We start from the raw sequence: 72,089 nt of genomic DNA, 5'->3' as shown, positions 1-72,089 counted from the left end.
TGCAATGACATATTTTCCCTCATAAACACAATATACTTTCACCAAGAAGCAAAGAACCGTAGTCCACATAAAGACTTTTAAAACTTTATACAGAGTCCAAAAAAGATCACAAACTTTAATATCTGAGATGTGGATAAAACTCAAAATCTGTAGGCTGCTCTATCATCACCCTCAGAAATAAAATCCAGATATTTCAGTCTTTGAATATTGCTGAATGCAGATTGGTGGATGTTGACATCATCAGTTGAGTTTTCTTTGTTCCCGTCCGTCATGAAGGCGCTGCTGTGCCCCCCAGGGGTCTGAAGAGGAGGCAGATGGCCAGCTGTTAATCTCTGCCAGGCTCTGTAATGTGGAGTACTGATTCAACTCTCTTGGCTCCGAGCCTCCTATCGCTCACCAAAATTACAAGTTCCTGCACGGGGGTATTAGCGCTCGTAATTGGCAGAACTTTATCCCCTTAAATTCAAGTCTTGTACTGTGGCAGCTGGAGCCACTTTGTCCTGGCCCTGACCACCCACTAACATCATAACCTGCCCCACTGACTAAGTAGGACGTGTACTTCATGTGTCTTGCGCTAAGATACTTTGCAGGGGACCAACACCCCTAGTAGACCACCACCCTTACAAAAGAAAGGCAGACAACACTTTATTTATGGAGTTGTTTTATTCCATCAGAGCATGAACGTCTTTTCCCCATCCTGTTCATCCAATTGAGAAATACATTTCCTCAATGCCGGTGTTATGCTGATAAATGCTTCCCTGCTTAGAATTGCACGCGACTCCCAGGACAATTTAAAATATCCCAGACACAATTTCTACACTGCCGAATTTTGCATCCACCCTTTGATTTCCTCTACAGACACTTTAGAGTGTAAATGCGTCTTCTACCGAGTCGACAGACTAATAAGGACACTTTACAAAGGGTGACTATATGTCTCGATTTGACTGGGACCGTCCTGATTTCAAGCTCCACGTCTTGAGTCCCCACAAATGTCTATAAAACACTAATATGTCCCGGGATTAAACATTCCCTGTCCCAGTTTGAACCAACCACAGCAATGCACCATGCTTGCAAAACTGTTCTGTCTCTATATATGTCAATCAATGTCGTTGCTAAGGCTGTTGCTGTTCTAACCAGTAGAAAAACATCACTAATGCACTGTGAGTCAAAGCTCAATACTGATGTGTCTGTTGAGTGTCAATCAATCTCGGGTTGAGGCTGCTGCTCATTAAACACATCTAATCATATTCACAGGTCCGTAGGCTCGCTGTGAAACTAAAAAGGAAGTCAGCATTTTCCAGAGGCAGTGAATATGCTTTTTGCAATGTCAACGTTGGAAATGTGGACATACAAAGCCATATTAAAACAAGCGAACACAAACAGTGGGTACAGGCTGGAAGTAGCACTGTTGCTCCTACTTCAGTGCAGCAAGCGCTGGTTACAACCAACTTGAACAAACTGCTCAGGAGGAAACCTTTACCTACCACCTTGAGTGACCATTGCAGGTCACCAATCTGTGGGTTGATACAACACATATACCATATTGTCCCCCAGCAGGAAATCTGTTGTCACAGCTTGTACAGTTGGTACATGGATACACATGTATTTATATGGGTAAGCATGTTACACAAGGATAGCAGCCAATACAACGGTCAATGTGGGAGTTTGATAAGTGCTTCAATAGCCAAGGGGACGAAACTCTTTTTGTAATGTTCCCTATCCAGGTCAGAGTCCTATATCTCTGACCTGATTGGACTGAGTGGATGAGAGGTGTCCTGGTGAGTGCTCTGTGTGCCAGGACGTTGTGGGTTTGTGCGTTAAAATTAAAGTGTCCCAATTTGGAGGTTTGAAAATATGGTCAGCCTAACTTAACGTTTATTAAGTGTAAACTTCAGATACTTTGTCATCACAGGTCTGCCCCCAGAAAAACAATATATACTGTTTTTAAATTTTCTGTGAGCTGCATACAACCTGGGCATATCACTGGTACGATTTCCAACTTGTGATTTGGTCAACAGCCTACATCCTGCAGGTAGATTTGCCCTGAGCCCGCCCCTTGTTGACGATGTTTTTAAGATACGGACTATGCACGGACTACAAGCCAATAAAACTGTCACGTCACAGAGAGTGAATCAACTGTTTACAGCTAATCATGCGTGCTACACCTTACAAACAGACAAAACTTCTAAAAGTTTCCTTGGACTCATCAAAGAGTCGGTCTGTCTCTGCATCTCTCGGTGCCAGAGAACACACAAACGCAAACGCACTGTTCAATGCAAAGAAAACACTGACTTGCTTTTGTTAAAATAAATCACACATACACTGAAACACTTCCTAAAGCACTTTTCAGTTTTTGATTGTGCCGTGGTGGGATCCCTTCATCCCCCCATTCGCAGTACAGTCATATCAAAGGAGAGGCATCATTGGGGTATAAATATGGCGCCTTGAACAGGCAGCCTGAACAGGGCTTCACCCTCATTTATCATGAGGAACAAAATCGTGTTCAGACATTTTGAATTGTGTTAAAATTGTGTTCTAAACAATTCTGTCAGACATGAGTCATGCAGAAATAAATAGCCTTTCTCTGAAAGCAGTATCACCTCTGAATAATATTAACTTCATATTCAGTCCCCTCATGTTTACAGCATGTAAGCAAAGCCCGACAGGCCGGCGTATTGTATCGTTAGGTATCTGATAAGTGTTATGGTATCATTTTTAGCTTTATAAAGTAACAAAGCAGAGGCAACATTAAAATCTTCTTATCCTAACTGTTTAAACGAGTGGTTCCCAACCTCGCTGGCTCGTGACCCCACTTTGACTTCATTAAACTCTGGTGACCCCAGACCTCCAAAAACACAAAAGAAAAGTTTTTCAATCATGTAATAGTTGTTCTACTGTGTTGCAAGTAAACATTTGTTTAGACCACATTTAGGCTTTTAGGTGTGTAATATAGATGACAGAGGAAGAAAGGCTGGGAGGACATTTCTGCACAATGGATGACAGACAAAGCTAGTTTCTTGTTTTGACACTGGCCCACAGCAGCCCATGTTAAATGTATCTAATATACAATATAGATATATATATATATTTTTTGGATAAACAAATCAAAATTTTAAACGACCCCATTGGTATTCCACGTGAACCCGCGTGGAGTTGTGACCCCAAGGTTGGGAAAGCCTGGTTTGAACGCACAGTTTATAAATTCTGTCGCCAGGGGGCTCCTAATCAAAACAACAAAACAATAAGAAATATGACATTGAGGCTGGCGGGGAATGATTTGTACATCTCATATAGTTTATGGATAGTGTTTTCATTTTGTGTTCCTTTATGATTACTTGAAATGATTCAAATGCATAATTATGATGAAGTAATGAAATTCAAATCAAATTACAAATAAGAATAAACCCTGAAATCCCTCTGAATGTGCCAGAACGCAATAACTGTTATCTCAGTATCAACAGATATGAATGACACTTGTTGTTATCAATAATCAGCACGTCCTAGGTCACATGATCTCTCTGGATGCTGAGGTGACCTTTGCTTTATTAGAATGGCCTTCCTTATTTAGTGTTGCAGAAAGTTTGGTCTCAGGGAGGGTTTTATTGAATTTATCAAGCTGATAACCCGATCTAAACAAGACTTATGTGGAAAGACTCAGTTAATTATCAGTAACTAACTACATTAAGAAATACCAGCCTGAAGCAAGTTAGTTTATTGATACAATCTGAAATTAAATTGAATGAGTCAAGTTTATTGTCCAGAATATAGAGAACTTGTCTGATCTCCACTTTCTTCATCCACAAGAATACAATTATTAACCTGGATTTAGCTGACATAAGCTAAAATAAACCATTCAAGAAATTGAAGAAAACATTTATTTGAGTGGACAAACACTGCATGGAGAACATGATTTTTTGTTTGTCAATGATATGTTGCAATTTAAAACTGTTCCTGAAAGCTTAAAGCACGTCTTAAAGCTGCTTGTAAAGCTTTTATTATGCATGTCAACTGGTTTACATTTGTACTCCATTTAATGGAAATGTTTAATTTCAGACTTTAGAATAACACTCAACAGCTGTTATCAGCATAGTAGTGAATGACATGTGAAGTGAGGAACCCTCATAATGTTTGAAATAAAGATGTTTGAAAGGGTCTCCTTTTACGTTTCATATATTTCTTTTAAGAGATCAATACAAGATATTCCAAAAATAAAACATGTTATTGAGATCCAAAAAGACATATTTTTGTGAATGAAACACTTTGTTCATATCAGATCTAATTTATTTGAAATTCATAAACCATAGGTCTTTAGTCAGTTATCTGGGTAAATCTTAAAGTGAAAGTGTTTGCCAGGTACTTATGACCAATGATATCTCACCAACATTGTAAACACCCTCTCTGATGCATATAAAAGAAAGTGATCTTTCGAGCATTTCTGAAAGGTTCTTGATATCATCCTACAGTGCAGACCAACTTCTCCAAAGACAGAGAGAGACTGTGGCACCACTATGCAGCTGTTCCTCTTCCTGTTTGCTCTGGCTCTGGGTGCTGTGTCTTCTTCAGATCAAGATCAGACAAGGCTACAGCATGGAGGTTGTCCTATGTTCTGGTACAATTTCAATGGTCGGTGCTACAAGTACATCAGCACACCTATGACGTGGGCTGATGCAGAGCTCTACTGTTTGTCACTGAGAGCAAACCTGGTGTCTATACACAGTCTAGACGAGCAAAACTTTGTTAAATTCCTGATTAGGAACTACGACCATACAGAGAGGGTGACCTGGATTTGACTCACTGACATTCACATGAAGGCAAATGGATGTGGTCTGATGGCTGCCAGGCCAAATATTTCTTTTGGGCGACAGGCGAGCCTAACATCTGGCAAGGTGAACATTGTGTCCACTGCAATTTTGGCATAGAGTGAAAATGGAATGATCATCGTTGTTCTGATTTGGGTCCCTATGTTTGTGCATCTCGCATAAACTGTCCATAGCAACTGAGATGTCAGAAATGGTCTGATTCAACCTGGTTATTGCTCACCTGTTGCTCTGTTTTTTTAATATGTAAAATCAAACACACGTATACATTTTAATTTGTCTACACAATACTTTTTTTGCATTTTGTACAATAAATGTACAAACACCTTTTAAATCATATTTGCTCTAAATATGAAGACTATGTATATTAATTTCATGATTTTTGTAAAACAAAAAATGTATGTCTACTACAGCTGATAATCATCCATTCTGTATAATGTGTGTCTGTTTGTGTTGAATTTTAAATCACAAATAAACGGTTTCTTGCTTATGGACTGTCAAGCCATTTGCAAGGATTATAAAATACCTACAGACTAAAGTTATTGCACAGTAATATGTCCTGCTGCCATCAGCAACTATCACAGCTGTGTGTCTAATTATTTTTTTAAGTCAGTCAAGTGTTTTCAAAGTGCATATCTCCAAAGACATCACACCAAAGATTATTCCTGTATCTGTAATATTTGTGCACCATACAGTCTCTCCTATAAAGCAACTAATTGCTTTGTGTAAATTCATTTTTAATTTAGTGTCCCTGCCATGTGTTGTCTTTGTGTGTATTTGTGTCTCTGTGGAGGGATGTAATGGTCTGGGCATTTGGAACAGGCTGCATCAATAGCCTATGTTTTCCTGTTGCTGCTTATAGTCATTTAGCTGTCCTCCTAACACGTCTTTTACCCAGCAGGAGGATGAAGAGGGAAGTGACACAAATAGAACCCACAGGCTCAGTGTGAAGCAGGTGCCGTATAATTGTCATTTGGAAAGGGTGCTGTTGGGAGATTGTGCTGAGATGGATACAATAGACATTAAAGCTATGGTTAGCACTGATTTAAGATGCAGTTTTTGTTATTTTCATTATTTTTATATACATTCCGTCATTTGAGAGTTTGATGGTATAAAATCAAGGAGCAGGCTTTTAATAATGCTGACAGAACCCAAGCATCACCAGTCATTTGTATGTTTTCATATTTGTGTCACTCTTACTTAACCAACATAAAATAATTTGCATAGAAACAGCTCTTGAACTCACTTTAAATGGGCTATGGTTGTCTAATTAAAAAAAAAAATTAAAATTAAAAAACGGTCAAGAATGTAGCAAGAACGGGGGGATGACACTTTTTGCAACAACTTCTCATGGGGGGGATTTAGCTCCAAGGAGATTTTACAGCTACTTTTTGAAACACTAAAGTCACACAGGTTCATTAAAAAAAACACAGGGCAAGAAATGTTTCAAATGTAAAAGTAAGTCACATTTTATAAACACAATGAATACCCAAAAAACCCACACTAAACCCAGCCCAGGTTGAAAACTACAGACCGATTTCTCTTCTGCCCTTTCTGTCAAAAATACTTGAGCGCACTGTCTTTAAGAAAGTCTCTGAGTTCCTGTCCAGAAACAATCTGTTTGACCCAAATCAGTCAGGCTTTAAGCGGGGCCACTCTACTGAAACTGCACTACTGTCAGTAACAGAATCGCTACGAGCTGCCAGAGCTGCGGGTCAGTCCTCAGTTCTATTACTACTCTGATCCAACCTTCACAACAGGGTCCTAAGTCTCTGACTAGACTCTTTTCCTCTGTTGCCCCCCGGTGGTGGAATGAACTTCCAAACTCCATTCAATCTGCAGAGTCCCTCTGCACCTTTAAGAAAAAGCTAAAGACCCAGCTCTTTCATGAATACCTACTAACTTAATGATGATGGTCTCCATATTATTGATGATGATGATGGTTGTCACGATTGTTTTTGTTTGATAACGATGACTTATAAGATGGTTTCTATACTGATTAGAGCTCTCAAGAACTGCCTGTCAGCACCTGTGTGTCCAATCGGACTCAAAGCTGATCGTTTGCTCTTACTGACATTGTTCCCTTTTTTCTAGATCCTTGCTTGTGTTGTACTTACTCTCTGATGTACGTCGCTTTGGATAAAAGTGTCTGCTAAGTGAATTGTAGAATTGTAGAAGTAAGAATATTGTTTCAGTTTGTTTAGTTTCTTGTTTATAATTCAATTAACATATTTCTGCAGCCCGCTGTGATCAAAATAGAAAAAAGTTTTAACCACCAGGCATTATTTGATAGGTTTAACTGAAATAATTAAGTGTAAAACTACATCCTGATATGTTGGTTATTTTTCCAGATCTGATCAGAAAATGCTCATAGATCCAATAATTCTGTTTCAGTTAGGCTCCAGCCAGTGGTGGTTAATGTTTTACAAGTAACACATATGAGTCCCTGAAATATGCAATACTCTCATCATGTTTTACTCAAGTTCAATTTTAGGTCAGAAATCTACGGCCACTCTGGGACATATATACTGTATCAACAAGTAAAGATACAATTTGGGTATTTCAATATAAACTGTAAGTGTGTTAAATAATAGTTGTTTATTTGTTATGTAACATATATAAGTTGTTGTTTCAGAATGTCAGTATTGGCTGGTTCAGGGAGCAGCCATGTTGGAATCAGGCAATGGAAGAGAATGGAATTCTGCATCTGGACTGTGACATCATAAGAGTGACATCATAATGGAGACATTCTACAGAGTTTTCTTAGTTCCTGAGATTTCATATTAAATTCATTGCACCTCAAGACTTCAGCCAGAGAGCCACAGTCAGATTGAGAGCGACAAACCCAGAGAAAAATCTGAATAATAGCAAACTGTTGAAGAATTGAAGTTGAGATATTGAACTGAGCCATCAGTAAACGTGTCAAGTAAGTACAGAAACATAGGTTACCTGAGAGACAGGCGGACCGAGGAGCAGAGATACTTGATCTGAGTGTATTAAGTTTGAGAGAAATATTTACCAGCAATAATTTAAATTAAAACTTATTAGATTACAAATATAGAGCTTTTTTCTGTACTGTGGATTTTGCTCTAAATACTTTTGTTTTAAACTCAGAGAAATAACTTTCTCTGGATGACTGTTGTTGGCATTTTCACTTTTGTGTGTGTTTAAAAGATCAAATGATTCATACATTGTAATGTAAAGACATCAGTTTGGTTTCAGAGAAATATAATAAGCGTTTGCTTTTATTATTTCAGCACATTATTGATACAAAAATGTACATTTGTGGCAAGACTTTGAAGATGCTTTAAGTCTGAATATTTCTTGGTTTCCTTTAACAAGGTAGTTAGTTCCACTCGTGTATTTGTTATATGTTAATGTATATTACTGTTTTATTCTAATCTTGTTTTTGCATAAATAAAGAATACAACTTGAAAACAAGGGTCAGTTACTTAGGCTATATTTTCTTTTTTAAATAAATCAAAAGTCAAAATGTGATGCTTGTGATAAATAGTTTCTTATATTCAGACATATAGACTCAAAATAAACTTGTAAATGGACCATTTAATGCCAACTAATAATTTATATATTGAGTCATAATAGTCACAGTAGAGCATGGACATATCTAAACCTATCATATATTTTGTATTCAAATCTGCAATCTGCTATTCATTTATAGAACTAAAAAATCCCTAAATGATATATATTTTAAATGTCTTCAATTTAAGTGTCTCTAAAGCAGCTTTCTTGTACTGTGTGTGACAGGAGTCCTGAAGCTACCAGGCAGAGCCAGGCCGTGTCTGTCTTCTGCAAAGTTCAGAGACCAGAACCGAACACAGACGAAAACATCTCTGCTTTCAAAATGAATGACTTTAGAGATGCATTCAGTGGGATGAAGTGGGCAGATGTAGTTTCCTGCCTTGATGAGACCATTGCTGGTCTGTTGGCTGACCCAGCCCACCCTCCACCTCCACCTCCTGATGTCCCTGCTGGGTTTGAGCCCAATGCTCACCCACAGGAAGAAAAGAGTCAGGATATAGAGAGTGAAGAGCACCTGCTCTTTGAAACAGGTTTAGATCTGTCTGACATGCTGAGCCCCACGGGTAGTCCCTGGTTGCAATTTGAAAGTCTGTATGAGGAAGACACCCAGCAGCTTGAAGACCTGCATGGTCAGGAAGGTGATCACATCCAGGAGCAGGTAAGAAACTCCAAAGTGGTTAATGAAAGGTCATTGTAAAGTGATCAACACTTTTGTTTGTCAGTAGAAGATTGTGACCAGTTCTCCTCAAATGTAGGTATTGCTCCAAATGGTGCTTCGAAAGTCGCAGCTGAAATTTTATGATTGATCCCTGAAAGATATTCCAGAAACAATCACTGTCAAAAAAAGTCTAGTTGGAAGTATAGCCACATAAACAGTTTTTTGCTTTAAAACAAAACAACAACCCCAAAACATTTAGTTTGAACATTAAAGTTTAGCAGTTAAATCTTCACACTGCTCTGCTTCTTTCTCTTTTTTGACAGCACACTATATGCATGTTCTTCTGATGGTAAACCTTCACTCTCTCTCCACAGTACCTGCCCTGTGAGATGCCTGTTGAGGATGATCCTCCTGCTGCAGAGGCAGCCCCCATCAGTTATCCTGATGCTGCTCCACAAGAAGTAAGACCCCCCAGTTAGCATGTCACATTTTCATCTTCTTTCATCATCAGTGGAAATAAAGACATCTGATGGACACCAGTGAAGCTCACCTAACCTCTATTTCTGTGCTTGTGTTTGCAGTGTAATGTGGAACCATTGACACCCTCAGACAGCCTTGAGCCAAACACCAAGCGTATCCGAGTGATGTAAGTAACACAGACACATAAGAAGGCCCACTGAGTTTCTTGTTTTTTGTTTTCTCTTACAAACTTTTCCTGTTATTTAACGTTTTGTATCCGCCCTCCTTTTCTCTGTGTAGTTCTGCGGATCTGTTGAGTGAGTTTCGAGCATCAATCTCGAGGCCGACTCCCCCTGTCTCTGCTGCTCTTCCTTTCAGCCCCTGCTACTCAAGGTATGTTTGGGTGAAAGTACATTTTTTCTACATTTTCACGACTGGCCTAATATATATGTTGGGGTTGTATCAAGTCAACTTTGGTTATATTCTTTAATAATTATTTCTAATTATTAATAATATAAATAAGATATCATTAAACTGTGTTTAATCTCGTTTTGGGGCACCACCCTGTACTCAGGGAAATATAACCAAAATATCACTCAAATCAGTCTCAAATGAGTTATTTAATTACTAATATTATTAATAATTAATAACTATATTTAATAAATTGAAGGCGTGAAATCCGTACACAAAGCCTTCGCACCCAGCTTATATCACAATGCAAATACACCAGTAATCACAAACAACTGCTCTCTTAAATTATAACAGAATTTATTTAAACAAAGCAACATCAATCCAAAATCAATGAACTTAATCAAACAAATAACTATCATAAACTAATCTAAGCAACAAACATTATCAAGCAAGGCTTGTGGAAGGGGTGTGAATGTGTGTGTGTGTGTGTGTGTGTGTGTGTGTGTGTGAAAGAGAGAGAGGGGGGGAAGAAGAAAAGGGGGAGATTGCTTCGTCCCACGTGGTCGCCCTTACGATGGCACACACCTAACAAAGACCTAATGTGGCCTTAATGTCTAAAAGAGACCGAGTTCGGCCCTACACGATCTGTGTCTCTGAGGCGTCTGGATGGCCGCGAGTGTATAGATCTCTGTGTGTGTGGGTGTGTAGCCTATGTGCGTAATGGGGGAAGAAAAGAGGATAAAAGAGGAGCGTAGAGGAGGAGAGAAATGCGTGCCTGAAGAGGCCGGATCACAGTCCGAATCCCGCACCACAACTCGGAGTAATTCCCTTCATTCACAGAAACAAACCAATGGCCGAATTCAAGTTAATACGACTTACACTGGCCTTTCTGATCAGAAGAATAATACCCGGTTATAACGCTGTTACGCTAAACACATATAGGACGCAGCGGTCCGAAATGGGAACAACAAGAGTTTTAAACAGGTAAAACTCAGGACGCGACGGTCCAACAAAGATAAAAATTACAGTTTCTGCTTCAATCAATCAATTATTAAAAACACTCTCTAAAGCTAATTCTGCCCAGACCTAATTAAGCCTCACTTGTGAATCGCTTTGCCTGCGATTGGTGAAGGAAAGGGAGTCCGGCGATAAAAACAGATCTTCTGTCCGTCCTGGTGTAGAGGCGTCTGATGGCGGCGAGGGTTCCTTACGGCAAGAGCGGCTTCGTTGGTTCTCCGTCGAGGGGAAAGATGTCCGTTTATGTCCTTTCGTGCAGGACGGAATAAGGCCGTTATCTTTCTGATTAACTGTTATAGCCTAACACTCTCCGAGAAACTGAGATGCGTTCACTGGACAATCCGAGCTCGGAATTTGGAACACTGCCGGCCGCGGATTACCTGCGCGCCAAAACTTTAAAACAAAGGAAGTTTGTTGCAGGAAACAGGAGGTGAGCTTGTATCTCCGAGCACTTTAAGTCGGCGCGTGGAAAGAGGATGAACGAGGGGAGTCTCAGAGTTTTATCACCTGGCCGCCTTCCTGTGGGGTCTCCCTCAGGTTCCGGTCCCCCCTTTACGTCACACGTAGGTGTGAAGTGCCGCAGGGAATTCTGGGATAAAGAGTTCTTTTAGGCCATCTCAGTAATATAACTCAAAGTCCATGGTTTGACTGTCCTAAGCCTGCGTGGCCCAACATCCCCCCTTTGTCCTGAAGAATGGGATTGCGGGTCACAGTCTTTAGGGCAAATAGGGCCAACAGTCCATGTGTTAGGAGACAAACGTTCAAATAGTTAGTGAGCAACAGTCCATACATTTTGAGAGGCATTCGGTCTGGGCAGACACTGAGGCAAAGTCTGGGCAGACTGTCTAATTATGTCTAAAGCTAGGCATACAACATAACCAGGCATTAGCAAAGCTTTGCTACTCAAGGTGCATTCTTTAACAAAACAAATGAAACAAACAGACAAGAGGAGGAGAGAAAGAGAAGAGTATCAGGTGTAGATTTGTGAACTCCTAGCCTGGGCAGGAGTAAGCCTGTGGGAAGGTGTTTGTGGCATGTAGGTGTGTAAATGTACATGTACATTATGTGTCTCCCTACCAATGTCAAAACACAAAAACAGGGACTAGGAAACATTCATGTCGGGAGAGTGACATTGTTGTGTTTCCAGAATGGAGGCTATACCCCACTCCTATGTGGAGTCAGAATCGGGTTCTCTGTAAGCGAGGGAGGCCCCCTGACCTACCACCTCTTTCATGCGCTCCAACTCCCTGGCAGAACTTGCTTCCTTAGGGAGCTCGTAGGAACTCCGGTTATACCTACCCTTCTGTCTCAGGCTACGGCCATCCCGAGAGTTCCGTTTGGATCTGGTAGTTCTCAGTTCTCCAGGCTGGAACCTACTCTGTGGTTGAGTCCCACGTTCACCCCCCTGGCTCTGTTCTCTATTCTGCCAGTGATGTGGTCTCTTGTTGCCCTCACGTGTCACGTGACATAAGCGTGTCTGCCAAACCACCTGTGCGAATTTCTTGATCTCTTTCATCCTAAGCTGATGTGTACGACTATGCAGGGTGACATCTGACCGCACGCAGCCATGCAGATTGTGCATGAAGATGGACTTGAAAGTTTGGTTCTCTTCCAAACCTGGAGCCTCACGTCCCTGGAAATATGCAGATCTTAGGCGCCAGTAATAATCTTTGGGGGCCTCGTGCTTCTGGTGCAGGACACTGAAAGCACTAAGAAGGGCAGATGCAGGGTCAATGTAGGTGGAGTATTCCTGGCGCAAAGCATTGCAGAGCGCAGAGTACTGGTATCTGATCTCAGGCTGAAGGGTAGTCGTGAAGTTACGGACACTCTTGGAAGTTGTCTTCCAGATCAGCCTGAGTTTTTCTCTTGTGGATGCATCAGGTACATCACTGAGACACAGGTTAATCGCTCTGAGGTAATCATCGATGCAGCGGTCTGAGTTATCTGGGTCAAACCGCTCTACATCCTGTGCCATAGATTCAATGAGCCTTATGCGCATTCTTTGATCTCTGGGTAAAAGGGAGCCATCCGAGTCATCTGAGGTTTGGATATTCCTCAGCTGTGAATCCTGCGATGGGAACCTACAGGTAGCAGGAGGGGGCCGGGTGTTATCTCTGCCTCTGGGGGCCGAGAAGTCACCCCCCTTTCTATGTGGTGATTCCAACCTGTGAAGGTGTGAAAGGGTGTCACAGCTGTCAGGGAACTGGGGTGTTTCCCCAAGGAGGGGGGCTCCACAGTCAAAATCAGGGAAAAATAGACTTATTTCCTCAGTCCTTTGGTTGTCCTGGCTGCTCGGTTCTTTACTGAGCTTTTTCAGCAGGGTTGTTTGATCATTTGAGGGGCTTGGTCCAGGATCGGAGTCATATCCTGACGATATGTCTTGCTCCATGCTTACCTGTACTCCCTGAATTAATTCAAACAAGTCCAACACTTTCTGCTTGGCAGTTTGTAAGTGCTGACTAACAGATTTGTTTCCTTTCTGCAAGGATCGGACCTTTGGTGGGAGTGTCCCCATGAAAGCACGGACACTCCTAGCCGTAGTCTTCCAGATCCGTTTCAGTTTTTCCTGTGAGGACGCATGAGGCAGGTCACGGAGACAATGGTCGACTTCTCTAAGGTAGTCGTTACTACTTGAATCTGGGCTATCTGGGTCAAAACGCTTCAGATCTTTGGCCTGAGGTTCCATCTGCCTGGTTCGCAGACCCTGACCCGAAGGCTGGCGAGGGCCGTCCGAGTCGTCTGACGAATCGTAAGCCCTGTGGTTATCACGGTAGTACGGTTGCAACCGTGGCGGGGTTTGTGTTCGGCTCAGACGTGGCCGTCTATCATGGGACAGGTAATATTCGGTGCCCGATTGGACCCGTGCCTCCTCCCTGTCTCTAGGGGGCGTGAAGTCCCTCTTCCTGCGGGGTGAGGGTTCTCTTGGCTCAAAGCGTATTGCAGAACGCGGGGGCCTTGGGGCATTTCCCCATGACGGTGCTTCATGGTCTGGGGAGGCGTGGCGCCCTTCATCTTTACTCACCCAGCTCTTTACCGGGTAGTCTGAGGACGTGTGCGCTTTTGTGCCTGGGTCGACCCGGCGGTATCTTCCCCTCTCCTCCAGATCCTTCAACATGTCTGTCTCCCTCCTCCATGTGCTTGGTTCAGTCTCCCATCCTTCGTCTGAGGTTTCCTCAGCTGACATGGGGGCTGCAGTACTTATCTGCCTATCCTGAAATCTGGGTACCGTGTCACTTCGTTTCGTCTGTTCGGCCAGTTTGCTGCTTTCATGCAGTGTTTTATTCTCCTCCTGCAGGGCCATGCAATTTTCCTGCAAGGTCTTTAGTTTATCCTGCAATCTTTCGAAGTCGTCCCGCAGGATCTGTCCTTCTTCTTGTACCCGGGCTAGCTGTGCCCGGTGTATCTCATTCTGCACATTTGATTTGTGCTGATAAAGGAGGAGAATTTTGCCTAGAACATCTGAAGTTGTGCGTGTTGGCTTCCCAGTTGGTTGATTTGCATATTCAACCAAGCCCTTTAGTTTCTCTTCACATGTGCTGAGGGTGTAGGAGTTCAGACTGTCGAGCTGCTCTATAGGGGGGTGGATAAGATTAGCAACTACGTCTTGAAGGGGTGGATCGTCTGATCCACAGCGAGCCTTGGCCCATGGTTGATGTATGTCTTCTGCATGCATTCTGTCTTTGTTAGGGGTGATCCTGGCTCTGTGGTTGACAAGATCAACTAGCTCCTCTAATTTCTTATCCCTAATGCTAATTGAATAGCTATATAGGTTGGCACTCTCCTCTGAGGAGAGGTTCGTCAGACCGGCAGCAGTTTCTTGCAGTGCTCCGTCGTCTGATCCAAAAGGAGTCTCAGCTCCCGGCTCACCTAGGGTCTTGGTACACATTTTCGTGATAAAATGGAACCACAGTGGATTACTGTTAAAAACGCTAAGCTAAACAAAGCTAGATCAACACCAGAGCAAATCTTATCTAGGTTTCCCAATTGATCACTGTAGTCTATCCTGGAAGATAAGAGAGGGGATTCACACCTCAAGTCTTCAAAGGAAGGGAGGAACTCACACCTCTCGGACAGCTGGCTATGCGACAATGATGAGGTTACACTCTCATCTGGCCAAATGGCTCTCAAACAACAAGGAGCACCACAATCCTTTAGTAGAATTATTCAGGATCAATGCAACAAATCAAGTTCATTGAGAACGTCACACTAGCTGCATCCTTATGTCCAATTGTTGTATGGACACAAAGGGGACAACAGTTATTGCTTTAACTGTTAACCAACAACATACAACACAACTAAGCCACAGCTTGATGTCTGCTTTGCTTAAACAACAAAAAATTTAAAGAAAATATAATTTTCTTCAGAAAGATCCCTTTTAGGATTTAAGTTCGGATTACTGTGCCTTTACAGGGCAATAAAGCTGGTTTATTGAAGGCCTCACACGGGGCACCATTTGTTGGGGTTGTATCAAGTCAACTTTGGTTATATTCTTTAATAATTATTTCTAATTATTAATAATATAAATAAGATATCATTAAACTGTGTTTAATCTCGTTTTGGGGCACCACCCTGTACTCAGGGAAATATAACCAAAATATCACTCAAATCAGTCTCAAATGAGTTATTTAATTACTAATATTATTAATAATTAATAACTATATTTAATAAATTGAAGGCGTGAAATCCGTACACAAAGCCTTCGCACCCAGCTTATATCACAATGCAAATACACCAGTAATCACAAACAACTGCTCTCTTAAATTATAACAGAATTTATTTAAACAAAGCAACATCAATCCAAAATCAATGAACTTAATCAAACAAATAACTATCATAAACTAATCTAAGCAACAAACATTATCAAGCAAGGCTTGTGGAAGGGGTGTGAATGTGTGTGTGTGTGTGTGTGTGTGTGTGTGTGTGTGAAAGAGAGAGAGGGGGGGAAGAAGAAAAGGGGGAGATTGCTTCGTCCCACGTGGTCGCCCTTACGATGGCACACACCTAACAAAGACCTAATGTGGCCTTAATGTCTAAAAGAGACCGAGTTCGGCCCTACACGATCTGTGTCTCTGAGGCGTCTGGATGGCCGCGAGTGTATAGATCTCTGTGTGTGTGGGTGTGTAGCCTATGTGCGTAATGGGGGAAGAAAAGAGGATAAAAGAGGAGCGTAGAGGAGGAGAGAAATGCGTGCCTGAAGAGGCCGGATCACAGTCCGAATCCCGCACCACAACTCGGAGTAATTCCCTTCATTCACAGAAACAAACCAATGGCCGAATTCAAGTTAATACGACTTACACTGGCCTTTCTGATCAGAAGAATAATACCCGGTTATAACGCTGTTACGCTAAACACATATAGGACGCAGCGGTCCGAAATGGGAACAACAAGAGTTTTAAACAGGTAAAACTCAGGACGCGACGGTCCAACAAAGATAAAAATTACAGTTTCTGCTTCAATCAATCAATTATTAAAAACACTCTCTAAAGCTAATTCTGCCCAGACCTAATTAAGCCTCACTTGTGAATCGCTTTGCCTGCGATTGGTGAAGGAAAGGGAGTCCGGCGATAAAAACAGATCTTCTGTCCGTCCTGGTGTAGAGGCGTCTGATGGCGGCGAGGGTTCCTTACGGCAAGAGCGGCTTCGTTGGTTCTCCGTCGAGGGGAAAGATGTCCGTTTATGTCCTTTCGTGCAGGACGGAATAAGGCCGTTATCTTTCTGATTAACTGTTATAGCCTAACACTCTCCGAGAAACTGAGATGCGTTCACTGGACAATCCGAGCTCGGAATTTGGAACACTGCCGGCCGCGGATTACCTGCGCGCCAAAACTTTAAAACAAAGGAAGTTTGTTGCAGGAAACAGGAGGTGAGCTTGTATCTCCGAGCACTTTAAGTCGGCGCGTGGAAAGAGGATGAACGAGGGGAGTCTCAGAGTTTTATCACCTGGCCGCCTTCCTGTGGGGTCTCCCTCAGGTTCCGGTCCCCCCCTTTACGTCACACGTAGGTGTGAAGTGCCGCAGGGAATTCTGGGATAAAGAGTTCTTTTAGGCCATCTCAGTAATATAACTCAAAGTCCATGGTTTGACTGTCCTAAGCCTGCGTGGCCCAACATATATTTTTTTAATATCACATTAATTTAAATGTCTCTCAGGTGTTGCTTACTTTGAAGTGTCTGTAGAATATTTAGAAATAAAGCAGCACAGAAGATGAGGTCAAAATGTGCTCATGTCGTCATTTGTGCCTCACTCGTGTTTTTATTGAATGATAGAAAAAGACAGCGGGAAAGCACTGAAGATGCAAACAGGACTTATGTGAAGAAGCCTCCGAACGCCTTCATGTTGTACATGAAAGAGCAGAGACCAAATGTCCCCGCTGAAATCCTGGAAAGAGGAAGTGCAGGAGTGAACGTGTTCCTCGGACAGACTGTAAGTGTTTTTTGCAAAGTTAACATCCTCACAGTAAATAAATTAACTGGGAGTTTGTTCATTAGAACTACACTCAGTGTGTTTGTGTGCTCACCAACAATGTGCTTTCCATAGTGGAGGTCCCTGTCCAAGGACGAGCAGGCTAGATATTACCTACAGGCTGATATGGAGAGCCGCCTTCACTCTCAGCTGCACCCTGAATGGACCACAAGTGACAATTATGTAAGTCCTCGCTTCTCACACACAGCAACACAACTGCCTCATGTTTACAACAAAACAACAATAGAAGCATGATAACAGATGGAAAATGGTTTTAACAATGTTGTTGTTGTTGTTGTTTTTGTTTAGGGCAAAAAGACGAAGAGAATGAGGAGGAGAGCTCAAAATGTGGCTCCAAAAGAAGGTACAAAAAGATCTTTGTTTTTTAATCACAATACGTTTTTGTGTAGAATATTTTGAAATGTGTATTTTTTAAAGGAAAATGATATATTATCAGTATAACATATTAGATAACATGTTGTTTAACATACATTTAAGAAGCAGCATGATGTATTTAAAGTTAAAATGATATATTATCAGTATAACATATTAGATAACATGTTGTTTAACATACATTTAAGAAGCAGCATGATGTATTTAAAGTTAAAATGATATATTATCAGTATAACATATTAGATAACATGTTGTTTAACATACATTTAAGAAGCAGCATGATGTATTTAAAGTTAAAATGATATATTATCAGTATAACATATTAGATAACATGTTGTTTAACATACATTTAAGAAGCAGCATGATGTATTTAAAGTTAAAATGATATATTATCAGTATAACATATTAGATAACATGTTGTTTAACATACATTTAAGAAGCAGCATGATGTATTTAAAGTTAAAATGATATATTATCAGTATAACATATTAGATAACATGTTGTTTAACATACATTTAAGAAGCAGCATGATGTATTTAAAGTTCAGAAAGACTCAACAGTGATTTTGTTTTATTTACTAGGTGACTACCTAGTGATGGAGGTGGTGCAGTCTTCCTCGTCACAGTCCCCAGTGATGGATGCTCCTCCCATGCTGATGGAGGTCACGGATCCTTCCACCTCTCAAACAGGGGTTCTAGGAATGAAGCCTTTGCAGAACGTGCTTGTGCTGCAGACGCAGACAGATGTGACGGGGCAGACAGTGCTGGTGCAGCTTCCAGACATCCAGACCCCGCTGAGTGTTTCTGTTTGCCGTGGTTGTTGTCTGCCGCAAGTGTTCATGGCCTCCGCTGGGACTCTGATGGCTTGAGCCGCTTTAATTCTCCTCTTTTTTTAAAAAAAGGGCTGTTATTCATGCTCTTATGTTCTTTGTTTGTTTGTGTTTTTGTCTGTTGTGTGAAAGTTATCAAACCTTCATAAAAATGAATAAAATGATAACTTCATATAGTTCTGGTTTGCTCGACTTTGTTCTGTCCAACTTGATTTCAACCTCGTTCTTTGACTATCAGCAAGGACCAAAGCTGATTTTACTTAACAACACTTCTTTCTTTCACCAAAGCATTTTTTTTAAACAAGTTACTTTATATATAAACTACAATGTTTTCAGAAGATCAATTTGACTGAAACACGTTGGCTGTCCAACATAAAGACAAAGAGGTTAGTTATATGCACATTACATAGGTGCAGGGCAAAAACAACAGACTGAGGAAGAAGATATGCCCGCACACTTGCTCAAATGCCACAAACTTTTTATTCCATCAAAATCACAACATTTGACTAGAGGTCTTCTTCATGTGATAAAGTTATCACCTTCCTCTTCTTCCTCTGTCCAACACAAAACATTAACAGTGATTTCATAAACTAGAATAATTAATTTTTCATTTGGCACTGCAGTTCAAGATGGAACAAGTTTGATTTCCTTGGCTATCTTTACATCATTTTAAGATGAAGAGAGAGAGAGCTGAAGTGTGGGCTCAAGAGGAATGAAAAGTGCAAAGAGGGAGATTCAATCGATCAATGAGCTCTACCAGAAGAAACAGACGAGGGCTGCAGTTAATTAACCAACTGAAAGATGTTTCACATGTCTTTCTAAATGTGAGCATGTGCTGCTTTCCTGTCATTCATGATATTAAATGAAGAGTCCTTGGGTTGAGGAATGTTGTTTTTTTTTGGATAAACAAAGCAGTTTGAAGACTTACCTTCAGGCTGTGGGAAGTTGTTGGAGAGATTTTCAATGATCAGATCGACTGAATATGGAAACAATCATTGGTTCAGCATCCCTTCCTGTGAAATGTGCTCTCTGATTCACTATTAAAAAAATGAAATTTAAGTTTCTTGCCACATGTGAGAATCGGTAAAATCATTTTGGGGTGTTTTAATTATATCTCATATCAATGAGTCATTTCTGACGGGGACAAATAGCAGGTCTACACTCCCTCCCGCCCACTACGCTCTGCCAATGAAAGGCATCTAATCCAACCTTCACAACAGGGTCCTAAGTCTCTGACTAGACTCTTCTCCTCTGTTGCCCCCCGGTGGTGGAATGAACTACCAAACTCCATTCGATCTGCAGAGTCCCTCTGCACCTTTAAGAAAAAGCTAAAGACCCAGCTCTTTCATGAATACCTACTAACTTAATGATGATGGTCTCCATATCATTGATGATGGTTGTCACGATTGTTTTTGTTTGATAACGATGACTTATAAGATGGTTTCTATACTGATTAGAGCTCTCAAGAACTGCCCTCAATGTTGTGCTTTGCCTCTGGTCACTTCCTGTCAGCACCTGTGTGTCCAATCAGACTCAAAGCTGATCGTTTGCTCTTACTGACATTGTTCCCTTTTTTCTAGATCCTTGCTTGTGTTGTTCTTACTCTCTGATGTACAGTACGTCGCTTTGGATAAAAGAGTCTGCTAAGTGAATTGTAGAATTGTAGAATTTAATAGTAACTGCAAAATATTCAAATGTATTTATGAGGTTAGTAGTAATGGACAATCAGTTGTCATCAGACTACAGCTCGGTTGTATTTGTATGAGCACTGATTTACGTATGAAAAAGGTCAACTGAAGACCCGTCAGACCACATGTATGATCCTTCTTCCTGGCTGTCTCTCAGTCTGAACTCTTCATCAGCCAAGGACAACTGCACAATGTCTAAGCAGAAGTCTGACAAAAACAATTAAATCACTCAGGAAGGTCACAGAAAATCCCAATGTTATTCATTTAAGTCAAACTTGGGGGTACCAAAACAAAAACATTATAGTCTAAGTCAAATAAGAATTTTTTTTGCTGTCAATGCAATACCATGGTACCTGTTACAATGTGCCTTGCAACATGTTGGTGTCATAGTCTCTGTCTTTGAAGCACTTGATCTGCACTGTGGGATGATATTGAAAAGCTTACAGACACAGTTGAAAATCATTTTTTTATATCACTGAGTCAACTACAGAGTCTGAACATGAGCCAAAGAGACCACTAGTTCATCCAGAAAGGCCATAGAGGCCATAAATTGCTCATAACAAATTTCCCAAGGAGCACAAACAAAAGCCAATCGTTTTAGGCATAAAGTCTATCCATTTAATTTCTGTTCTACCGTACTGATGTGAACGGTGTTCCTTCTCTCCAGCATTGTTTGGCTCTCCTTCAAGCCAAAAGTAAAAGTTTACTGCAAGGCTACTTAAAGTCTGTGTCCTCTTATGGGCCTCAGAGAGTATGATATCAGACACTGCAATGTCACATAAAACCCATAATTTATTTGTTTCAGTCAAATTCGACATAGTAAAACACAGCTTTAGAAAAGAAAGGGTCGAGGGGACACGAGGGGACACGTATTGCTTTGTGGTTGACTATTTTCTTCATTTACAACCCATAAATTATAACAACATACCAAACGTGGGCATATATTTACACATCAACAATATTACAATAGTACAAAGCCTTCAATGTGTCCTCTCTTGCATTGTGAACTTTGTTAGTTTTTTTTTGTTTTTAACATGCAAAAAGGTTTTAAACAACATTATTTTAATTAAAAAAAAAACAACCTAATTTTACAGTCATGACAACAGCAGATAAAACACTGAACACATCTCCCTGTCAGTTCCTGTCCATCACAGAAGTCAGCATCAGAGGAAAAAACGTGAGCATCATCACACTGACCTGCTCTTCTGCTGCGGCCACAAAACAGAACAAGCAGTTCTACATTCCAGTTTCACAGCTTTTAAACCCATTCATCTTTTCTGCTAAAGAAAGCTCTTTGACATTGTTGAACCTCTGAACATGGCACATGTAGTTTTGTCACCTCAAAAATACATAAATAAACAATATACTACAATAAATTATGAGAATAGCACAGTTAATCTGATTTGAACACATTTGTACGTGTGTTTATCATGTACAGGATAGTTAAAAAAATGACTACCAAAGGCCTTTTTCTTTATCATTGACTTTGGAAAAAAAAACCATAGCCCTGATTTTACCGCTCCAGCAGTCAAAGAATGACTGACGAGGGTTCTTAATCAATGATATCTTTCTTATTATAAAGGGTTCATGTGATATATTTGAATTTAAATAACTCATGGTAGGAAACAATCTCAAGAATAGTTTGTAATCTTAAATCCAGGGCAATAAAAATATTTCACATCCAAAATAAAGTTGAATATTCAACTTGCTCAAATAGCATTTCAGCTTCAGCTTATCGATGTGGATGACTGTGACCTCAAATCTGGCTCCATATTCAGTGTCAGAGAATCTACAGGAAGGGTTTGTGAAAACAACAGGACCTCGTCTGTCTTGAAAGAGTTATTCAAGTTAGTTATTCAAAAATGTAACAAATCAGTCAGTCACATCGGGGTAATTGATTTTTTTTCTTTTTCTGAAAATAACTAAAAACAATGTGTCTCTGAAATGTTTTGGAAATTTCAGTCCTCCATTTGATTCGTACTGATCTGCAGGAGAGAGCAGCTCGGTGCTCTGATCGGCTTAGAGTTGAAATGAGGATAAACTAACGTGGCAACAACATTTCTTCAATATTGCACTTAACCCTTCATGTTTTAGAACTGCAAACACAATGCAAGGCTTGCATCACAACTTAACATACAAGAATCTCACTGGAATTTACCCAGCAGAAATGTACTGCTGATACAAGGAGACGACAAATGAACACGATTTGAAGACTGCTCATGGTTCTAAAGGGAGGGTTTCATATCATAATTTGTAATAATCTTCATCACTACTACTGAATATTTTCAGAATGATTCTACTCAACACTTTCATGTGACTCCATACTGACAGACTCATAACAAAGCAGGTTGGTCTCAGTGATTTGAATAACAAATAGGTGTTTTTTTACATTTCACAGCCATGGCTACAGGGCAATGTCGTCAGAATTCGTTGACCTATTTAATTCAGAAACAGATACATTTTCCAGTCAATATGTAGTTAGAGGGCAAGAATATTGGGAATCATTGTTATGAGTGAGAAGGATTAATAATGGGTAATAGCAAAGCTGTGAAAATCCTCCCAGAGTCTTACAAAGAAAGTATTTGTCCTTGTGCTTCCATAGTGTGTGTGTTGATTTTGTCCAATAAAGCTACAGTATGTCTAAACAAAGTTTCAGATGTGTTGCTTTGACTAATCTCTTCATGTAATAAAATGTAAGGATTCATATATGAAAAGAAAAAGAGCGCTATGATGAGGATGTGTTTTCATATCAACCAAAATACAATCACACATCCTGCAATCAGTCATCATAATGTCAGAAAGCTTCTCTGAGAGGAGGCAGGTCTGAATCTTCTCTTGTTCAAGGAAATCAATGTCTGATATTTAAAAAAAATACATTAATCTTTAAACAAAGAGCCAGGACTCAATGTGACATTTGGCACTGAAAAAATGTATAGGTCCATATTATATACAATGTTGAATAATGATTATCTATTCCCACAAAAACCTCGGAGAGAGGAGCGCACGAGGAGAGTTTAAATAAAAGTCAACCAGGACTTTAAAATACAAAGAACCAAGTGCTGTTCACTATTTACCAACAGTGTTTGAACTTTTGCACACTCAAGAGAACTATACTGTCAATATAATTCCTGAATTCGAAAGATACAATACACTGTAGAGCTGCACTTTTAAGACGGAGCCTCAGTGAGAAAAAAAAAAGGTCAAAATAAAAAAAGTGTAGGTATGTTGAAGTGTTGTACTGCTTCAGAACAGGCTGCTGCTTGTGTTACATAATACAGTACTACACAAGAACCCAAAGAAGCTCCACAGCAAACACCAACAAACTGTAAGCATGTAAACATATACATGCACTAAAAGGCCGATTTATGATATGCTCATAGAATCATACAAGACCATGTGTGGGGCAGGATTTGGATATCAGGGCCCAGTTGTTCAAAAGTCATCTGATTAGATTAAATCTACCACATTATATTAAACATTGACGAGGGGTTGCTGAAAGAAAAAACAATTCTGAAAATGAATATGATCAGTTAATCCAATCTTGATTTTTATCTGGATAAAAACCTCCAGTAGGTGTTGTTAAAGACTTTGCAGTGCAGGATTGGAATTGGAATTGACCTCAAAATGTGGATTGTCCTGATCCAAGAGGAGTGGATTCAGGCTGAATTACACGGACATGGAATTAGAGGAAAAATGATTTTTTTTAAATTAATTTTTAAAATAATTTTGGAATGAATTAGCAAAATGTCAACTGTGACATAGTAAAACTATTAGACATTAGGGTTGTGACAAAATAAAGGATTTTTGACCCATAAACATTTCACCAAATAGCTGTTGATATCGAACATGAAATGTTTAATTGAAAGCAACAGTCAGGATCTTTCAGGATGTTTAGATCACTGCTAATCCAGATTTTGTAATCCTTTAAAGTCTGTATCTGGATAAGTATAATGCTAAATGTTTTGTCCTTTTAAAGAGATTGGCCAAAATGAGCTGGATTACCTGATCCTGGATATCAAAAAAGCAGATCCTCCGAATCAGGAGAATTCTTAGCCAGGATAAAGATTTTCAACAAATGGGCCCTGGTTACAAGGTCACCCTCTGTTTGTAGCTGAAATGATGAAGATGCTGTTAAACTCTTGTCAGGAGACTTTGACAGAAATAAAGAAACATTATACCTGCTTTAACGGCTCATAAATAACAAAAAGCTCATCACAGGAACATAAACAAGGGAATATTCAGCCCAATAGATACTGTACAAACTAGTAACAACTTCCTCTGTCTCAGTTTGGCAGATCTCCATCTTGCTGCACAGAATCTCTTCTTGGGTTTCGAAGGCCTTTACAAATCCGTTTTGTCCATGTTTGTCCATGTTTGGTGTCCACACGACATCAGCAAATAGGCAGCTCTGTGTCTCCATGGGTTTTTGTCACAATAAATGTCACCTTCTTATTGTGGCACCACTGCTGGTAGTGATATTCACAAAGCGTCCCCCATGTCACACGTACAAGGTGCTAGCATTTGTCTAGTGTCTTTGTGCACATAAGTGTATGTGTGTGTGCCCTTAAGCGCGTGGCTCCAGTTTGTGTGACAGCTCGAAAAGCGTCTGCTGATTGTCGATGATGTGCAGGTAGTGAACGCTCGCCCTCACCTCTACACTGTCGTTCCCAATAACCTCGTTACCTAAGAGAAGGACACACACAAACAAAAAGTGCACATCAGTCACACAGAAGAGTTTCCAAGAACAGTCACAGACAAACATAGACTCATACAAAGAGTGTAAAGGTTTGTCTGGAAATGGTTGCTTGGTAACTGCTTTTTACAGCTGCAGTATACCAACTCAGCAGCAGATGGCGGTAGAGTCTTTACAATGAATTGATCTAAACATCAACACTATAATCCAACACACTGTCACACGACAAGAGCCCATGAAGCTGTTCTGTTTGGGATTGTTGTAACTCGGGTATTAAGTCAGAGGGTTAAAAAAAAAAAAAAAACTCACCCGGCTGGTCGCTCTGGCAGTGGCGAATCATTCTCACTGTGTCTGCAATCATATGCTGTAAAGGTTCAGTAGAAGACATGTTGCATCAGTGCAATAGGAAACGGGAGTATTATTGTGCTGCTTTATAGCACTCAGGAAAAACATAAATCATCAAAACAAAGCTTGTTCTAGGTGAAATTCCACACAGTGTCAGTCATTCTCTTGATCTGTTACGAACAACACTCTGGGGCCTTCTTCAGTCTTCTAGTCCAAATATACATTATATATATATATATATATATACATATATATGTGTGTGTGTGTGTGTGTTTGGCATAACAGACTGTATCCAGATTGATTGTGGTGATTCTGAACAGGAAAATCAACATGAATGGGATTTTTGCAGATCTAATCCAAATCACTCTTGAATCTGGCACAACAATGATAAATCTCTGAAAACAGATTTTGTATATGAACACAGAATCTGCGGGCAGGTGACATGATTTTTGGTGTCAGGAAAACTTTGGTTTTGTAGTCAGAGCAGTGTCATCCACTGGCATTTCATCAGGCTTTGTCTGTGTGCAGGAAAAATCATCTGTGTGGAGGCCAAATGAAGCGGACCCATCAGCCATGACGAAATCCTGGATCCCATCAGCGCTCACCTGCATCCCGTCTTGATGTGAATGTATTTACTTCATTATGGTTAAAATAATAATTGCTCTTTATATGTGGCCTTTGCTGAGTGACATTAAAAAAACAATGAAATAACTGACTTAACTCACCAGTTTCTCAAAGTTGACCAGGTTGTCATGGAAGGTCTTATTTCCCTCATGGATAAAGGTGATATCTTAGAACAGGAACAAATGTTGAATGAGTTTTTTAAATAAAAACAACCAGCTGTGTGTTAGTTTGAAAAGGGTTAGAGATGGTACCTTTCAAAAGGAGCGGCATGAAAGGGATCTTGGGAGGTTTCATCCTCTTGAATGCTTCTCTGTAGGCTTTGTGGTTCAGAGAAGGATCCTGAATAAAAACAGAGAAAGAAGGAACATAGAGGGTGAAAAAAATAGATTGTAAAAAGGAATGCTTTGGATTTATTCATAACATTAGATAATCAAAGAATAAAAATTAATCTCTTGTATCTGTTTGTGAAATCTCACCGTGATGAGCTCGAGCTCAGAGAAAAGCTTCTTGAACTTCCCTGGACATTTCTACAAAAGAAGGTGTTTGGTCAGATGGTATTTATAATACAAATCCATGAGCAGAAAAACACTAAGTACAACAATGCACATGTTTACCTCCCAGGTTTGGTTCAGTCGGCTGACAGCTGCTGTGTTAAGACCCATGATGATGGCAAACGCAGAGTTCAAATTTCTTTGGGCTTTACAGCTACAAAAAAAACAAAAAGGTCAAGCGATGTTAGCATTCTGCACAAAAACACACATGCATATCACACATGTACTCTTTTGTGTATTTATTTCTGAGAGAGTGTGTTCTTACTGAGCCGCGATCTTGATGAACTTCTTGAGCAGCTGTACTCTCTTGTTGAGTGACACACACATGAGCACCTCGGACATGACCCACTGCTGTACCTCGTTGCAGCGCTGCAGCAGGACTGTGAGCGCTGCCGTGTGGCCACCTCCAGGAGAACGGCTGAGGGTGTAGTACACCAGCTCCTGCTACATGTGGAAGGAGGGAAGAACATGATTGAAAGATAAACTCACCCAGAATTTAAATAAAGACATGTCAGAGGTTAGAAGTGACATTTCTGTTGCTCTTTTTGTACAACAAATAATCCAAAACCAGAGGTCCATCTTCATACAAAGAAGTAAAAACAATCAACATTTAAAGAATGATGAAGCAACTTTGCCTAAAATTAACAAAGACAGGATAACCTCCACATGTCAGCGTTAAAATGTAGCCATTGTTTCTCCCTCTATCCTATGCTTCTCCTTTTTCACAAATATTCAGCTCTTCTGAAGCTGCAAGAAGACTTTCTGTACTAATGATCCGGAAAATCTTATGGAGCATTTGCATATTTGGCGCTCATGTTTAAGCAATCTCTGAAATGAATATGAATTCATTACACACTATACCCACACAACACATGTATATATATATATTTATGTGCATGCGGGTACAAACCTCATGGATGGATTTGAAGAGGCTCCAGTCCAGGTGTGTGAGAGCAGCAGCCACATCCCAGGTGTTAATACCCAAGAGTCGCACCGTTCTCCTGCTTAGCTCAGCACTGTCTGTTAGAGGAGGCTGCGCACACACACAGAAAAGAAAGAAACACAGAAATACAATGTCAACGCAAAAATAAATAGAGAACACTGCTTACTGTCATACACACAGGTGTTTTATATTTACAAGAACAAGACCTCTAAATAAAATAAACAGTCCCGTGATCATCATACATTACATAACAAAGAGACTGTGAGTGGATAAAAACAAAACAACTTTAAAGAAAGATTAGAGAGAGAGAGAGCCTCCAGCTTTTATACAAGCAGATTTGAAAGCTGAAACCAGAGCGGTGATTCCTACAACACGGTTGTTCTGTCCTGCTCTATTTACGTGAACTCAAATTCTGCTTTTGTGTGCCTGACAACTGACGTCAGTGTTTACTTTTTAAAACTAAACACCACATGTCTGTCAGCATCCCATTCATACAGTACATTCAGTAAAATGTGTCTATGTAGAGGATCTACTTTTTAGTCAATAGAAGGCCTTTCAATATCCTGTAAACTTTTAAATGTCCTTAAAATGTAGATTGAATAACACTTTAGGTTCCACTGTGAGGAAAAACATGCCATGACAGAACAACACTTCACACTGATACAGCACTTTTCCATCCCACTGTCATGGTTGGGCGACAACAAAATGGTTGCGGCTTCAGTTTCTTCTCCATTGAGTCAGAGTTATTAGCAATAGCCTGGCCTAAGTCTTTCTGGCTTGCTTATAAAGCATGACTCTCCAAAATGCTGTGGAAAGAATTGTCATATGGGGAAAAGGAATTTTATTTTTCATGCCTGATTCACCCGGAAGATTAAAGTTGATAAAACCATCTACTGTATAGAAGTGAGAATATGCCCACATGATAATATCTCTGAGAGGCTGTGCATGCTTTTCATCTGCATGTTGCTTCTTTAGCATCTATGAATGCTTTCAAAAGATGGAAATTGGAAAGATGTCATATCACAGTAGGAGAGAAGAAGAAAACAGAACAGCACATTTACATACCAAGATCTCGGTGAGGTCCCTGCGACAGGCCATGAGCTTCCCCTTTGGGGTCAGAGACTCTGAATACACGCAGTCACTGGGCTGTAACACCCTCCGCTCTGCAGGTAAACAGATAAAGAGAGAACAACAGAAGGATGATGATGATAATTTAAAGCCAAGGGAGTAAAAGTATTGATTCCCAAACAGGGGTACTTTGCTGTACTTTTGCTGTTCTCAAGGTCAAGGGATTATCTTAGAAGCTCAAAGATTTAATGACCCTTAAATGATGATTTTGAAAACATTTTGTTGTAATACCTGAACACCTTTGTGTTTGGTAAGGTAGCCAGGAAAGCAGAGAAGTCTAATTAATGATCTAATAATGGTAAAAAGGGACAGCTTAGTAAAAGAAATAGCCTAAAAGTTATGACTAAACATTTAGTGAATAAGCTTTGAGTGTTTAAAAAGATGAATTTGCTAACCTTAGCAAGCCCAAAGTTTACTAAAGAGTTTAAAATATGATCAAAAAGTACTAAGAAATGTTTAATGTTGAAAGAAAATTGCAATCGTTGAAATAACGGTAAGAAATGCAGAAATAGTTCTAATGTTTATAAGTAATATGAATATTTATCAAAATATTAAAGGTATGCATTTCTAACATTAAAAAAGCATGTGTACTACTACCAACCTTAACTTTCCATTGTCTGACAACGTAGTGTAACATTATTGACTTTTATGTAATTAAAATTGGAACCACTGGGCTGAAAAATTAGCTTTTTCCAAGAGGGTAAATAATGCTTTGTACATTTTACTATTATAAATGGTTTATGCATTTCTTTGTGTGTTTGTGAGTATACCTCCAGACTGCGACACAACAGCAAGAACCATGTCTTCTTCTGCTCTGTCCATCTTCAGACCTACGATCCGTAGCAGCTCGTGGGCCTCCAGCGAGTGGTGTGTTTGGACGCTCAGGTAAGAGTCAGCGCTCACGTACACACAACAAATAACTACAACACACATAGAAAATGTTTAGAGCAGAAAATATACATTTACTCAAAATGTGTTAGTTACACAAAAACAACAAGAAGGAACTTCTTTGAAGTCATAGTGAAACAGAGGCAAAATAAACTCAACAGGGAGACTTGAGTTTATTTTTGAGTGCTCAAAAAGACAAAATGAAGCTCTTTATTCAATGTGCACATTATGCATGAACATAGAACTTGCAGACTGTAATTATGTATGATTGCTTTCAGTCCTGGGCAGTGTGTTGTGCTTGGTGTTGTTTATATCTTTATCTTTGTTACGTACCCTCTCTTGTCTCTGTTGGTGGGCTCCGAAGCTGTAAACAGTTTTCCTTCAAACTCAACTGCTGATACGTTTGTTTACTCTGAGAGAAAGAAAGCAGGAGTGACATGAAGATGAGTGTTGAGATGAACTTATCATGTATTATAATATTAAGCACAGTTTAGACATTTGTTTTACTTATTTCCCTTAATTTTCTTTATTGAAATAAACCATTTGACATATTTGTAAGTGATAGTGTCAAGCAGCATGAATGTAGTAATATTCACTCTGACCTACCTTTTGGTTAGGAGGGCAGTCATCCACAGTGCTATGAGAAGAAACAAGCATGACAGTCAAACCCCAATTCACATAAACACAAGCTATCATATCTAATCCAGAAGAAGAAGTCCTTTGCAGGGACAAACACACTCACTGTCTGCGGCGCAGAAGTTTTTGGAACTCCTTCAGGTCTTTCTCGAGTGTGGGGAACTCGTACAAGTCTTCTAAAACATACCTGTACAGTGTCTGCAACAAAAACAAACATGGGAAAAATGTGTTCATTAAAACTTACCAACATATCATAGAAACTCTCTCCAACCTTCTCTCTAAACTGACTCTGTGATGGTTGTTTATCGAGCTGCTGAAGTTGTCTGTGTGCACTGATACTACACACTTATACTGTAAAACGTATTTGTTCTACTACTGATACCTGGAGCATCACTGACTTTGATTTTGCTTAAAAATGGGGTTTCTGTGAATGGCAACTATGCCAGTCAATAGACCAAGTGTAAACCATCAATTATTAGCCTCATCAAAATTCAGCTTGTTTCTTCTTGTTCAGTATCGTTGTTTTACACTAGCAGTTACTTTCCAGTTGAGTGACCATCTTGTCTTCATTATAAAACTATTTGACGACTGCATAGAGATCAACGCAATATACACTTTTATCTAAATGTATCTCTATAGATCGAACAAAGATCTAAGAACGATATTGGCACATATATCTGTATGGGAATTTTTCTCTTCCTAATGTCGTTATCGGTATCAGCCCCAAAACTCTCATATGGGTCAGGCCCTAGCTTTCAGGTAAAATATCATGTGAGGTGCAAACAAAGCTTCAGCATCCAGTGTGTTCTCAAACATGCCAAGACTGTATTTTGTATTTAAAGTTCAGATACTTATTTCATGAAAAAACACACAATAAAGCAGCTTTATTTAAATCAGTGTTTGTCTGTTTTAGGTTTGGAGTCCTTCGGTGTACTGAGTCAGACCATATAACAACGTTAGTGCTCGAATCACATCAATGCAGGTTTAGTAGGCTAATGATTTTAAATATATAATAAAAGAAAGACTTTTGTTATTTTAATCCTTCCATCTAAGTCCATATGTTTTCTGTATCTTGTACTGAAATGGGTGATTAGGTGACAGTGACACTAACATGTGTGTGTGTTTGCTAGGTAAAATGACCAAGAAGTATGAAAGCAGACACAGTAATAACTTGCACACACACACACATTTTCAAACACCTGCTGACACTGACCCACCATCACCACCCATCCCAATTCTCCTCACTCATTCCTCTGTTACTAGGCAACCATCACCTGGGTTACGCACTCCTCATGAGATTATACCCAGGCCAACCCTCGCACTTTGGTTTCCGTGGCAACACGGCACGGTGCAATGCAGCCGTTAGGTTACAGAGGGACAAGTAATCATGCGTGTGGGGATGACTTCACGTGTTACTGTGTTTTTCTTTTCTTGTTTCACAGAGATGTTGCATTGATTCAGATTCACATCTGACTTGACTTTTTGTTTTACTGTGACACTGAAAATGCCTATGTGTTTTTATTTTATGGAGCTATGATGTCCTGTGTAGATTATTTATTTTGTCCATATTAGAATTCAAAGGAACATAATTTCCTTAAATCAAGGTTGAAGATAAAAAATTTGTGGATTTACCGCTCACAATAGAGCTGAATTGCTTCTTCTCCCTTTTCTTAATCTTCATTTTCAAACAAACAACAGATTCGCCCATGGCTTCATCAGGTTTGCTATAAAATAAACTGCAGCAGGGTGGATAGCCTGCTGGGTAGTCTCCATATATGGTCATGTCTCCATGCCCTTTACTTTAAAATCTTCACTTATACTGTATGAACACAGCAGTACAACACATTACATTTTACAATCGATATACTTTTAAATAACACAACATCCTTAAAAGGAAAATTACCATAACAGAAACCTATACACCCCTACATCAAGGGGAACTTAAAGAGAGGGGAAGATGGAGTGTTATTTCTTATAACTTAATCCTGAACTTGACCTTTTTAGAGACATTTTGTGACCTTTAGTTACTCAGATACTGTTATGTATATATGATTATCTTGCAATCTTAACAATTTTTGCACAATTGCTGCAGTGCGGTATTATCGTTATCTCGGGCCACATTGCCTATCATATCACGGAAGAAGGAAGAAAAACCTGCTCTCTCATACAAGACACAACAATGTGTGTGGATAAGCAAACCAGAAAACTAATCCCAACGCAGCATGGTACATCCAACATTTTCATTAACGACAAGGTAGCATGCATATTAAGAATATCACAGTGGCCAATTACTAAAGAATAAATGAAAAAAACGTTTTGTTTTTTTAAGAAGAACCCCAGTTTCACCCGGTGTTAGACACTTGTTATGATGATTTAAAGACAGATTTCTTTTTAGGAAAAAACCCAGGAATTCAATCACCTCCTTGTTCAAAGTAAGAATCTGATCACCAGCTTGAGCTGTTCTCATTGACCACAAGAAACATAATTTAGGTCTTGTTAGCAAAAAGTTCAAGTCTTAATGTATAGATATCCTTTTAACATTAAAAGCAGGTAGTAGGTCATTATTTACACTCAGTAAGGAGGACGAAGAAGTTTATATAACCGAATCATCAGCATTCATTTAATGTGAATGATTCTGCTGGTTATCATGTTTTAGATTCTAAAAAGAAAAAAATACAGCCTTATATCCTGATTTAAGCATTCATTACTTATGAAACTTTTTTTTTTCCTGTTTTGCTTTTTCAGAAAGATGAGATAAAAACATCAACAAAGGTTCTCCTATGGGAGATTGCTCGAACTCAGATCACAGGAAAGGCAGCAAACAAAAAGATCAGGGAGAATACACACACCAACATCCACACATGGCTCTGTTCTCTCTTTCTTCACAATATGCTTGATGTTCTGTCTGTGCAGAACTGAGGCAGGAGAGCCCAGTTTTAGAACAAGACAGAGACAAATGAAGATGAATGACACACGGGTGAAGGGACACCACAGGATCTAAGTTGTTAAATCATTCAAGAGAGGGAGACAGAGAGACAGAGAGAGACAGAGTCAGAAGAGAGATAATAGAACTATATAATTATGAAGAAGAAGAGTGGAGTACCTTCATGAAGCTCCTGACGTGCTCCTCATCCTTGAGGAAATCCTTGTAGAGTCTGCTCCAGTGGGAGACTAGCTGCAGTACCTTACGCTTTCTGAAGAGGGCGTCTTTGCCCTCCTCCTGGCCCCTGCAGCGAGCACTGCTATAAGTGAGAGCAGTCAAGGAGACAAAGACAGGCAGTGTGTAGGTTAAATGTTTGTGTCTGTGTGAATTAGTGATTCCAGAAAGGATATTGTCCTAGTAGAGCCTGACAGAGGTCATTGGTGGACATGAACACCAGGTAGGTCAACAGGAAGTCATCCAGCAGCATTTCTGAAACAAAGAAACGCATCATTAGACACTACTAAGATTTTAACCAATTCTTGGAACTAAGACACCGAGAGTAATGTGAAATGAATTTTCCGTTTTCCTCTTTGTTTCCATGGTCAGTCTGCACTATGCAGTTGAAGACTTTTTTCTGTGATTGATGAGGTCTAAAATATCTGATTTAATGGAAGCTTTAAAAAGGTGAACAGCAAGCAGCAATGTTTCGAGGCTCATTTTGTGTAACCCATTACACATTAACTTGCTGATCAAATTGTTTGTCTCTTGATATCACTTCCACTCATTGTTCATGTTAAGATGCAGAATGAAATGTGTAAAAATTGAATGAATAACATATTTGGCACTGCGCATGTGGATTTTGATGTTATCAAAATGTTCAGAGAATAAAGTAACCATATTTAGGAGTTTTATGCTGCATAGACTGAAAATGAATCTTCACCAGACAAACTTGGAAGTTTCATGTAACAGTATCACTTTCAGTTGCTTCCTCTTTAAAAAGTGGCTCATTAGTTTTTCAGGTTAAGGTTGCCATTCTGTTCCTTTTGAAGCCAATGTTTGAGATAAATTTTAAAAAAATATAGGAATTTGTTAGCAAAGAGCGTGACTGAGAGTGTGTTATGTGTATGTCGATATGTGCTGGTGGGTGGAGGGTGGGGCTTGAAAATATTCTGATCTGCCAAAGGGGGGCCTGGAAGAAAGTGTTTTGGGAACCACTGTCCTAAAGAGACGGATAAATAATGAAACCGTAAACGATTTGCTCTGTGTTAGAGCCACATCAAAAAACATCATTCACCCATTCACCTAAAGAATGATCCTTTCAATTTCTCTTCTTTTAGCTCATTTTTAGTTTTCCAGTGCACAACTTTACTGTATTAGTTCACTCACATGGCATCATTTGTGTGTCCAACAAGTGTTTTCAGTTTAAACTCTCTGTCCACTACCTGCTCAGAATCGTAAGCAGACAGACAAAGTTAGTAACAAGCTGGTGAACACTGTGGAGCACTCAGCTGCTAAAGAGCCAGATATTTCCCTCAGGAGTTGGATTGAGACCAAAGTAAGAGTGAATATTGGACTAACAGTCATCAGTGAGCCAGAAACATAACTCTAGAAGAATGGTTAACACTGCTCTGTGTCATTTGGATCATTTTGAATGCAACTCTTATCACATTAAAAAGTGACAACATGTCAACATGTTCTTCTAAAGGTCAGATAAAGTTATGTTAAGTTTGATTCTTTTAGAAGAGGTTTAAGTTTGCATGCTCATGTTGCTCAAAACTATCAATCAAAATCTTTCCAAAAACAACCACAGCCTGATAATGCAGATCATCTTTTTACATTATTTAAGTCAGTTTTTGACACTGTTCTTAGTGTTTAAGTTTTAATAAATTATGAACAATGATACTTTGCAAATATTAGCTTTTAGTGCTGTTTATTGTGTCTACTGTATTTTATATAATAGTGAGATGTGAAACTATGTTTCCTGTAGCTTTGAGAAACAGGTAAGCAAATGTTTACACCACTACAAAAGGTACAAGCTTCTCTTCGTCTTTGCTCATATTCTGAAACACAGAAAACAACACACACGGTGGAAGAAATTCATCAGAGTAAAAACTGCCTGTGTGTGAGACTCAGCAGGTGTTCAATGGCCAAGAATCCGAATATAAACAGCCCTCGTTGCAGATGGGTAATGAGCCACTGTTGGTGGTGTGAGGGAGTAGTAGTCTGTGTGTGTGTGTGTGTGTGTGTGTGTGTGTGTGTGTGTGTGTGTGGTGTCAAACTCTTTCCCTGGGAAAAAGTGTGACCCAAATATGGCTCTGTCAGGCAGAGAGCAAAAAAATCAATTATAGAAGACTGAGCAGAGGCCGCGGCATTAATATTTGATCGACCGTTTTCTCTTTGGAAATAAAAACACTACTTTTCCAAAGAAATATTTGAAGGCAGGTCTGACTGAGCTCATGACTTTTTTAAAAACCCTGCTGACTAACTGTCATTTCTCCTTGTGTGAGGCCTTTTCCCTTCAATCTACGGATGAAAGGCTACTTGACCAGCTGTCAGTCTTTTCTCTCCCGTTACTCTCTCTCTCTTTCTCTTCCTGCAACCCAGTGCTTAATTTTCTCCTTCTTGCCGGCCACTTTTCCTGCTGCTCCTCTTCTCCTACACTCAGCTCTCTCTGATGATAAATATCAATGTTCATCTTCAACATATGCCCTCTGCGATGGCCGGCTGGCATGCAGAAAGTCAAACACACACACACAAACTCACACATACGGCACCCTGATGAATAACTCATTCACTTCTGACCTTGGGAACTTTATCTCTCATGGCAGAGAAGGAATGTGTGTGTGTGTGCGGAACTAATCGTGGTAATATGCCTCTGTGTTTTTGTTTTTTTGTTGTGTGTAAGTGTGTGTGTGTTTGTGTAATTCTATGTGTACATGAGGAGCAGTGGTTGGGGTAATCTCTCTCTCTCTCTTTATGGAAGCATGCCTGTTCAACATGCTGCACGGCTAAGCCCGCTCAAACGGCACAGCAACATCCCAGAGGGCCTTTTAACACACACAGACAAACGCGCATGCACAAACACACACACGCACACACCCGTCCTCATGCTTATTCAAAGCACATAGACCAAAGGATGCATGCACACTGATACAGAGACAAAGACAGGCTAACATGCACACTCTTGATCATCACCCCTGCTTCTACCTTTCCCTCAGAAAAAAGTGTCTTTTCCTTTAAGTGAATAAAAATCAGGCAGCCTTCTTCCACAAAGACCACCTCAGTCCTCCCTTCCTCTCTCTCTCTCTCTCTCCTCTGTTTCTTCATTTGCTTCATGCAATTCAGTGAGACGGCTCCCTGTGGACTGCTGGGAACTGGTGGTGCTGAGGAGTCGATAAATAAAGATGCCCTGTCTTAAAAAACGGTGCAAACAAGCTGGTCGAGTTTTTTTTTTACACAGGTTGGGACCCAGATGTCCCTGGATGCATTTTTTTTTACTTGAGCTTCAAAGTAACAAAAAATAAAATATTAAAATATGAATTATTTTCTTCAGTATAACCAGAAATAAGTGAGATTAAGAGCGCAAACTGTATTTGACATTGTGTCCTCAAAGTAAATTAACATCCACAAGCAATTTAAGGTTTTACTTAAAGAAATGGTTGATTTATTATAAGCAAATACAGAAAAAAACAGTATACAGTTTAAACAGTATATACGATGTTAAACTTCTGCACTGTCAAAGAACCCAGTAGCCAAGGGGTGGACTTGTAAGAAATGAGACATGATGGTTAACAGCCCATTGAAATAGTTTGCGACAAAAAAAAGCCTGCAGCAGCCCGAGGGAATCGTTTGACAAACTCATTAAAGCGTTTAACCTCTTGAATGTTCCTCATATTTACAGGCGATGACATGGCTGAGTGACTGCACACTTGCACCTGGCTGTGGTGTGACGGCTGACTGACTCATGCAGCCCAAACACAAACTGACGGCATAGTTGAGGTGAATAGCATACCCCCTGAGTCTAAGTCCATTTTAGAGAGAATGAAAGAGACAGAGAGAGGTCCAGGTTGGGATGTGTTGTAACTTGCTGTGTGCTGAAAAAGTAGCTCTTGGAATGAGAGGTTGAAGAGTTGCTTAGTTTTAAAAATGCTTGGGTACAATAACTGAGACGTCTCATCCGTTTAATTATACAACATGCTGATTCCACTGACTTTCTTTGACTCTTCTAGCTAACATCTTTGTTTCTATCTTTATATAGAGATATCCACACAGTGACCATTTTTAACTACCATTTTGCTCAAAGGGGGAAGCTCAATTCCTTTGCCAATGCAGTACTGGCTGTATTTCAGATTGATCTTTGCATTTCACCTCTTCTCAATTCATTTTAATTCAACCTACCAAGATTCAAGATTAGCATTAATGTTAGCATCCAGCAAATTCAGAGCAGACCCTTACCCTAAAATCTCCATTAGCTAGTTCCCCTAGGTAGCTAACAATACAGTTAGCTTTGGCCTTAATATCTGCTGTCTAGACACTGTCTGTCTTGACAACTCAATGTTACAATGAGTTGTCATCTAACAGGAGCAAATTAGTAAGCAAAAAATGTTATGTAATCTTGAAATGTGGTACAATGTCCTTTTGGAATTAACTATCTTTATCTATTCAGCTGCTTAACAATTGGAACGCCATGTTAGAAAGCGATTTGTTAAATGTAAGAGGTTTCTACAAAGCTATCTTTTATAATATCTTGTATGACATTGGAGGTCTTTGTTTCCTGTTTCTTTTTTATCTTGATTCTGTTTATTAATGGACTCCTGAGTCTGTCAATAAAGATGATGAACATATGAAATATCAATGGCAGTACAACATTTGAACAACATTCGAGTTTCCCAACCTGAGAGTGACATCAGAGGACAATGAACGTCCTTTAAAAACAATGAATGGTGTGGATGGATGTTGTCTCACACATGTGCATAATGTTTACAAAACCTGTTTGCCACGTGCTTCTTTAAGTCTTTGTGTCAACAAACTTACCGCTCTCCCTGCTCTCTGGCCCCCCTCTATGGTCGTCCAACCGCAGGTCACTCAGCAGGTGCTCCAGGATCTTCAGTGGCGTCCCCGACACCACCACATACCTGTAAGACGAGGAGTCATGACAATCTTCCTGACTAGGGCGTGAGAACCAAGAATGACCATTTCCAATCCTCCCTCTTTCCTCCTCATTCTCCTCCACATCATCATCATCGATGTAGCGGAAGTGGGGAACATCAAAAGTACAGATGCTACTATCGTCTTCATCATCATTGCTATCCTCGTCTTCTTCGTCATCCTCATCATCTATGTCCTCCTCTGCCTCTGCGAGCATAGCTAGCTCATTGTTCATTCTCATATCTAAATATTTCCAGGGGATGGGCACTCATCTAAGCTTTGCAGACCCAAGGAAGGTGCTCTCCTGATGGGTAAACTGACGAGCAGACTGGCCCAGTCGGCTCGAAACTCCAAAAAATACTCTCCGTCTGACAGCTGCCTCAGTAGAACTCAGAGGGAACTGATTGCTCGTGAAGATTCTGACACTGTATACACACACACACACACACACACACACACACACACACACACACACACACACACACACACACACACACACACACACACACACACACACACACACACACACACACACACACACACACACACACACACACACACACACACACACACACACACACACACACACACACTTAACCTGCCTGTCACTGACACTCCCTGCATTGTGCCTTAGGTCTTGGCACAAACTGGCTTAAATGCAAGCAAACACAGACACTGCACAAAGAAAAGGACTTTGAGGAAAGCAATTTCACACAAACACACACAGTCCCACATCCATGCTTGCACACACACACACAGTCCCACATCCATGCTACACACAACCCTTACACTGATATGTAGAAGGAAGTAAAACAGCCTTGGTGTCATCTTTGTTTCCCTTTTAGCTGAAAACAAAAAAGCCTTTCTCTTCTTTCCTCTCTGTGCCAGAAGCTAAAGCATTCATTATCTTGCACATGCACACGCACACGCACACACGTACATTTTGCATGTTCATGCAGGAGTGTGTGGTCGCAACCTAAGCTCCTAAAGTACACTCAAACTGAAAACAAGAGGGAGGAGTATGATTATGTTTTTGTTGCCTCTTCTGGTTTGAGGTCTCTTATTATAAAGAAGGAAGGATGGACTGACCTCTTGTCACAATCCTCCTCTCTGGACCCGCCCCCCAACGATGTGGGCGAAGGCCGGTCCGATGGTGACGTCACTGATGATGTCACTCTCCGCAACACCAACACGTCTCTTCCTCTTTCCTTCAGACAAACTCTCCCGACCGCCTCCTTAGGGAGAAAAAGTAACAACATGTTACAAAGTGAAGCAAGGACAAACTCTTTGAGGTGGCTGATGTTTCTTTCAGCTTAATTAGGCAATACAAGTTATGCAGACTGATCACAAACAACCCAGTCAGTGCTCATGTTACCTGTACATTTACATTTTACCAGGAAAGAGAACAAAATATAATCACATTGAGACTTTAGGCCTTTATTTGCTTTTAACAAGATCTAACCGTTGTGTGTGTGCCAATGGTAAGTAAGCGTCTGTGAAGAAGGTTAATTTGGTTATGAAAGAGAAATTAATGTTGATGAATCTTTATGGTTTACAAAAGCAATTCAGACCATCAGGAATAAGACTGACTATTGTAAATTCCTGTAATTGCTGCCACTGGGTCGGTGTCGAACAAATTTGAAAGAAACAGCCTTTTTTCACATGTTGCAGGGCAAATATCCACAGTGAATGATACATTTGTAGTTAAAACAAAGCAGGATGAGATTTTTTTGCAGGACACATAACCTATGCATGTACAGGATCAAGATAAGCAAAGATAAAAGAGATACCGCTTTGCCCACTGAGGGTGCCAAAATTGAAACAAACTAAAAGTTCATCACGGGAGCTGTTGTGAATCAAAGATATTATGCAACGTCTTATGTTTTAAAAAAAAGAGAGACAAAAATATGCAAGGATAAAATGATGATCACTCACACACACACACACACACACACACTATCACTTATGAGCTACAATCCATGAATGTGATATGATTGCTTTCATAGTAGAAGACGGCTAAGCTAACATAACATGTGCTTTTAATGTTTGTCTTTACATTTACATGATCATTATTACTTTAAAATGGGACATAGGACATCTCTGCATACCAACACTTTGCAAGCTTTGACTAAAGTTATGTTGTCCACCAGCATCACACTCGTGTAATTGATATTTCATAATGTAGCTCTAATAATTTATTTTTTTTCCTCTTGAACAGAAGTTGCTTGTGGCAGCTGTGTTAAATATTATTGCTGTGGTATGACTGCCATCCCAAGAGATACACGATCCTGAATTAGGTTTCAATGGAGACTTCTCAAATAGTTTCGATAACAGAAACACATTTAAATGCCAGCATTACATATTATCCTGATGATGTGAGTGTTTGCTTTTTGGAAAAATCCCTCAGTGAGTGCTTGATCCAAAAACACAAATAGGTAAAGTAAAGCTAACAAGATCTGCACACCAAAAAGCTCCCGTTTAAAGGATTCAATGATAAGTGACGTTTCGAGCCAACATGCTCTTCCTCAGACTTGTGTTTGCTTTATTGGAAAAAAATCTGTTAAAGCTTGAAAAAGTCCCAAAGTTAATTTAAACTGTCAACAGCGCAGTATTCAATAACTGTGATAAGACTGAGAACCATGATTTTGAAATCAAGGAGCCCTAACGCAGAGCACTTCTAACGCAGCCAGGGATACCTCAGTAAGACACAAATACATGTCAATAACCTGCTGACATGAACAAGTAAACACAAACACACCCATACAAACATGCACTCTGTGCACTATCTGTGTAATGGTCCAATGAAAGGAGTTGTCTGATCCTCAGAGACAGCAGCTGGGTTCTGCTCGGGTCAGACACAACAACATGCCCAAAGTGCTCTGTGTGTTTGTGTGTCGACGTGCCCTGATGACTCATACACTGGAGTATTATACAGATGTTCTTAGCAAAGACTTACAGTAGATCATCTTTCTCCTCTACAGGTTTGTTGGTATATGTCTGATTTCTCTTAAAATCTAACTCTGCTTAAATACAATATTATCTCACATTTGGATGCCTTTTAACTACAACTCTGCCAAAGGATTTGTGCTTGTTCACCCTTATTTAATAAAGTCACTTTAATAATGTTCCTGAAATAAAATTAAAGTAATCTGGAACTTTCTTTTGCCTGATGCTTTACAGTGCAATTTGACTTTATCTTTCCAGATGCTTCTATATTTTCCCTGCATGAAAGAGTTGTTTTCTTTTTTTTTGGAAAGGGCAGTTATGTGTCTACATAACTGTCAAAAGACAGGATGATATAACACTCGCAGCTGAAAAACAGAATATTTATATTCAATTTGACAGCTTATAATGAGTCATTGTACGGATGTTCAGGTAGTTCAAAGGTTATAGAGAAAAAAAGAGAAAAACACTTGCCCCCTCTTAATACTTCCACATAGCAGAGCTCTGTCTTGGCTGAACATTTGAAAACAAAACTGAAGGTGTTCATGGCGGCTCACCGACTTCTTCAAGACTCTAATGCATCTTCCACTATGCTTAGATAACTTGTGAGAAGATTTCATGCTGATTAGGAAACAGACGGAAATTAATACTTGTGCCTCTTAATGACAAATAAAATCCAAACAGGCATCAGCAACAACTTTGACTATTTAAGAATAAGAAAGTGCTGTGAAGTGTGTGTTCTTGATACAGTAGCAAATAGTTGATCTTTCTGATAACACACTCACACCCTTTACACTGATGCCAAGAAAAACAACTCAGAGCCAAGGAGAGGAAGGCTGTACACACACACGCACATGTACTCACACTCACATACACACACAAATCAAGAGGCTTTGCATGAATACACCAACACAAGAATAAATCTTACAACATTCCAACTATCTGTAACTATTTGTGCTTTTCTAGCATTTTTACACACAAATAATCTCTGAAGAGTTAAGTGCAAACAGAAGCATCTAAGAACAACATAAATTAAGTCTGAGAAAGAATGCACGTCATCTGAAGGGAAAATATATAAAGTATGCACTTGAACACTATGGTGAGGTGGGGTCAGACAGTTATGCAACACAGAAGAGAGGGAACAAGAAAAGAAAGCAAGATGAAAGGCAGGAGAGCAGGACAGAAAGTGAGAGACACAGAGGAGGGTTTGGAGCTGGGAGTGAGAAGAGAGGTAGAACTGCAAAAACAGTAAACCTTTGTGTTCAATGTGGTTTATATCATATTACATTTTAAAATGTTAAGGTATATATTTGATAGCTGTTTGAAAAAAAGAAAAGAGAAAATCTTGCAAGAACTGTTTGGATATCATCACCCTCCCTTAAATGGCAGCAGAATTACTAGTCGGTTAAATTCATTATAAATATTTAATAATGTAGTTCCACAATGCGGGTTAGATGTTGCGTCTGTAACGGTAAAGCAGCCACCAGACACTACTGCTCCCTGCTCTACTGCCCAGATGTGAACCAGCACAGTGGATGGATGGCATCTCGTAAGAGCAGGGCAGATATATTGACATATAACCACTCAACCCGAGTAATCCGTAACCACATACAGCACAGGCATGTGGACGTTCACCTCCAAGCAGGACTGAATGTTGGTGGTGCTAGCACTGTTAGCCACACTCAGCAAACCAACTTGTCATGGATTACCTGCAGATTAATGCATGTTGCAAAGTGCCACACATTACAGGGGCATTTAAAACAGCCATTAGTTTCATCAGAACGTGATATACGGTTTGAGGCTACAAGGCGATATGGATTTGATCAGTGTTTTGTTGTGTTAAATAAATTATGCTCAATTTTCGACTGTGCTCTGAGTGTTTACTTAACTTGAGAGTAGTCTGAATTTAAATGTATGTTCTTGATGGGAACATCAATGCCAGACTTTGGTATTTAGACAAATCAAAATGAGCAGTTATGCAATACTTCCTGTCACAGTTTAAATCCATCAAAAGCAGGTCAAAGATGAGGTCTGACTTTCCATCCTGCTGTAGATCAGGACTAAAACATTCATATCAGGTATCTACAGACCTCCATAACAACTTGTCTAAGGTCAGTTCTCAGGGCGGCCACTTGTTCTCACCTAACAGGTGCTTCGGTCTCTTTCCTTCCATTTCTCCCCATCCCTTCCTCCAATTCAACTATCTGTACTCACACTTCATCTCCACCCTTCCCTTCGTTACGTCTCCCCTCTACAATTTTTATGTTTCCTCTTCGCACTTTGCTCCAGCAGAGTCTCTCTCTGTCTCTGCCTTTGAATGGTCAGACTTTATGCTCTAGAGGTTTGAGATTTGGAAAACAGAGACATGCACTTGCTGTGCCCCTCACAGGGTCATAAACCGTGAACACACTTCTCCCTCTCACACACAGACACACAGCTAGACAAACTGCCCCTTACAAAATCAGACTTTTGTCAGACGCACACAGACACACAAAATATGACAAATTGTACAGAGGAAAGGTGGGCCTCATAGAATGCCTAAAGGAAGCACTCTGTGTTCCCTTTCCCGTTCCTGTGTGTACGTGTGTGTGTGTGTGTGTGTGTGTGTGTGTGTGTGTGTGTGTGTTTATGTGTCTGCACTGATAGCAACAAAGCCATATCTATGTTGTGATAGCTCTGGGCCAGATTCCTGGAAATAATGGATAAGAAAATGAAAACACAATGCTTTTAGGTCAACGGTGCTCATAATCTGCAACCATATCAGCACAAAGACACACTCGCACATGTATATTGTAATGTTGTGTAATTTCCTCAACTATGGGAAAGTAACAGAAGCATCCCAAAAAAGCCTACCTCTGTAGGTTTACCTCAGGGTAACTAAAAAAGGCACAAATGCAGATATATGAAAAGACAAGAAGGCAGAGATGCAGCTAAAACATGGGAAGTGTGTTATATCACTATGGAAACAGCCCACACCAGTTTGTCAGAGCGTGTCTGTCACTGGGAAAAATAAAAAATTACCATGACAACCAGATAAAGAAGAGTGGTGAAGAGAGCTGTTTTGCTTGGTTCTGGTTTCTGCTGCAGTTTAAAGCCTGAATTTCACAATGATTGGGCAAAAAAAAAAAAACATGTGTGACAACTATTCTGTATAAACAAGATATATATAGATTATGACTGATAATTAATCAAAGTCAGACATGAGCAATACATACATTAGATTTGGAGAGTGTTCAGAGATATTTTTGCATATTTTCATCCATCAGCTGTTACTAATGCTGCCCATACTTTTTATCCCATATACAATTAGAAATACACAACAACACATCCACACAAAGTGCTTCCATTAAGTCATCTATATTCAACATAATGTTGCACACAAATCTCCTTTCAGCTAAAGATACAATAAGTTCATACTTTCGTATATCAAAAATGAAAGTAAAATGACACTCTGGTAGATCCCCTGAGCTTCAGCACCACTCACCAGGCTGCGTTAACTTCTCAAACTCTCGCCTGGTGATGCGAGTGTGAAATCAGACTGTCCTCGCTTGGTTTCCTGCCCTCAGGTGTACTGTAGAGGAGGATTATACAGTACAACACTTCACTAACATCCCACTCATTATGCGCACCCACTGACTCAGCCTGCTACAGCACGAACAGTGTCTATGGTATGAACGCACCGATACGGGCTCCCACACATGATTATAAGCTGTAGCCGCCAGACTCATACACAAGTGGACACAGACACACACGCAGCACTTGACATACTGTGAAAGGATTGTGAGATCACTTTGCAATGAGCCATTATTAACACCCACATAAGACTAGCTGGAGGACGGCTGGTTGTTTCATCCTAAGTGATCTCAATGAAGCGACACTCTTTGCATTTGCAAAGACAACTTAACATGTACTCAGATTATGTGCAAAGGAGAATATGTGTACTGTAAACTTGCATATGTGAGTGTATCATTCAGGATGGTCCTGATGATGATTTACTCCATGAGTAACCTAGACCTGAAGTGTGAGCTTAAAAGTGACGACAATCCTGACCACATAATGACACCTACTCCTCTGTACTAAGCTAACCATCCAGCCACAACTCACTCTGCAGATTACACAGGGAAAGACCATGAAGTTCACCAAAAAAAACAATCATCGGTCCTGCAGAAATACTGCAAAATAAGTGATGTTTCCAAATAAACCCTCTGCTACCCTCTCTACTCACCGCCTGGTTCCTGTCTGGCAGCCTGTAGTTGTGGTTCTGCAACAGCCGACAGCCGTCCTTTGCCAGTCGCTGAACGGCCTCCAGCCCGAGCCTGCTGGTCAGGTCCTCGCGCCCACACACGGTCCCCACTCCTCCGCCACCGCCACCAACGCTGCCACCAGCATCCCGCAATGCACACACCCCACCCAGCTGAAATACAGGAGGCATGAAGGCATATCTCAACCCACAGTCCCAGGACATGATGGAAACAGTCAAAAGTTGCAGCAGGGGCACGTTTTCAGCTACCCCTTTATGTCCATGTGAGGAGAATGAGATAAAAGAATTATCCTTGCTCTCTCTGTTCTACCTCTAATTCTCCCTTGTCTCACTTTTTTTTATTAATCTATTAGGATGTAATTCCCTCTATCTGTTACACCTCTCTTTGTCTCAGTCTGAGTGCTCTGTGTCAGAGGATCTGCTGGAGAAAGAGTGAGTGTGTGTGATTAGTAGTGTAAGTGGGCGGGAATGTGTCTGTGTGGGACGACGGTGTGTGTAGTAAGGGGTGTGTGTGTGATCTCATGTGTCTGCCTCCTCCCATCTACAGTTCAGACTTACAAACATAGCCATCCTTGAAGCCCAACTGAGCAGACAGAAAGATTAAAAACAATGTGAAAACTGTCACTACACATTTTTTTAAATGTGACGGGACCTTTCTGAGAAACTTTCAGATTCTCTAAACAAACTGGTCAAATAATTTTCTTCTCTTTTATTGTTTATAGTCTTTTCAGTATATCTGTCAATTGCACAATCTTCACAAGTATTCTAATTTTATTCAAGTCCAACTTCCAGCCCTTTCCTCTTTAAGTCCAGGGATTAAGTATTTTAAAGTGTATTAATGATATGAATTAATGTACTCTAATATAAATCAGGGGTAAATACATTTATATGAATTCCAACTGATGGGGATTGATTGGATATGGATATCAATTGCAGCTACAGTTACCAAAGCATAGTTCAACTTTATATATCATTTTGTTTTTTAATTAATAGGTGAAAAAAGTGTAAAAACACAAAACAGTGATGTCTTAAAAAACGGAACAAAAGGGAAAAGGAAAACATACATGTTAAAAGACTTGAAAAAAAAGATAAAGGCAGAAAAGAAAAGAAAAGAAAGACACAATGCCTTTAATTAAAAGAGCTTTAGGAAACTGGAAACTAATGGCTTTGTCCTTGGATAGACCTGTGTGTGTGTGTGTGTGTGTGTGTGTGTGTGTGTGTGTGTGTGTGTGTGTGTGTGTGTGTGCTTCCTTGGGTGCTGCAAGTATGATGGTTATCACCCATGATGGGCATTTGGTCTGTTTGTTTTACTTGGAAGAGGCAAAGAAGGGTATTTCATTTGGCTCAGATCTGTTTAACCCTTCCTGTGAGCTCAACTATCCCATGCTGCCAACACATACACACACACACACACACACGCACACAACATGATGGCATACTCCCACGCTTCATTTTGTTTACAAGGAAAACTCCCCCTAATGACTTTAACTGTTATCTTCTAGAAAAGTCACATACATACACACAAACACACACACACACACACACAAAATTCGTTATATCAGTCTCTGACCCCCTGTCCTTTTCTACTTCCTGTCAAGCTGTTTTAACTTCCTGTCCCACACACAGAACACTGTGAGATAAACGTGTCTGTGTCTGTGGGTAGTTGTTTTGTGTGGCTGTCTCCGTCTACCTCCTTTTGTCGCTCACTTTATTTTTCTTTGAGCAATGGTGTTTGAGATCAACGAAGAACTTACATTTTCAGCAGGCTGAAGCAAAACTGAAAATGTATTGACAATTTGTTTGGTTGTTCTCCTTCTAATTATGTCAGATAAACTAAACAAAGGGGGGGGGGGGGATGAATCCAATCAACCTATGTATTGATCTTTACATTCCTGGTTTATATTGAAAATGTTCCAGTTTTTGTTGTCAGACACCCAAAATAAGATATTTGGTCTTGGCTCATGATTGGCTATGTTGACCAGGAGTCTTAAGTTGTACTTATTTCAAATAGCATGAATGATAATTCATACAATTAAAAAATGTGTATTACAAAACAGAACTGTGAGATTACTGCACTGACATAAAAGTAAGTGATCATTGGTGTCATATTCAACCACCAAGCACCTGGTACTACAACATCTCAATGAGCTGTAAATGTGTTTTCAAAATAAACACATCATTCAAGAAAAAGTGTTAGTTTACAGTATTTGTAAAACTACAATGTGGTGAGAAATATGCTCCATCTTCTCACCACGGGAGCAGATATGATTGGATATGAAGGTCAAACACATAAGACGATACTTAGACGTTATCAGTATGACTGAATGTCTATTTTAAATGTTATTACCACTTTATTACCCAAACATCTGAAAGTGAGGGGCCAAAAAGGCTTGGTGTCCCTCCATTGAGGTCCCTGCCTCACTGCATCTCTTCATTATTTGGCATTATTATGATAAAGATAAGGTTAAAATAACATAAAAAATTCCTTTAAGAATTTTCTATTCTGTTTTCTTCCTCTCATCTCTAGCGTAATCAGAAAATGAATTATTGATTGAAAAAAAAGAGGCTTCCAATGTACAGCGGAAATCAGGCCTTCCTATGAGCTCTTTTATAACCTCATTTTGTAGGTTCATCCTCACAGACAGAACACATGGACACAAATGTACTCAGGTACCTTCTCAGGAAGAGAGAGGTAATCAGAATATTTATGATCTGTATATATGGATGTCTCTAACTAATCTGTGTCCAACCGCTTTGTCTTAGAGATGATCAAGTTGTATTTTAATTTATAGGTCAGAATCAGTGTGATGAATTTAGAGTAATTTAGATAATAAAAGCTGTCAAAAAACTTGAGTTTATCCTTTTATAAAAACACTTAAAACACTGCATTGCTTTGAGTAAGCAACCTGCAGAGAAGAGTGGCAAAATTAATAGCATCCACTTTTTTCAATTAATGATATTCACAGTGACAGCATGTGTTTGCATGCAACATTTAAAAAAGAAATAAGATTTGCATGCATTTTGGAAAATTAAACATAGAACTCCTCCGTAAGTGGCTAGTGGTTAAAAAAATGCTTTTTGACTTCATTTTTTTTAACGCTGAGTATAAAGAGAACTCGTTCACATTTTAATGTCTTTACAATTACAGACTGCCTCAAAGTGTGCATAACTACAAGCTCGATTGAACGCATGCTTTTTTCTCTGTAAATCAAAAAAAAAATATCTAAGTATGATTTAATTGACCTTTTATGTTAAGGACCTACTTTACTCTCTCAGGGAAATTAATTAAAGGTTAAGCCCTATTGGGAATCAGTTTAAATAAAGTGAAAAATCATGCTTGGCAGCAAAATTATTTGAGTAGGAGTGTCTGTTTTTGGGTGAGTGTATTTTACCGGGCTGCTCTCTTCGCTTGGCGTACGAGGCTCCTGTTGGCTCGTCTCTGTTGCCTCAGAGTCCTGCTCTGATACTGAAGCAAACAAAACAAAAAAATGTGTAATCAATGACAGTTCTTCACTCTTTTTACATGCCACTCTCTTTGTCACTCCATTTGATCACAGCCAGTTCATGTAAACTTACAAGCTTTGCGAGTCTTGCGGGCCAGAGCTGCTGCCAACTCACTTTGTACCTGCAGGGGGAAAATAAAGGGACAGAATACAAAAACTTATTTTTAAATGGAGTAAGTTATATTGTAATGAATCAGCGCCTGTGGATCATTTATTTACAAATCTTGAGACACACAGGCTCAAACTGACCGTAGAAGTGAGCCTCTCAAGAGCTTTCATCTGGAGGATCTCACCGCAGATGTCCCTGTTGCCTTCAGAATCCTCCTCTGACCTGAGACAGACAGAAACACACAGAAACACACACTTTTACAATGCAGCTGACATGTGCTTCATCATGTTCAAACATTCACCAGAGGAAAAGTTTTGAGCAGACACTTTGGTCCTCTCGACATCGCCCCCTAGTACACACAGAGGAGAAGGCAGTCAAAAACACATCGACTGTACCAGCTGGATGTTCTTAAGTAAAGACCTTTCTGCATTTCAATATTTATAATGATACAAGTCAACAGTAGCCAGTTTTGTATTTAACCCTTTGTGTGAAGAAACCACAACTATGTATCCAGTTATAAGAAATGCTCCCTGGTTTCTTTGAGGAAAAATCAGGGAGAAATAAGGTCGCAAAATAAGGCAGATGAAGATGACAAATTACTTTTTTTGTTCAGTTCACTGCTAAAACTATTCAATGCATTACAACACAATTTACATCATTACCTTTTTTAATTTAAATGTAACAGTTGAAAAGTCTTCGATGTTGTCAAAATGTGAATTTCTGCAGCTTTTTTAACATTATGTCAGACAAAGCAAGCAATTTAAAAACATTTGAAGACATTAACATGTGTTTTCACATTTTATTGACTGAACAAACATAACAAAGAGATCGGTCATTGCAGCCGTTAACATGATAAACTTAGAGTATTTTTAGAGTGATTTTTTTGTCTTTTTGACAAAGTTGTATCTCTCGGTTTTATTTTCCCTACGGTCGGTCTTTCTTGTTTTTTTACAGCTCCCATTTTTTGTAAGAAGAATCTCTATGCTCCCCCCTTCTTGCTTTCATGTGGGTTCATTTAAAAAAGCTCCCAGACACACCCTTCCATTAATGTGTGACTCTTGATGAGAAGTGTTTAACGACATTAGAGCGTATATGTGTGTTTGCTGTACAAACAGGTGGTTGTTTTGGTGGTAAACTAAACATAATTCTCACAGCACTAACACAAGGTTGTACGGTTTGTCTTAAACAGCAGAAAACTGCACCCGAGGGTGCCTCATCTAATACGTTCTCTTTAAAACACTGTTTGGAATGGTCTCCCACACACTGCCTCACCTCTGCACACACACAGTCACACAAAGATCATTTGCATACAATTTGGATTTTATCAACAGATCCCAGTGGCACTAGTAATAGTGATGGAAAATAAAGAAGCCTTTAGTGACTGTGTGTATGATGTTCATGTATGATTGTGTGTGTCTTTTTGTGCACTGTAATCTGACAAAGGAATGAGAGCTGCAGGAGCAGGAGAGAAAATGATAACATAAGCCCAACCTGACACTTAAGCTATTTGCTCTGACACAAAAAGACAGAGAGAGAGAGAGAATCAGGTAGTCCAGCAGATGCAATGAGATGAAAATGAAAGCTTGAAAATGTATATGTTTGCTTTCCTTCGAATATTTATGGACAACAAAACTCTACTCTCTTTTAAAATAGGACAAATATTCTAAAACCTGACTGGGGAAAATTATCATTTTACTAGTGTAGTTCTTTGTTTCATTCTCATGAGATGTTAAATGTCTCTCCTCAGTCATCATGATATTTCTTTCTCATCAGGGTCATCAAGTTGTTGTTTTTTTTCAGTCTGCGTTCATTTGGTAATTTGTTGACTCACCATGAGCCTGAATGTAGCAGAGCTGCAGGATATGCACAGTGGGGGGCGTGTCAACGATCATGAAGCAACACAGAGTGGTATCGATAGAGCATTAACATGATTGGTGCTCGCAACGCCTCCCACCATGAAAACCTGCAGCCATGTTCTATGGTTTAGTAGGCCTGTGAGTGCTCGAACACAGAGTAAAGCTTGCATATTAGATAAGAAAAACTGTTAAAAACAGTGAGATTTTTTGTTGCCTTCGTCTCTATCCAAACTGTTCCTTCAGCATTCTGCCCGGTCTCTGATGTTTATCTTTTTGCCCTTTTTTGGATCAGAGCCTTCTGCAAAGCAAGCAAGAGTGTTTTCTCCTCTGAAGCCAATGTGTCATATTTAAGCTCCTGGCAGTTCTGCATCCCCTGCACACTGATAAGCAAAGAAGACTGAAGGAAAACTGTCAGCTTGATTGTTAGCTACTGACACCACCGGAGACTATATGAATGAAGGCTGTATGTATAGAGGTATTACTGTATATAATATACAGGATAATTTGGAAATAAAGAGGTGGCCTTGTTAGGAGTAAATGTCGTTTGTTGAGATCTTTACCCACTTTTTTTTACTGTCACACAGAAAACCATTTCCAGTCATTTATTTAAACTATCAAAATTGTGTAATATAATACACAATAAAACCCTTTCGCTTTCTGTTTTGGTGACTTGAATAATATTAAAAAGTGTCAAAGTGCGGTGTGTGTTTGTTTGTGTGCATCATTAATGTTATATGTTTATCAATGTTTCCAATAAAATATTACCATATAGGCAAAAATGCACATAATATGTAAGAGTTGCATAATATTAGGTGGGTGTTCATGTTGCTGCCTCTGTATATTTTCTTTTTTGTCTAAAAGATTGAATCCATTATATAAAAAGGTCAACAACTTAAAAATAGAGGCAAACATTTAGTTTTTGAAAGGATAGCGATGATATCTTACCATGAACTTCTCTAGGACAGGGTTCACACAAAAGGCGTACCATGGCTTGTAATAAATGTTAAAATTAACCAATGTGGTGACCTCTCCTGCAAGGGCAGTGTGCAGGATTTAGTTAAACTTTAATGCCTTCTCCTTACGCAGCTCTTCTAAAAAAGCACTAAATATGCAGGTTTTAGGCCTGCTGTAACATGAGGCAAAGTGGAAGCGAGAGAAAATGAGACGGAGACACCGTTAAAGGTCATTCGTTTGAAACTGAATTGGATCTAAAATTGAGCTAAGAGAGGGAGACAAGGAAAGACATAATGGTAGAAAGGTTTTTTGTATGATAATGTTTGACTCACTCGGTTAAGTTTAAGGTAATGTAATACATGAAGCTGAAGTTTAAGAACTTGCTTGAGATTCTCATTAAGTGTAGCCTACTCTACAAAACAACATTTGTTTCTGATGAGCTGTAGCCGCTATCAGCAGCCACGTTTTACAACCTCTCTTCCTGCAGGACTCAGGACTGTGGATTAACATTACTTTTACCAAGGAACAAAGGAACTGATCAATGATTTAAGTCTCCCTCTCAGACAGGATATTATGAACTTTTACAACAACTGGAATAAACAACCGAGGGAAAACAGAACACTCGGCTATCTACAAATTGACCCCAAAGACATGAACTGTGACCGAAACCAGTCTCTGCAAAGTCGTAAAATTGACCATCTGTTGAAGGACTGCTGAAGAACTGAATTAAACCACAGCTTTCAATTCTGCATCAAATGAACATTTATGTCTTTCTTCATCTAGATATTTGTAATCGTCACATTGAATGTATTATAATCATCTTTTTAAACTCAAAATCTGATCTTCAGAACAGGAATAAGAGTTATATTATGTTTAATAGGAATTTGACGTGGAGTGCTATTGCCATCTAGTGTTAGAATATCCATGAATACGTAACCTTCATAATTATACATTTAGGACGTGTTATAAAGCATACTCTTTGATATTAGCTATAGAAGGTGTTATTTAAAGACACCAATTTCTTTTCTACTTTATTAATATGTCTTATTAAGAATGTTGACTGTATAACATGTTTTTGTTCACCTACAGGCTGGGATTAACTGAGGATGTTCCCAGATGGTGTGATTTTCATCTCAACATGAATCTGATAGAAATGTTTGTCTAAATATATGACGTGAACCTACATCAACGTGGATCTGATAGAAATAATATCAAAATGAATGTATGGTGATGTATATATGTTTAGATTCTTATTCTTAATCTTATTGAGTAAACTCGGTTTAGTTTAAACAATTGTCCTCCAGTCAGAATGGGAGTAACCCTTCCCCTGCAGGCCCCCCTCCTTCGGCCGCATCTGATAAGAGTTCACACTGAGCTCAGATCTCCAGTTTTTAGTTCTGTTTTTGGTTTGTAGAGTTTAGAGCTTCAGCTCTTGCTCGCTTCAATTCGGACTTCGGTCCGAATCACTTCTTTTAAGTTTGTACCATAGAGACGAGTCTCTGCCGAACTTTCTTTTTCATGCACAATTTTTGGAAACATCAATTCTTCCTGGCTCAAGCAAGGTTTTTGAACTTTCTTCTCCAAAGTCTTTGCTCTTCAATTTAGTTTGGATTCATCGAATGGCCATCCGGTTAATCTGAATTGGAAATCGACGTATCAAAAGACTCTTTAATATTTTTTCCTGTTGGATCCTCTTGGAGCTTCTGAGACGACGGCTGAACGACTTACAATCTCCATCCCAGCTGCATACTCCGACCAAGGTGTTAAGGCATCTAATCTGGCCCGTGGACCTCTCTGGGCCTGAAAAGAACCGCTTGCCAGAGACTGAAATGCGGGACCAGCCGGCGGAGTTCAATTGAACACATCTCACAGTAAGACTGCTGGTGGCAAGGGGTGTTGGAAGATTAAGTCTTGAGTCGTGTCTATTCAGAGCCCTCCTTTAAATCCAAATAGAATCCCAAAATTTCTTTATCAACTTTTTCTTTTTGACCATTTTCTGATCAAGTCATTCAAACAATACTGCATCTTATCTCATTACTAAATATATAATGTCACCATACATTATAATTGCATTATACCGATCATAATAATCATATTCTTTATCTGTTTCATCTATACATTATTGTTTACCCCTTTTTATATTAAATTTTACACATAAAATTCAGGACTTTGTCTGTGTGTTTTCTTGTTTAACATTTCCAGAACTTACTTCTTTCAAGATATGAAACTGACTGATTAATTAATTTATACCATTGAAGTTATTTTCTTCCTTCAACAGGAAGTGGTGCCCCTTCTTAAATACGAGGTTAAATAAAGACATAACATCTTAATAATTTAATTACGCTACAGAGCACTGCGGAGAACAATGTTCAACAAACTAATCAACTTTAATGGTCGCAGTGCGCCTTGCAGCGAGTATAATTGCTCAGACACAGCAAACCTTTGAGACATGCTGACAGTGTTTATATGAAATGAATGACACACACTGAGAAACCTCTTCTGCACATGATACGCAGGACAAAACCCATTGAATTAATAGCCTGCTGATCTTAGGCTTCACTTTAGCAGAAATCGCTAGGAGGCATTGCAGTCTGGTAATGCTGCCTTATCATCATGTATCAAGCTATCGTTATCTAATTCATTCTTGCATTATTTTATCAAACCACAGCAAGAGACAGGTAACATAATTCATGAGGAGAACAGCCATCAGTTACACCTGGCGGCATTTCTAATCTTGCTTCAGCTCCTTCAGAAGTAGTGTAAATCTAAAATGTGAAATTTTGTAGCAACGCCACAGGTTAATGTAAGCACATAAATCCTAACTATGAATGGACCTGCTTGCATATTGAAGATAAGCTCATGATAAGAAACCTGTTCCAATCAGATATGGTGCAGCAAGACCCGTTTATGGGTAAAGGTATTCTGATGATAAGAATTAAAAAAACACTATATTTGACATATTCTGCAAATAATATTAACAATTATTTGATATGTATTTCTGCATTGTACTACTGTATTCTACCTTAATTTTATGAATCCAGGGAGAACTTCACTCGTCTCCAACTAAATTGGAGTTCAAGCACCCTGAGGCCGCCATGAGCATTGCTGAACAAGACTATAACAGGTGTTTTAACGAACATTTCTATATTTGAGCATGTTCAGACATTCTGAGGCGGTGCACAGTGCCAGAATTTTATTTAAATCTCAGCAGTTTATCAGCCTTAAGGTAATTGTATCTCATTTTAAAAATGTTAACAAGATTCAAGGTTAAAAAATGGAATAGTGTTTTAGAAGAAATGCTCCACCAAGGCCCTTGGAAAGAGTTACATCAGGTGTTTTCCCCTCACAGCAACAACTTCTGTCCTTTACATCAATGAGAGAGAGAGAGACAGTGAGAGAGAGCGAGACAGAGAGGAAGGGAGAGGGAGATAGCGAGAGAGAGAGAGAGAGAGAGAGAGAGATAGAGAGATAGGATGGTACTGCAGAGAAATGGTGTGATATTCAAAGAGAGACACAGACAGCAGCAGAGTCCAAGTGAGAGAGAGCTAGAGTGTTAAATTCTAAATATCATTGATGTCTAATCTACTAAAAGGGAAAGCTGCACTTCTAGTAGTCAAAATATTGAGCTGATTCAGTATATTCTACATTTACTACATCTACTCAAATAGTTAAGGGTGACTGACATATTTTATATCCTTCTATATCCTTACCAGCAGTGGGTAAAAGAATTCAACTCAAAACCTCTCTCCAACCAATTCCTCTGCACTCTACCAACCCGTGGAGACACCATGGTTGAGTTCCTCTAAGTTGGCATGTCATCCACTTTATTGTACATAAAGTAGCTGATGGAGAACATAGGCGCGTGTACAGTAAGATACATGAGTTTTATATAAGTAGGTATGACATTCAATTCCCCTGCTGTCTTCCTCTACCTCTCCTTTCTGTGAATACGCACTTTGAAGTCGACACTCCGATGAATGTGTAGAAGCGTGCTCTTGTTCCTTCGCTCTGCATATATACTCTTTTCTTTTCCCCCCTGTCCCCACCCAGCACCCATCTCACTCTCTCTCTCCCTCTGAGTGACAGATTGAGTTCAGGAGCAGCCTCAGCAGGAATCCCACACACAGTAGCAGCAAGGCAGGGAACTCTGGCTGACACTGCTCGACATGTGGGTGTGTGCAGAGCCTGTGTCATGTTTATCAGTGATTGTATCATGTGTCAGTCTTTTGTGCAGGAGTGTATTTTTTGCTAAGGATGTGGAGGTGTCTGCGCCTACACATGAACATGTCTCTCACATAAGCAGATCGAGGATTTAAAACAGTGAATAGAGATTACGTTTCAAGCTGGGGTTTGAAAAAGATTTAAGAGAGAGTGTGTGTGTATATGTGTGTGTGCGTGTGTGAGCGTCTATAAAGTTGCAAAAGAGTAATGTACTTGCAAGCATGAGCTTAAAAACATCTCCCAATACCCGGTCACTTGTCACATTTCAGAGTAAATCATCAGACAGACAATTGACCTCAATCTTAAATGTGAACGGAAACACTGTCACTTCAACTTTGATATCTTATCAGAGCAGTGAGCTTCTACTTCAGGTCAATGGACAATGCCAAGTACTTCAAAACTTTGTCACATTTTCCGTCAACTATGATCCACATTCTGCAAAATTTTAACATTCTTCAAAGACAGAGAGACTCAGTGACAGCAGTGTAAACCTCTAATTTATATAACTTATAACAACCAAAGTATATGACTTAGAGTATAACTGGTTTTTATCCAGTAGAGCTTTAACTTGTTATATGAAAGTAAAAAAAACTCCTCAAAATACAGCTGCACTGATACAATTTAATATTCATTATGTATGATTTTACATTTCTAAACTGTCTTCTTTTCTTAATCCAGCCTATAGGCATTGCTTAACTACAGACATGCATGTATAAAAAAGAAGCCATACTACGTCTTTGATCTAACACTGTGCATGTCTGCACATCATGTGTGTACATCAAAGTTTTTAAGACAGCAGATCATCTCTGAGACAGTAAGGTGTTTGTATAATTTCAGAAACATCAAGTTTTATTTTCTCTTAAATCCAAATCTGAGACAGTAAGGTGTTTGTATAATTTCAGAAACATCAAGTTTTATTTTCTCTTAAATCTAACCCGTTTTACAAAGAATCTGAATTTACCTGCTAGCTAGAAACTTGAATTAGTCGGCGGACATAAAGATAGTTGAAGATTACCACCGCTAATGCTGTTGTCCTTTAAAACAATATCATCTACCTCACAGCATAACTCACTATCGAAGTGTAATGGACACTTACGGGCTGTTGGATCCACCTCCAGAGCGGAACTGGACGTATGGGGCGAGTTGTAGGAGGAGCCTAACTGCCTCTGGCCACTCCCCTTCATTGGAGCGAAACTCACAGGAGGCGGAGTCACATTCCTCAAAGCTGAACTGGTAGTAAGAGTTTGAGTCTGAAAACGTCACCCGCTGGTCCACTGGAGAAAATAAGGCCACAAACACACACAAAAATCTATGAAGACATTTTCACTGCAACAATGAGGGACTACATCACTTATAAAACCACCAGTGTTATTAAAGGTTGGAAGGTACAGTTTAAGGACACATTAGCTCCCTTATCTAATTCAGCATTTCTTTCTGCATCGCCAAAAAGACAAAGTTATCAATTTTAATGAAATTTAAACAGATAACAAACCCTACTGCTTAGAAATAAGTTTAGTTGTTGCATTACAATTTATCTTAATTCTCATAACCTTGAAATTAATACTATTTATGCTTGTTTTTTTACACCTCAAATTATACTGAATCAATGGATAATCAGACCGACTGTTAAGGAAATCATTCAAGTTGCTGCTCTTTTCTTTATAAAAGCAATAAAGAGATGATGCATTTGTTAAAAAGCAAAAAAAAAATGTTGTCCCTATAGATTTGAAGCAGGAAAAGTGTGACCTTCCATTATGATGTCATTATTAGTGCGATTAATCAAGATGATTTGAAAAATAGGGTGAGACACACAATGGTAGTTTAAAGTTGACACATATTTTAGCACTAGAGGAAGAGAAAAGACATGTTGGCTACAATAAAACCTGGATAAACTCTTTGTAGCAGCGATTGCGGATTAGCCAGTCCAATGAACTGAATCTGAGCAAATGTCCAAAAGCAGGCAGGCTAAAGAGGATCAGGTTTACTCGTTCTTTGAAGAAACATTAACTGCATTTGAAAATTAAACCCTTTGTGAAAGGAATTGTCATGCACAGCATACTGAGTGTACTTTTTACAGGCAGAATAAAAAATATTATGAATGATATCACAGACTTAATAGAATAAAGACATATTGTATCGTAGGCTCTGTAATAGTTTACATTTATATTCTATGGGAAGTAACATGATTAACTGTTTCATTGTTTACCTTTTTATAGATTTATTGAAAGTAAAAGATGTTCCTCGACAGTTCCAACAAATATCGATACAAAGTATAACCGCCTCAATAAGTGTGTGCATGAATGTATGTGTGTTTTTGTTTCGGGATTTACCTGACAGCAAGACTCCCAGCTCCAGCAGCACTTGCCAGACGCGCACAGCGGTGGTCCGACAGCGCACGTACACACACTGCTCGCACAGCCACTGCACCAGCTCCACCCCAACATAGCTACGCCTGTTGAAATACAAACACACACTTTCAGCACTCATTTAAATACACACATTTCTTCCCTCAGCACGAGCTTGTGTTTTTATTTAATCAATATGCATTGATTATTCATTAGTTCTCAGTAAGCCTTTTTCCTTTGAAACACAGAATCCTTTCACCTGGTTCACCCCAGGATAAAATCCTCCCATATGTGTGTGTGTGTGTGTGTGCGTGTGTGTGTGTATGTGCTGTATATTGAATGAGTTTGCATGTTTTGCCAGACCATCTACGTCACACTTAGCTCGTCTTACTGCATAAACAACTTGACGGACCAATCAGGATGAGGCTTAATGGGTACTGATGAGTCAAAGTTTTTGCTTCACCGGACATATCGATTGATCCCTGCACTCAGACAGACACAAGAGACACACCAAACACATAAACCAAGTGTACCGTATGATTCTGGCTAGGTGTATCTTGTCTTTGGCCGGGTACGGTCCGTTAGAGAGGAAGGCATTCCTCACAGTCCGACCAGCACATGGGAAACTCTGCGAACAAGACTGACACACACAATGAACATCAATGAAACATATCTTTTGTACTGCTGCTTTCAAATCTGATGTGATTAAAGATCCAAACAGAAATCCAAACACTTTTGATGCAGAGAGGTGGTGTGGCTTCATGCAGCTGTCATTGACCGACTCACAAGGACAGCTCGATTTCTTTCCCCCTGAGGAATGAAACATTGACTGTGTCTACATGCTCCGCAATAATCCTGCTATTGAAGCTCGGGTGTTTAAGACCATATTTCAATTAAGCTGTTTACACAGTCTCCCAAGCTTTTTGGGTATATGGTTGGCTTTTTAAAAATGACAGCACTTTGAGTAAACATAAACGTTTATAGAAGGCAGGCCGAGTATGTGTTAGATAAATTGAGTATTTTCTGAAGCATTTAAGGCAACCCATGAATTATTTAAGCCATTAGAAAAATTGGTAAGTATGGTATTGAAGAAAGGCCATGTTTTGTTTGCATCTCATGCATGTGCAAAAAAAATGAGACACATGCAGTTGCAAAACCACATAGCTGAAACAAAACACATTACTGAAGATCATCGCATGCAAAATATATTGGACCTAGAGGCATGAGAGAAGACTGTTTTTTCCAAAGAAAGCCATACGTTCTAAATGTGTGTTGGCCTGGAGGACAGATGCACTGTGTTGAGGTTCAGAACCTTGAATGTTAACACAGGTGTGTTTGTTTTCAAGAAAAACTTAACAGCATGTATTATCGTCCTTTGCTGGAACCTGTTCTTCTATATAGCTGCTCTAAAAACTGATACATTTCACATTTTGTGGTAACATTTGGTGTGGTAAATAAGAAGGTTTACAAAGTTAAGAGAGCCAAAAGGTGGAAATCAGAACCAACCTATAATTTAAACTGCAGCTCCACCCACTGTCATCATGATCTATAGTCATCTCCATGGATTATTGCTTGATCAAGCTTTCAGCAAACAGGTCTAATCAGGTCTTAGTAAGCAGTTTTTAGACTAATACCTCCTGAAAAGAACTCAGGTTTCTAGGTAAGATGTGGGTTTGCAAAGATACAGTTAAAGGGCAAATTTTGTATTTAGTATCGACGGCTTTATGCACCAAATCTATTCAAATACAAAAAAAGTATTGAAGTACAATGTAGTGATGTATGGCACATTAAGACTTTTATTTGTGCGTGTGTGTGTGTGTGTGTGTGTGTATGTGTGTGTTTGTGTGTGCGTGTGCATGTTTGTTTGAGTAATTGGAAAAAGCCCAAGGTAATATCACCACCTATGTCATCTGTTTGAAGGCTAAACAAACACTTTCCCTCCGCAGTAAACTTGAAGGAGGACCTTTAAGCCTGCTTGCATGCTTACATGTTTGCATGCATGCGTGCGCATATGTGTGTTAGTGTGTGTGTGTGTGTGTGTGTGTGTGTGTGTGTGTGTGTGTGTGCACCTGCGTGGGCCTTACCTTGTTTACTGAAGGTCCAGTGCTCGGTCCTGGAATAGTGTCAGGCGATTGCTGTGGGGAAAAAATACACAATTTATAAGAACCAACACAAAATGACACACATAGAAAACACACAAAACAAACAAAGACTATGAGATGAGAAAGACAAGTTTTATGTTCCTAAAACATTAGTCAGGTTTTGTTTAAACCAACAGCAGCAACAATCATTTTTATTGTGTGTTTAGTTTTTCTTCTAAAGAGAACAATGACCATGCGCCCTCATTGGTTTAACAGTTACACAGATTCACTCCAAGCCTCACCAGTATGAAACCAGTTTTTTGGATTTATTAGCATTAATAAACATATATTTATTAGAATAATAATATGTCAAAAGTTAACAACATAACGCAATAAATCTCTGATATGGTTACAAAATGAGGCATGTAGTAGCCTTTGCCATGGGTGTATCACCCCCTCTGCTTCCCCTTCCATGAAATAAACTCTTAATCTCTAATGGATTATTTTGGTGCCAGAGGAGCTAGAAGACAGCTTTCCCCACTGTGGTGATACATTTGTCATAAAACAGATTAAAAATGATAGTAAGTGTTGGATCAAGTAGAGCGGAAACAGCTCTACATGCAGACATCTGTTTCAGTGTTGCTCTGTAGTGTAATACATAGAGATGTAACATAGAAACATCTCATCTTGGTAAATCTGATGCTCAAAGAACAATTGTTTTAAAGGTTTCAAAGTCCCAGTTTTGATTTGAGATAACATGTTTAAGCTTGAGCCCGAATCAGGTTCAATGAATCTTCAGAGTTAATAAAATACATCAAATGAAATATTAGGGCTGGGTCGATAAGCTTTTGTCCCCGATTTGTTTTGATCCTGATTATTGGATACTGATTAGATTTTTTCTGAAGCATTGTGACACAACAAGTATTGCAATTTGATAGTATCAATTATTGCTATTTTCCCTCTTTTTAAACAAAAACAAATGTCAAATCATACAAGAGGACAGAGAGTTGAGTAATATTTCCAAAAGTAATGCACATCACATCAGTCAGTCTCATCAGTCTAAATATCCCTGGTTTGCAGTTATTTCTAAAGATCACAAATATAACATTGTTATGACTGTGTTGAATGAAAGAATGAAGGAATGAATGGAGCCCATCAGCCAGCCCATCACTTATGGATACAATTATAAAGTTAACAATTTAACCCAAAATAACACAATAAATACCTGATACAAAAAGAAAGAGAGCAAGAGGAGCGAGAGCAAGAGAGACAGAAAGAGAGAGAGAGACTGCTTTCAAATATTCCCCTGTTCATTCATCTCTGATAGCATGTTACTGTGCAGAAGTTATTTTTCCTTCTGGTCCAGCCTTCATAATTAAATATTGTGAATATGTGGTGATCAAAAAGCTATTTCATTTTATCCCTATCCTGGAACATGCCTCACACTGTATGAGGAACCCCGGGCCCCTAAGGTCGTCAGGGGCCGGCCTCCTCAGTGTACCCAGAATAAGAACACAGCAGGCTGAGGCAGCTTTTGGTTTCCATGCCCCCCTCCTCTGGAACAAACTGCCAGAGTTTCTGAGGTGTGCTGCAACAGTGGAATAATTTAAATCAGGGCTCAAACATTTCTGTTCAATGTGGCTTTTGAGTAAACCACCATGTCTGTTATTAGAGACAACTTACCTGCTTTACTTTGTTTTACTTACAAAGTAAGTACATAAACACTGTTTCTTAGAAATAACTTTTTACTGTTTTCTTTTCATTAATAACTTTCTTCATTTTCTTTTTACCTACTATTTTTATCTCACCTTTTATTGCTTTCTTGGACTTTTTTTTAAATTATTTCTATCATTATCTTATGAACGGTTTGAAGCACTTTGAATTGCCTGGTGTCTTAAAGGCGCTATGTAAATAAACTTGCCTTGTCTATGTGTGTTGGTACTTTGTCAAAGACCATTTTTCTTAGGTCTTCATAAAAGGGACCGTAGTGGAAGTAGAAGTGTGAAAGTCCCTTAGCTGTATTGAGGATTCACCCTGCTGTTCTTCAGTATATGTTTAATTCTTTGAGGAAAGATGTCAACATGAACTCAGCAAAATAAAAACAGAAGTATGTATGATTACAATCGATAACACTATTATAATGCTATAGAATTGTCTGCCTTCATCGATGACAGAATTTCCTGCAAAAAGAGTACAACTGGTCTGTAAACTAACTCTCTAAGAGAGATCAAATTGGTACAAATGAAAATGCACATAACCAACAGTGGGAGGTAGGTGTAGATGAAGAAAAATAAAGAGTTGGAGGCTTAACAAATCACAACAGTCTATGAATACATGTCAGGGGATGTGAGCATAACAGATGGAGAGGGAGAGAGATGAGGAGGTGAGACGGAGACAGAGAACATTTTAATTGTAATCATGAGAGAGAAAATGTGAGCAAGACAAACAGAGAGGGGGAGAGGAATACATGACTGTGACCTGTGATTGGATGAACAGCAGCGTGGCTGATCCCAAGCAAACACAAAAGCAAGTCTGCATATGCAGAGATGCTTAATCCTTAGCTTATGAATGTATCACACAGGAACTACTTTTCATAAAAGAAACTGCAAGATTGCTGGGAAATACCCCATTTTTCTGTCTTGTAAGGTGGTGATTTAGCTCAGTTTAGCATAATCATTGGAAACAGGGTGAAATTGTCAGCTTGGTTTGGTTCAAATGGGAACAATATTCTCCTACCAGAGAGTCTCAAGCTCACTTATGAACACAAACTTTTTCAATTTGCAAAAAAACAAACAAAAAAAACATAGCGTCTGTGGTTTAGAGGTTCTTATTTAGGTGAAGTGACTTCATTATGAAGATCCACTTCTAATTATACTGCTGCTGACTTGGTTCCAACTGCAGCATCTGTTTCTTTCTTTAAATGTTTTTACTGGACTGTTGATACAATTTTAAAATGAGCAGTTATACGGGGGAGGGGCAGTTCTTATTTCATTGTAGTTGGATGATATTTTACAAAACTTATTAAGACTGCAACCTTTTTCTTAAGTTGTCACAATTTGAACAAGTTAAAGCACAAATAGTACTTGGTAAGGTTCAGGAAAATATGATCGATTTGGTTTACATTAAGGTTGCATTTTGGTTTCACATTTGGTCACTTGTCCTCTTGGGAGAACAGCCTTGTAGGAACTGTCCTGAACATTGCCGAAAGCATCTCCTGCTACATCCAAAAACAAAACCCACAGACATCAGATCAAATACTGTGTCCCCATCAGACACGATATTCATGTCCCAGGTTTTCCAGTTTTACTTGAGCTTTCTCTCTGCTAGTTTAACCTTAAACCAAACCAAACAGTTCGGCTAAGCTAGCATTAAAATATAATAATTTTCTAAAATGCTGAACAATTTTGTTAGCTCCATGTGAAAGGTCATCCTGACCTTGCCGCACTAATAGGTCAATCAAATCATAAGTAATATCGATAACAGCTAGCGGCAGGAGAAGAAGAATTCCCTAACAGAAAGAATAATACACGGAGCAAAGAAATGATAACTGCAGACAACCTGGAGGAGATAAAAAGATCTCTACACTTAATTTGACAAAGTTAATTTCGCAGCAGGAAAGACCGAACGTCTTGATGGAGGAAGTGAAAACACTGAAAACCATGTTGACAGAGAAGGACAGAAAGGTATATGTGCTGGAGCAGAGGGTGGATGAACTGGAGCAATATTCAAGAAGAGATGATGTGGTGTCAACAGGACTGGAAACTCGACACCGGACCTACGCCCGAGCTACGGCAAACTTGGATATTGTGTTGAATAATGTGTTTTGTTAATTAATATATGTGAAAGAGGGACAGATTATATAAGATTATTTCTGCTCCCTTTCATTCAAGATTTCAGATTGTATGTTTGTATTGACTTGTATGGTTTGGTTGATGAATGAATTAAACTTACAAATAAATAAATATTAAAAACCAAGTTTCAAGGTTTCTGTTTTTTTAATAATAAAAGTGTTATACATCAAAAATAAGTTGCAAAGTGACAGTAAACTAAACATCTTTGGTTTTTTTTATTGTAATTTAAAAAAAACAAGCAAATGTTTGGAGGCCCTATTGAGGATCGCTTGCTCATAATTCTCATGATATATAACAATCTATTGTCTAATCAAGAAAGTGTTCTGCACCAGATGCATTAGAAATGAGAGATCACAGAGAACGCTTGCGGTCACTGAAAGTTCAAAAAGCACAGCTGTTCCCCTCTCACAATAAATCCCGAGGCTGGACTTCTAGATATACCCACACTGGAAAACAATTTAAAAAGAGCTCAGTCTCTGACTTAGAAAAGTGCCAGCTCAGTATGAACAATAGATATCAGTAAAAAGCGGGTGTTTTTTCTGTGTTTGTGTGAGTGTTTGAAGACATGCAATGTTTGGATTGGGGGTTAAGTAGAGCACACCAGCCAGCCACAAGACTAAATAAATTGCTTCTGACTCTTACTATCTCTGTCTTTCTCTGCTTTGTTTCGGTAGCTCTATCTTATCTCTCTATCTCTTTGTCTCACTATATACTGTCTGGTGAATACAGATCTCTCAGGAGGTCTTTGTTTCTTCACCGCCATCTACCATCTCTTTTCACTCACACACTAAAGACACACCAGTGTTAGAGGTGTTTCATTCACAAGACAAGAGATTAGTCTGCCGGACGTGTTTCTCAAAAACACACTCTCCTCCATCACAGGCCCCATCGCTGTTGTGACACCGGAGGCCAAAAGAGAGAGAAAGAAGAGAGGAGAGGATGAATGAGTAGGAATGAGAGCTATAAAGAGGGAGAACATGCTGACACGCTTATTTGTGTGATGACTTCAAAGTGTGTATACAGAGGGAGAGAGAGGGAGGGAGCAGCAGAGAGCGAGGTCATTATCTGCAAGAAATGGATTACTCTCAGATTAGATTGCTGAGCACAGTGACGAGCTGTAGCACGGTATGCTTGGCAAGCCTGCAAGCCCACACACACACACACACACACACACACACACACACACACACACACACACACACACACACACACACACACACACACACACACACACACACACACACACACACACACACACACACACACACACACACACACACACACACACACACACACACACACACACACACACACACACACACACACACACACACACACACACACACACACACACACACACACACACACACACACACACACACACACACACACACACACACACACACACACACACACACACACACACACACACACACACACACACACAAAAGCAACAGCCCACACCTAACTGCCAGCACACTTGACCTTTGATTTACAAACACTCAGGGTCGGTCTACAAAAGAAAGGTATAAAAATGTACCTGCTCATGATCTGAAATGTGATTGTTTCTTAGTCTTTGGTTGTAATAAACTAAAAACCTTGGAATTGGGGCGCTCTATTTTAATGTCAACTGGGATTAATGGAAATATTTACATATTACTTTATTTTCTGGCATTTCATAATCCACACTTTAAGTAAATAATTAAGTTACTTCTCTGGAGAGTAATTGTAAGCGTTTGCATCTCAAAACAACATCTTTGACAGATATAACAAGTAACATTTTTCACCATTAAATATCTAAAAAGTAACCAGAACTACAGCTTTTTTTGTTGAGTTGTGTTCATGCATTATTCCAACAACAACAGAGGATATTTCAAGGAAGAAGAAAAGAATCCGCCTCTCTTTGAGATATCTATCATCAGAAATTCAAGAACTCTGCATAAACAACTAATTATCCCTCATATTATACACAAACCTATAAAAACTACAATAATCCCAGGGCGCCAGATTGCCTATAGTGGTTATTTTGCACACGCCCCATGCCCGGAGTCTACAGTCGGTGTGACTACGACCTCTGCTGCATGTCACTCCCTCTCTCTCCACCAAACGTTTCCTGTCTATCTTCAACTGTCCTCTCCAATGAAGGCAAAAATGGCCCAAAAATATGAAAATAAATAAAAAATACCATGATCCCACGTCATCAAATCCATCTTTCACTATGTTTTTATGTAGAACCTCTAAAGGCAAAAATTAACTTCTGTGATTTTGGTCTTTGTAGGACAAGTATTGCATCACGTGTCCAATTAAAAAAAATATTTCTTATTCATACTGTATTAAAGTCCCTTAATTGTTTGAAAAAATAAAAACGTGCTGATTCATTTAAATTTTTTCCTTCAGTATCTGACTGTGATTACACTTGCATTACTGTGCATATTTTATTTGTGTATGCATTTAGTATAATTAAGTTGTTAAAAATAACTGGAATGATAAGGATGATAATCTCACTATGCTAAGACTTCCAGACAAATACAGCGTTTTTGTGATAGCATGTGGAAACATTTATGCTGTGTGCAAGTGTGAGTCGAGTCTCTCTCTCTCCTCCGCTCTTGCCCTTTCATCTTTCTTATCTCAATGTATAATGTAGTTATGGATGTGAAAGATTTCTGGCAGACATACAAATACACAACATAAACCACTCTTTTGCTGCATAATGATGCAGAAATGAGATAATCTTGGGGAGAATATCATCAACTTTCCTCTTGTGCTGTGATCATAAATTCTGAAAGCTTATAGTACGAGTGTGATAATCTCATTCACAGCCTTAATTACAGTATGTGTTTTGAGAAGCGCACATTTCTATGGTATTGTGGGTTTGTGTTCAACTTTTCATCCAAAAAAAGCCTCCACTCAACAACTAGTGGTCACACAAAGTGTAATTTTTCATCAAATGCATCCAAATGTCTTATTTTAAACTATATAATCTGGTAACGTGGTGCAGCTGCAATACAATTTGTCTTCCATAAACACATCAGACAAAAAAACAACAAAAACATCATAATCCCCAAACAGAACACCATAATTAAATAGAGGCTCTTCAAAATTCAGCTGTTTTTCAAGATGATTTATGCAAAAAAATATACCTCTGCATGTCTACACTTTTTCTACAATCAACATTCATGACTTCCTTTACTTGCATTAAGAAAGCAAACAGTCAGGGCGCTTGAAGTTGTGTCACACGCCACATGTACACTGGCTTTTATCCTCGAAGCAGGTGGCCAAGGTTCAACTACTTTACAGCATGTACTTCCCAAATTGCTCATCCTCACCATCACTCACAATGTTCTGCACTAGTGTACATAGGGTGATCACAAATATAGTCTCTACACCAATGCCTCTGCATCAACTAAAGCCAGGCTTACACTGTATGAAGTAAATCGTTAAGCACACCAGCGCTTACACTGTACTTTCCAATTGTTGTAAGATATCATTCTTACTCTTACATCATATGTCCAAATTCTCAATCATCAGAAAGTCATCTGACTGGTCTGGATGGTGGATCAGGCCATGATCAGCAATCATGCCCCCCTGTCCACTGACTGCAGGCTTAAGCAAAATACCATGGAGTTTTTGCCTTTTTCCCTCACCGATGAAACAGGTCACAGTTGATCAGTTGACAGGTCTAAACATGACCGATAAAAAATGTATCATTCATCATTGTGTTAAATAAATGAACTGCAACTGAATCTCTGTGCAGATTCTCAGTAAAAAGAAGGCAGCATTTAAGAAGTGCGTGGAGGCACAGTGGAGATCAAACAATGCTTTGACTTTTCACCATTTCATCTCACCATGTCTTTATTTATCATGCAGGTATCAGCTTGTAGTTGATAACATCAAACAGACAATCAGAAAGTTAAAGTATCAGCCTGCTGTTGTTTGTAGTTTAGCCAAACAAGCTTAGTTTAAAAAGCACGGTATTGGTTCAAAAACTGAAGATATAGTTGCTAAATGTAAAAAACCTGTTTTATTTTATGTGACTCACTCACCGTGATCTGCAGGAGCTTCTAGTGCGCAGACGCACACAAATGAATAGTGTGCATATTTTACATTTTCAACATTGTCAAAACTCATAACAGAAAAATATATTGATTTTGTAATTTACAGAAAACTTGTTACTGAAATATTTCTGTTCAGTGTATGTAAAGCTGATGTCTCTAATGGAGGGTAACAAATACTCATTATGAAATGATGAAGCTTTTCATATTTTCATATTACAGATGGTTTATATCTATTTAAATCTCGTCTTTTTTTTGATGATCCTTAAAATTATCCAATGCGTGACAAAAATCTGCGATCTGATCTGAACCCTGAGAGCTGGGATCCGTTATACTCACGAGTATCATTACAAATGTTTTAGCATATACCAATATGTTCCACTCCACTTTCTGTATGGATTAGTGCATGACTGACAAATAAGAATCCTTCCAGGCTGTACTTCACTGAGCTGTGGTCATCTATGGAGAGGAGAAAATAAAACTATAGATGTACCCATCCTCAGTGTACAAATCACCTTTGCAAGTGTAATGGCATTAGTGTAATTCTCTTGTCATATCACTGCCAATAAAGGACTTATAATTGAATACCAGAGCAAGTCACAACAGAGATTAGGACAGGATTCAAAGGTGAGGCTACAAAAAGCTGGCATCAAATGTGACCCATGGCTTTGTGCAAATCAACAGTTCAATTCACTTCATCAGCTGTCAAATATTAAAGAATCAGGAGGATGTTCAAAAAATCTGTGCCCGAAATGTTGCATCTATGTGAAACAACAAAAGAAGATCAAAGGTGCAGTGCAGAAGTGTCCACCACAGGAAACAATGCTGTGATGTCACCGTTTTATTTTTGACTGCAATAAAAAAAAGCCGTAAATGCTGCGTTATCTTTTGCACATATAAAACAAGTGTGCTGCTGTTTAAGTGTGTGAGTGCCCGGCTAATCAAAGCCAACTGCCAGAGTGCAGAAAGAACCAGTCTGGACAGAACAGCCATACCTTTACACTAGTTACCCACGCCTCATCAAAACTCACCCACACATGCACACACAGTTAGATCAGACAGGAGAAGAAAAACACAACATTTTCTACTTCCGCTTAAAATTCAAATCTTTTCCTTCCCTAGTTTCAATCACAGAGAACAAAAACATGTAGACACTGATGCAACAGGCTAACAGGCTGCCATTGAAGTGATCCTATTTCTTACAGGAGTCCTTTTTTTACCTTTTTGTTCTAAAATTGATAGAAGATTTAGGCTACTTCTGGGTTGTTTTATGGAAAGAGAAGGTAGTAATAATAATCAGAAAAATAACAGGAACACTAAGCAAACGTAAAGCATAAGCCCTTTGAACATCACAAGAAATAACAAGATGTACCAGGACATAAAACATTCACCTCCTCTTTTCCACAGAAGCTTAACACGACAAATGCTGCATATCTTTATCCCATTTGGCATTTGGTCCTGGTACTCACTCTCGGGAATCAGGGACACGTTTTCTCCTGACTGTCACTGATGATGAAGATGAGTGGAGTGGACACTTTGAACAGAAATTTGGCCTGTCAGGTGTTTTCGTTCCACATCAGGGCACATTGAGTCACACACATTTACTGCTTAGTAGACACATCACGACAAGAAAGAACAAGGGGACCCATGAGAAGAGTTTTAGAGGATTGGGCTACAAATTTGTCCCATTTGGACTGGGAATGAAAGCAGGCTTCAGAGAGGCTAGTTCATGCAAAACAGACTAGCTTAAGCAAAATCAAACAAATAATTAGTAAATTAAAAGAGATACGCCTAATTTACTTTCATGTTGTTGTAAAAGTTGCAGTTTCCGCACCTTGGTCAAATTTGAGTTTTTGCTGCAACCCATAATTTTATATAATTTCACTTAACCCTTTGAGGGTTAAGGTTGGTTAGATAAAAAAAAAAGAAAAGACATACCTTGAGCTTCCAGTACAGCAAGCAATGACAGTTTGCATCGATGTTACATTTTTATTTGTAGCCTAACTGAAAAACATGTGAAAATACAGTGTAGGCGCATAGCTGCAAATGTAGGCCTAGCCTATAAATATGTAAAGGTGTGTATTTCTTAGTGTATGCTTGGGGTAGAGGTGTTGGTGTGTGAAGTGAATCTCTTGGTTACGGTAGTGTTGCCTTGACGACCGGAGTGTGAAGGTATGATGATGTCCAACAGCAATTGGTTATTTTTGATGTATCACGCACACATGTACACGTTAACACATACACACTGCCTCTGCGACAGTAATGTTTGTGTCAAAATGCAAACACCTGAGTCGTGACAGGGTTATGAAACAGCCCCGCGGCAAAGAGAAACGTTGTCGTGAAAACTGATGGTTAATAAAACAGTCAGTCATTGATAACCTCAAACATATAAAAACCAGGAAGGAAGGACGGACAGTCGGTCCGCGGTCTGTTTGAAGTACTCACGCTCTTCTTCCGCAGGTGCAGCCCGTGCTTCAGTAGTCCTGGCAGATCCCGGATTTTATGTTTGAGCTGAGCCTGGTCTCGTGCACTCCGGTTCCATCGCAAACCCGCGAGCAAGCCGTCCTCTGCGGGCTCGGACTCGTCCATGGTTCGTCTCCCGACTTTTCCTGTCTTTCCTCGAGCTTCCGCCTGCGTGCGCTCGAGCTTGGGGTACCTCAACACTGGATCCTCACAATGAGGCGCACCGCCGCCCGCGCCCGTACGCCATTTCCCCCCGCCACGCGCTTACACTCAACGACCTGCATCTGCAACCAAACCGCGCGCGGCGTTAACGACCTATGTGTTCCGCAGCACGCGACGCTGCTGCTGCTGCTGCTGCTGCTGCTGCTGCTGCTGCTGCTGCTGCTGCTCCACCCAATGGCTCGCGCGTCCTACTCCTCCATACTGCCAGGTTGATGTGTGGGGGTGTGAATGGAGAGGAGGGGGGGTTGTCACAGGTGCACAAAAACATTGCATCACTTCCACCTTCATTCCACTGTTGCGTCGGTGCAGTTAACATTTAAGTAGCCTATCATTTTAAGTGTAGTTACATCATAAGTTGTAGGCTTAATTAAACACAATAGCCTACTAAATACTAGTCGAGAGGGAAGTAGTATAAAAGGAGCTAATGGATGCTCAGGATGACGACGTCATCATATTACCTGGCTCAAATTTCCATAGGTAAACAAAGAGCAGCCACAGAGTGTATGTCCCTGTGTGGCAGGGTGTGTGTGTGATACCTGGCAAAGCATTTTCTTTCAGGTTTTGGAGCTCGGCTTTGTTCTTAGTTTGTGAGAAGACTGTCCGGTTTAACCTGAGGGCAGAAGACAGGTGAGCTGAAACACGAGAGGCTGCCCCATCCTCCATGCTGTCTGTGGGTTGTTAAAGATGAGACACCATGTCTGTCATGTGGTTCCAAACTCTATAAATGTACATAATAAATCTCATCAGACAAATTGCTTTTAAAGGACGATCTTTCTTTTGTTTTATCTTTTTTGTTGCTGTAGTGTACTGTATGTTTAAACCTCTTTGTTCCATTTTAAGATGCTAATTTAGCAGCGATTCAGACCTACAGTATGCCCATCTTGGTGTACTATAGCCTTTTGTCATTCAAAAAGGAGAAACTGCAAGTAACACTGCAGCTTCTTTACCGTTTTGATACAGTGAGGTAGGTTTGTTTGTTATTCACTTTAAAAGATTTGGAAGCAGACTATTCAATGTTAGCTTGTCTTCTGTAGGCGGCTACTGACAGAAAGTTCTTTTTTGACTCATAGTTCTCT

General features: G+C 39.5%; 1 protein-coding gene and 1 pseudogene across 1 annotated transcript; one reads left to right on the top strand and one right to left on the bottom strand.

The window, feature by feature from the left end:
* Positions 1-4,428: 4,428 nt before the first annotated feature.
* On the top strand, positions 4,429-5,342 carry LOC132991410 (lactose-binding lectin l-2-like; annotated as a pseudogene).
* Positions 5,343-23,226: 17,884 nt separating this feature from the next.
* On the bottom strand, positions 23,227-71,123 carry rapgef5a (Rap guanine nucleotide exchange factor (GEF) 5a). Its single transcript, XM_061059376.1, has 26 exons — positions 70,774-71,123; positions 60,429-60,479; positions 58,878-58,984; positions 58,330-58,451; positions 57,096-57,273; positions 49,109-49,190; positions 48,933-48,981; positions 48,749-48,822; positions 45,321-45,509; positions 39,242-39,387; positions 38,039-38,139; positions 33,415-33,493; positions 33,185-33,329; positions 30,188-30,279; positions 30,052-30,082; positions 29,779-29,857; positions 29,328-29,477; positions 28,495-28,592; positions 27,397-27,519; positions 26,752-26,930; positions 26,550-26,640; positions 26,412-26,462; positions 26,187-26,274; positions 26,037-26,101; positions 25,276-25,330; positions 23,227-24,956 (listed from the first exon to the last, which is right to left on the bottom strand). The coding sequence occupies exons 1-26, from the start codon at positions 70,915-70,917 to the stop codon at positions 24,838-24,840; spliced, it is 2,688 nt and encodes an 895-aa protein (XP_060915359.1). The 5' UTR covers positions 70,918-71,123; the 3' UTR covers positions 23,227-24,837.
* Positions 71,124-72,089: the final 966 nt, after the last annotated feature.

Source organism: Labrus mixtus, chromosome 16 (genome assembly GCF_963584025.1).
Source record: "Labrus mixtus chromosome 16, fLabMix1.1, whole genome shotgun sequence".
NCBI classification, from domain to species: Eukaryota; Metazoa; Chordata; class Actinopteri; order Labriformes; family Labridae; genus Labrus; species Labrus mixtus.
The sequence above is the reverse complement of the archived record's forward strand: the minus strand, read 5'-3'. Positions and strand labels throughout refer to the sequence as shown.

Coding starts and splice junctions, on each gene's coding strand:
- rapgef5a (XM_061059376.1), bottom strand. CDS start 70,917: ATGGACGAGTCCGAGCCCGCAGAGGACGGCTTGCTCGCGGGTTTGCGA. Junction 48,982..49,108: donor TTGAGAGGCTCACTTCTACG/GTCAGTTTGAGC, acceptor TTCCCCCTGCAG/GTACAAAGTGAGTTGGCAGC. Junction 30,083..30,187: donor AAACTTCTGCGCCGCAGACA/GTGAGTGTGTTT, acceptor TTCTTCTCATAG/CACTGTGGATGACTGCCCTC.